The sequence below is a fragment of the Schistocerca piceifrons genome, chromosome 9 (assembly GCF_021461385.2).
Source record: "Schistocerca piceifrons isolate TAMUIC-IGC-003096 chromosome 9, iqSchPice1.1, whole genome shotgun sequence".
Lineage (NCBI taxonomy): Eukaryota > Metazoa > Arthropoda > Insecta > Orthoptera > Acrididae > Schistocerca > Schistocerca piceifrons.
Window position 1 is genome coordinate 46,182,777 of NC_060146.1, and position 72,089 is coordinate 46,254,865.

The window sequence follows — 72,089 nt, forward strand, 5'->3', positions numbered from 1 at the left end:
GTTGGATCAGAGGGAAGGGCGGATAATATACAATATGTGTAAGAACCAAGAGGGTACAGTAAAACTGGAACACCAAGATCGAAGTCTTCGAATTAAAAAGGGTCTTGTTTCTATATTCGTGGCGTAGGTACACTAAAACTAACACATATACAATACATACAAAGAGAACTATACAGTATTCACCCAGTATCGGGCAACTCTGATAGTATTGAGTGCTGCAGACGTTGAGTCCTTCATGCTACAGCTGGTTGGGCATGAGTTCCATTGTCTGCAATTTACCGCATTCGCACAGTGTTGTTTTGGCATTTGGCAGTTGGAAGTTCCATTTAAGGACATTGTCCCTCGATCTTGCGACTTCGGTCCGTAGTCTGTTCAAGGACTTCCAGATGAAACACTTCTCCATGTGTCCAGGCGGCAGAGATTCTTGTGGTGTCATCCAGTTTGACAGGTGTTGGCATCTTTCTTTCCACTTGGTGAGTCGGGTAGCCGCAGCTTATCCTTCTAAGGGCTGTGAAGTTGTTAGGAAACTCTTCCTGGACTTCAGTCTTGGCTTGGCAGGTTGATTTCCAAAGAATGGATGCGAGGTCACTCTATTTGATTTATGCCTCTCTTTTGATGTCACTTGGAGCAATCCCAGCGAGACTTTGTCCGTGGGGGTTGGCCTTAGGCAGCCTGAAACAACCCTACAGCTGTCATTTAAGGCTAAATCAACCTGCTTTGCATGCACTGAATTGTACCACACTGGGCTAGCATACACTCCTGCAGAATATCATAAGGCAAGAGCTGTTGTTCTTAATGTTTGTGTGTGTGTACCCCAGTTCGGTCCCGTCAGTTTCTGAAGAAGGCACGGAACTACTCTTTCGCCCCTATTGTTCAATCTGGGTTTAAGAGTCGGATTGATATGACAAGTTCGTCAGTGAAAGAGAAGAAGAATTACGGGATCCGTTGAAGGGTCTAATGAGTACAGAATACGGACTGAGAGTAAATCGAAGACGGAAGTAATGGGACGTAGTATAAATGAGAGCAGTGAGAAACTTAACATCAGAATGGCGGATCACGAGGTAGACGAGGTTAAGGAACTGTACTGCCTAAGCAGCAAAATACCCCATGACGGACGGGACAAGGGGGGCATCAATAACAGACTAGCACAGGCAAAAATGGAATTCCTCACCAAGAAAAGTCTGTTACTATCAAACATAGGCTTTAATTTGAGGAAGAAATTTCTGAGAATGTACTTTAGGAGCACAGCGATGTGTGGTAGTGATTCGGGCGAGGTGGCCGAGCGGTTCTAGGCGCTACAGTCTGGAACCGCGCGACCGCTACGGTCGCAGGTTCGAATCCTGCTTCGCGCTTGGAAGTGTATGATGTCCTTTGGTTAGTTAGGTTTAAGTAGTTCTAAGTTCGAGGGGATTGAAGACCTCAGAAGTTAAGTCCCATAGTGCTCAGAGCCATTTTTTTTATGGTAGTGAGACATCGACTGTGGGAAAACCAGAAGGGAAACGATGATAGGACATGTGTAAAAACATCAGAGAATTCTAAGAACAGAAATAATCGGTGGTCAGCTGCACAATTTTTTATTAAATTAACCTCTTGGCTAGTTTCGGGAAGTTAGTTTGCAATCCTCAGAAGGTCATACACTTAAGCTTACATCGGAAAGCTAATATCTAGCAAATTCTGGACGTTAGAGTCCTTAAAAGAAGGGGATAGAATAATAATATGGTGATTACCAGGGTTGGATTACAATTGTTGTTGTTGTTATGGTCTTCAGTCCAGAGACTGGTTTGATGCAGCTCTCCATGCTACTCTATCCTGTGCAAGCTTCGTCATCTCCCAGTACGTACTGCAGCCTAGATCCTTCTGTATTTGTTTAGTGTATTCATCTCTTGGTCTCCCTCTACAATTTTTACCCTCCTTGCTGCCCTCCAATACTAAATTGGTGATGCCTTGATGCCTCACAATATGTCCTATCAACCGATCTCTTCTTCTAGTCAAGTTGTGCCACAGATTTCTCTTCTCTCCAATTCTATTCAATATCTCCTCATTAGTTATGTGATCTACTCATCTAATCTTCAACATTCTTCTGTAGCACCACATTTCGAAAGCTTCTATTCTCTTCTTGTCTAAACTATTTATCGTCCACGTCTCACTTCAATACATGAGTATACTCCATACAAATACTTTCAAAAAAGACTTCCTGACACTATACTCGAGGTTAACAAATTTCTCTTCTTCAGATACGCTTTCCTTGCCAATGCGAGTCTACATTTTGTATCCTCTCTACTTCGACCATCATCAGTTATTTTGCTCCGCAAATAGCAAAACTCGTTTACTACCTTAAGCGTCTCATTTCCTAATCTAATACCCTTAGCATCACCCGATTTAATTCGATTACATTCCTTTATCCTCGTTTGGCTTTTGTTGATGTCCTCCTTCCAAGACACTGTCCATTCCGTTCAGCTGCTCTTCCACAATGTCATCGGTGAACCTGAAAGTTTTTATTTCTTCTCCATGGATTACAATTAACAGCAGCTTGCCGGCCGGGGTGGCCGTGCGGTTCTGGTGCTGCAGTCTGGAACCGCGGGACTGCTACGGTCGCAGGTTCGAATCCTGCCTCGGGCGTGGATGTGTGTGATGTCCTTAGGTTAGTTAGGTTTAAGTAGTTCTAAGTTCTAGGGGACTGATGGCCTAAGATGTTAAGTCCCATAGTGCTCAGAGCTATTTGAACCATTAACAGCAGCTTAATAACTGTACAGTGATATACAGATTATAATGGTATATTCGTTAAAATTTTTACACAGTACTGTCAAGCAATTAATAAGTGACGTAAAAATGTGAAAATATGATGACCAAAAAAACTTCGCATCGTTAGCAAAATATTAAAAAACCACGAGACGTATGTTGATTAACACCAACAGAGTGATGATAGGTTGACTATAACAGATTTCAATTACATAAAAATCTACGAGTGCTAGTGAACCTAAAATCTTACGAAAACTAAGCATAAAGAGGCGGCGCGTATCTATAAGTCAAACGAAACGGAACATGAGTCTTAAAGAAATAAAACATCGCTAAGACTTTATGTCACGTGCTCATCGAGCGTATAAATTTGTACACAAAAACATTGTTGTTGTTGTGGTCTTCAGTCCTGAGACTGGTTTGATGCAGCTCTCCATGCTACTCTATCCTGTGCAAGCTTCTTCATCTCCCAGTACCTACTGCAACCTACATCCTTCTGAATCTGCTTAGCGTATTCATCTCTTGGTCTCCCTCTACGATTTTTACCCTCCACGCTGCCCTCCAATGCTAAATTTGTGATCCCTTGATGCCTCAAAACATGTCCTACCAACCGATCCCTTCTTCTAGTCAAGTTGTGCCACAAACTTCTCTTCTCCCCAATCCTATTCAATACCTCCTCATTAGTTATGTGATCTACCCACCTTATCTTCAGCATTCTTCTGTAGCACCACATTTCGGAAGCTTCTATTCTCTTCTTGTCCAAACTAGTTATTGTCCATGTTTCACTTCCATACATGGTTACACTCCAAACAAATACTTTCAGAAACGACTTCCTGACACTTAAATCTATACTCGATGTTAACAAATTTCTCTTCTTGAGAAACGCTTTCCTTGCCATTGCCATTTTATATCCTCTCTACTTCGACCATCATCAGTTATTTTACTCCCTAAATAGCAAAACTCCTTTACTACCTTAAGTGTCTCATTTCCTAATCTAATTCCCTCAGCATCACCCGATTTAATTTGACTACATTCCATTATTCTCGTTTTGTTTTTGTTGATGTTCATCTTATATCCTCCTTTCAAGACACTGTCCATTCCGTTCAGCTGCTCTTCCAAGTCCTTTGCTATCTCTGACAGAATCACAATGTCATCAGCGAACCTCAAAGTTTTTACTTCTTCTCCATGAATTTTAATACCTACTCCGAATTTTTCTTTTGTTTCCTTTACTGCTTGCTCAATGTACAGATTGAATAGCATCGGGGAGAGGCTACAACCCTGTCTCACTCCTTTCCCAACTACTGCTTCCCTTTCATGCCCCTCGACTCTTATAACTGCCATCTGGTTTCTGTACAAATTGTAAATAGCCTTTCGCTCCCTGTATTTTACCCCTGCCACCTTCAGAATTTGAAAGAGAGTATTCCAGTTAACATCGTCAAAAGCTTTCTCTAAGTCTACAAATGCTAGAAACGTAGGTTTGCCTTTTCTTAATCTTTCTTCTACGGTAAGTCGTAAGGTTAGTATTGCCTCATTTGTTCCAACATTTCTACGGAATCCAAACTGATCTTCCCCGAGGTCCGTTTCTACCAGTTTTTCCATTCGTCTGTAAAGAATTCGCGTTAATATTTTGCAGCTGTGACTTATTAGACTGATAGTTCGGCAATTTTCACATCTGTCAACACCTGCTTTCTTTGGGATTGGAATTATTATATTCTTCTTGAAGTCTGAGGGTATTTCTCCCGTCTCATACATCTTGCTCACCAGATGGTAGAGTTTTGTCAGGACTGGCTCTCCCAAGGCCATCAGTAGTTCCAATGGAATGTTATCTACTCCCGGGGCCTTGTTTCGACTCAGGTCTTTCAGTGCTCTGTCAAGCTCTTCACGCAGTACCTTATCTCCCATTTCGTCTACATCTACATCTACATCTACATCCCCTTCCGTTTCCATAATATTGTCCTCAAGTACATCGCCCTTGTATAAACCCTCTATATACTCCTTCCACCTTTCTGCCTTCCCTTCTTTGCTTAGAACTGGGTTGCCATCTGAGCTCTTGATATTCATACAAGTGGTTCTCTTCTCTCCAAAGGTCTCTTTAATTTTCCTGTAGGCAGTATCTATCTTACCCGTAGTGAGACAAGCCTCTACATCCTTACATTTGTCCTCTAGCCACCCCTGCTTAGCCATTTAGCACTTCCTGTCGATATCATTTTTGAGGCGTTTGTATTCCTTTTTGCCTGCTTCATTTACTGCATTTTTATATTTTCTCCTTTCATCAATTAAATTCAATATTTCTTCTGTTATCCAAGGATTTCTATTAGCCCTCGTCTTTTTACCTACTTGATCGTCTGCTGCCTTCACTACTTCATCCCTCAGAGCTACCCATTCTCCTTCTACTGTATTTCTTTCCCCCATTCCTGTCAATTGTTCCCTTATGCTCTCCCTGAAACTCTCTACAACCTCTGGTTCTTTCAGTTTATCCAGGTCCCATCTCCTTAAATTCCCACCTGTTTGCAGTTTCTTCAGTTTCAATCTGCAGTTCATAACCAATAGATTGTGGTCAGAATCCACATCTGCCCCTGGAAATGTCTTACAATTTAAAACCTGGTTCCTAAATCTCTGTCTTACCATTATATAGTCTATCTGATACCTTTTAGTATTTCCAGGATTCTTCCAGGTATACAACCTTCATTTATGATTCTTGAACCAAGTGTTAGCTATGATTAAGTTATGCTCTGTGCAAAATTCTACCAGGCGGCTTCCTCTTTCATTTCTTCCCCCCCAATCCATATTCACCTACTATCTTTCCTTCTCTCCCTTTTCCTACTGACGAATTCCAGTCACCCATGACTATTAAATTTTCGTCTCCCTTCACTACCTGAATAATTTCTTTTATCTCGTCATACATTTCATCTATTTCTTCATCATCTGCAGAGCTAGTTGGCATATAAACTTGTACTACTGTAGTAGGCATGGGCTTTGTGTCTATCTTGGCCACAATAATGCGTTCACTATGCTGTTTGTAGTAGCTAACCCGCACTCCTATTTTTTTATTCATTATTAAACCTACTCCTGCATTACCCCTATTTGATTTTGTATTTATAACCCTGTAATCACCTGACCAAAAGTCTTGTTCCTCCTGCCACCGAACTTCACTAATTCCCACTATATCTAACTTTAACCTATCCATTTCCCTTTTCAAATTTTCTAACCTATCTGCCCGATTAAGGGATCTGACATTCCACGCTCCGATCCGTAGAACGCCAGTTTTATTTCTCCTGATAACGACGTCCTATTGAGTAGTCCCCGTCCGGAGATCCGAATGGGGGACTATTTTACCTCCGGAATATTTTACCCAAGAGGACGCCATAATCATTTAATCATACAGTAAAGCTGCATGTCCTCGGGAAAAATTACGGCTGCAGTTTCCCCTTGCTTTCAGCCGTTCGCAGTACCAGTACAGCAAGGCCGTTTTGGTTAATGTTACAAGGCCAGATCAGTCAATCATCCAGACTGTTACTCCTGCAACTACTGAAAAGGCTGCTGCCCCTCTTCAGGAACCACATGTTTGTCTGGCCTCTCAACAGATACCCCTCCGTTGTGGTTGCACCTATGGTACGGCCATCTGTATCGCTGAGGCACGCAAGCCTCCCCACCAACGGCAAGGTCCATGGTTAATGGGGGTTCATGGTTCATAGCTTGTCAAAATAAGCTGAAGAAAGGGTACAATGATGAGGTTTATTTAATAATCAGCTGACTGCGGGGCTATGGGCCGATGGAGAAGCGGCGCTACATTGAACTTTACAATAACCACGTAGAGGCCGGCCGTTGCATTCGAGTTTTCAGCGACGCAAGTCAGTGGGACCGCACCGGCAGTCACATCCGACTCTATGGCGAGCGCGACCTGATAAGAAGGAGGGACAGGATGCGAAGCCACCTGTTGAGACATCTTTCACGGTACTAGATGGAGATGTAGAGGGTAAAAACTGTAGAAGAAAACAGAGATTGGAATATATCTAACAAATAATTGAGTACATAGGTTTCACGTGCTACTCTAAGATCAGGAGACTTGCTTTACTTTCTTACATGTTCCCCCTCAACATCTTGCAGCCTATTTGGGCGTTTTTATAGCTTATGTCATTTTTGCTACCAATATATTCGACTGTCTTTGGTTTTCTCTTAATTGATGATCATTATTCATTAGTTTATTCACGATAAAAATATAATAATTTAATCTTATTTTTGATATGCTTTAATGCTGAATTTCAATCCTATTTCAGAACTTTCCTTCACTTCTTTCATTTGTTCTTCTGTGTAGAGGGTGAACACAAGGTGATAAAGACTGCATCTCTGCATTATGTCATTTTTAATCCAAGCACTTCTCTATTTGCGTTTCGTAACTATTCTTTCCTATAGGCCATTGTGCTTATTGTATTGTATATTTCTTATCTCTCCTTATTATCGATATTTTTCTGAAAATTTTGAACTTTTTCTCCAATTTACGTTGTTGACAGATACTATGAAAGTGTCTTGATTTTTCTGAAGCCTTACCTTGCCAGTGCAACGCAAGGACTGACTCCCGTAAAGCCAGTGTTCCTTCATTTTCTATAGTTATTACGTATACTAGTCTTGTTAGCAACTGGTATGCATTCGTTGTTAAGCTGATCGTGTGATAATTTTCACTTTACTTGCCTTTGTTATTTTCGGGATTGTGTTGCTCATATTTTCAGTGTCACTTCATGAAAACAAATCGTAAGATGATTTCAGAACTCGTTCTCCATCTTTTTCAGGATAATTGAACGCAGCTACGATCAAAACCAGACCATACCACACACAATGGAAAACACACCATTACTCCAGAAGAGCTCAAAAGGATTCGCATGTCGAACAACGCTGTTTAATCCTTCTCGTGTGGAGCCTCCTCAGTTCTCATTGGCCGAAGCTCCTCTCACTTCAAAGACCATAGGCAAGATAAACTAGTGTAGCAGACGCAGCAGTGAATACACAAATAATCAGTCAGTGGGCACAGATATGTTATGGATCCCGAGTAGCAGATATGTGAGAACATAAGGAAGTTTGAAAATACACTACTGGCCATTAAAATTGTTACACCAAGAAGTAATGCAGATGATAAACGGGTATTCATTGGACAAATATATTAAACTAGAACATATGTGATTACATTTTCACGAAATTTGGGTGCATAGATCCTGAGAAATCAGTACCCAGAACAACCACCTCTGGCCGTAATAACAGCCTTGATACGCCTGGGCATTGAGTCAAACAGAGCTAGGATGGCGTGTACAGGTACAGCTGCCCATGCAGCTTCAACACGATATCACAGTTCATCAAGAGTAGTAACTGGCGTTTTGTCACGAGCCAGCTGCTCGGACACCATTGACCAGACGTTTTCAATTAGTGAGAGATCTGGAGAATGTGCTGGCCAGGGCAGCAGTCGAACATTTTCTGTATCCAGAAAGGGCCGTACAGGACCTGCAATATGCTGTCGTTCATTATCCTGCTGAAATGTAGGGTCTCGCAGGGATCGAATGAAGGGTAGAGCCACAGGTCGTAACACATCTGAAATGCAACGTCCACTGTTCAAAGTGCCGTCAATGCGGTGACCGAGACGTGTAACCAACGGCAACCTATACCATCTTGCTGGGTGATACTCCGTATGGCGATGACGCATACACGCTTCCAATGTGCGTTCACCGCGATGTCGCCAAAAACGGATGCGATCATCATGATGCTGTAAACAGAACCTGGATTCATCCGAAAAAATGACGTTTTGCCATTCGTGCAACCAGGTTCGTCGTTGAGTACCCCAAGGCAGGCACTCCTGCCTGTGATGCAGCGTCAAGGGTAACCGCAGCCATGGTCTCCGTGCTGATAGTCCATGCTGCTGCAAACGTCGCCGAACTGTTCGTGGAGATGGTTGTTGTCTTGCAAACGTCCTCATCTGTTGACTCAGGGATCGAGACGTGGCTGCGCGATCCGTTACAGCCATGCGGATAAGATGCCTGTCATCTCGACTGCTAGTGATGCGAGGCCGTTGTAATCTAGCACTTCGTTCCGTATTACCCTCCTGAACCCACCGATTCCATATTCTGCTAACAGTCACTGCATCTCGACCAAAGCGAGCAGCAATGTCGCGATACGATAAACCGCAATCGCGATAGACTACTATCCGAACTTTATCAAAGTCGGAAACGTGACGGTACGCATTTCTCCTCCTTACACGAGGCATCACAACATCGTTTCACCAGGCAACGTAGGTCAGCTGCTGCTTGTGTATGAGAAATCGATTGGAAACTTTCCTCATGTCAGCACGTTGTAGGTGTCGCCACCGGCGCCAACCTTGTGTGACTGCTCTGAAAAGCCAATCATTTGCATATCACAGCAACCTCTTCCTGTCGGTTAAATTTCGCGTCTGTAGCACGTCATCTTCGTGGTGTAGCAATTTTAATGGCCAGTAGTGTAGTAACAGATAACTATGGAATGTAATATGAGATTGGAGAGATGGAAATCTCGTGAAGCTATGTAACCCATATGGCGGCCATTTTGAAAGACGCCAAGTTAGATGTAATTATGAACTGAAAACGGAGTCTTGTGACAAAACATATAGAGAGTTACACAAGGACAACAAAAATGCCTCAATTTGCGTTTTGTTTTATAGGACTTCGAGTTATGACTGAGTGTTTTAGGGTTGTTACTTTTCGTGATATACGTAAGTCACCTAGCAGATAATGTCCAAAGTCCCACGGCGCTTTTCCCAGCTGACACTGTTGTATACAGAGAAGCCGCAACGGTGGAACAATATAGCGAAATCCAGGGAGACGAGCAGAAGATTGACGCTCGGTGCAGGGAGTGACAGTTGTTGCCCAACATAAACAAATATAACATATTAGGAATATATAGACTCAAAGACCCTTTATTGTACGTTTGCACAATAGCAGAACAACCACTGGAAGCAGTCATTTCCCTAAAATATCTAGGAGGTAGAATATCTAGGAAGGCAGGGCAGGTAGCAGACAGAGATTCATTGGAAGAATCGTCAGGAGGTAGCTTAGAAAACACTTGTTCGACCAATACTTGGATACATCTTCATCTACATCTATATCACTACTCTGCAATTCACATTTAAGTGCTTGGCAGAGGGTTCATGGAACCACAATCATACTATCTCTCTACCATTCCACTCCCGAACAGCGCGCGGGAAAAACGAACACCTAAACCTGTTCGAGCTCTGATTTCTCTTATTTTATTTTCATGATCATTCCTACCTATGTAGGTTGGGCTCAACAAAATATTTTCGCATTCGGAAGAGAAAGTTGGTGACTGAAATTTCGTAAATAGATCTCGCTGCGACGAAAAACGTCTTTGCTTTAGTGACTTCCATCCCAACTCGCTTATCATATGTGCCACACTCTCTCCCCTATTACGTGATAATACAAAATGAGCTGCCCTTTTTTGCACCCTTTCGATGTGCTCCGTCAGTCCCACCTGGTAAGGATCCCACACCGCGCAGCAATATTCTAACAGAGGACGAACGAGTGTAGTGTAAGCTGTGTCTTTAGTGGACTTGTTGCATCTTCTAAGTGTCCTGCCAATGAAACGCAACCTTTGGCTCGCCTTCCCCACAATATTATCTATGTGGTCTTTCCAACTGAAGTTGTTCGTAATGTTTACACCCAGGTACTTAGTTGAATTGACAGCCTTGAGAATTGTACTATTTATCGAGTATCGAATTCCAACGGATTTCTTTTGGAACTCATGTGGATCACCTCACACTTTTCGTTATTTAGCGTCAACTGCCACCTTCCACACCATACAGCAATCTTTTCTAAATCGCTTTGCAACTGATACTGGTCTTCGGTTGACCTTACTAGACGGTAAATTACAACATCATCTGCGAACAACCTAAGAGAACTACTCAGATTGTCACCCAGGTTATTTATATAGATCAGGAACAGCAGAGGTCCCAGGACGCTTCCCTGGGGAACACCTGATATCACTTCAGTTTTACTCGATAATTTGCCGTCTATTACTACTTATAGCCCCACATCCACAATCGCTGTGTACATGCTCACAGTATGATACAGAGAAGACGCCCACCAGGCTCTCTGTGATGGAGGGGCATGGGAAGAATGGAAGCTGGACAGTCGCAAACCGATGTGGCACGAAGGCTTACTGTGAATCGTTTTGCTGTTTCTCGGATGTGGCGGCAGTTTATACAGACCCAAACTTTATTCCGAAGACCAGGGCAGAGCCGACCACGTGTGACACCATAAAGAGAGGATCATTATTTGGCTGTAAGTGCACGAAGGTACCGCCTTAGTTCTGCACACAAACTGGCATCTGACCTCGCAGCATCCACTGGACGTGTTGTACCGAGGCAAACGGTGTACAGGAGGCTTCGGCAGAGTGGCCTGTATTGTCGGAGACCTACTGTATGTGTACCTCTGACGCGACTTCACTGAAGAGAACGTCTGGAGTGGAGTCGTCAACATGCGACCTGGATTGTCGAACAGTGGGCCAATGTTCTTGTCGCAGATGAGCTCTGATTTTCTCTGGAGAGCGTTCCCGACGGAGTCGCATCTGGAGTGAATGGGGAACACGATTTTGGGATCCCTAATGGTGTGGGCAGGGATTATGTTGACCGGTCGAAACACTCTTCATGAATCTGTATCAGTAAATCAGCAAGGTTTAACTGCTGTCAGGTATCGTGGCGAGATCTTGGGACCTCATGTTCGGTTGTTGCGAGGAGCTGTGGCCACAGCTTTCATACTGATGGACGATAATACTCGACCTCGTAGAGCACAGATGGTTGATGTTTCCTTGGAAACGGAAGATATTGCACGCAGGGCTTGGCCTGCTCGCTTTCGCGATTTGAATCCCATACAGCACGTCTGGGATGCACTAGGGAGACGAGTTGCACCACATCAGCATCCACCAACCACTCTCCAAGACTTGCGAGCGACTCTGCACAAAGAACGGGCGTTACTGCCTCATCGTGAGGCTGGTGATATCATGCTCCGTGTTGTCAGGCCTGTATTGCTGCCAGAGGTGGTCATACCCCATACTGAATACATCAACAAGTAGTCAGAATGTGTGTGCAAATCCGACAAGTTGGAAAAAAACGAACGTGATTGTCTACCTCTATGCACGATTGCAGTTGTTTAAGTTCTGAACTCTCTACAGTGTTTCTACTTCACTATCACCTCTTTATACTGTTTTGTGGGAAAAAAATGCAACTTTGCAAAATTTCCGTTTATGGCTTTAATTTTGGACGCCAGTGTAGATGTAGATATTTCTTTGTTACAGGTGCCATTAAAGCTAATGACTTTGCCTCAAGGCGTACGCACTGGGATCATCCGCTACGCGGGATTAGCCGAGCGGTCTGGGCGCTGCAGTCATGGATTGTGCGGCTGGTCCCGGCGGGGGTTAGCCGGCCGCGGTGGTCTAGCGGTTCTAGGCGCGCAGTCCGGAACCGCGCGGCTACTACGGTCGCAGGTTCGAATCCTGCCTCGGGCATGGATGGGTGTGATGTCCTTTGGTTAGTTCGGTTTAACTAGTTCTAAGTTCTAGGGGACTTATGACCACAGATGTTAAGTCCCATAGTGCTCAGATAACCGGCGGGGGTTCGAGTCCTCCCTCGGGCATGGGTGTGTTTGTCCTTAGGATAATTTAGGTTAAGTAGTGTGTAAGCTTGGAGACTGATGACCTTAAGCAGTTTGTCCCATAAAATTTAACACACATTTGAACATTTGGGATCATTTTGATATCGAGGGAACGGAGCACACATGTTAGCGCAGAAGATTTCAACCACCGCCTCGCGGGCAGACCAATGATTGTCCATCTACATCTACGTCTATATTCCGCAAGCCACCTCACGGTGTATGGCGGAGAGTACTTTGGTTTCCAGTGTTACTTCCCCCTTTTCCTTTCAAAGTCGCGTATGGTTCGCGAGAACAACAGTTGCTGGTCAGCATCCGTGTGAATTCTAATGTGTCTGATTTTATTTTCATAGTCTTTTCTTGAGGTATACCTAGGACGAAGCAATATATTGGTTGACTCTTTCAGGAAAGCACACTCTCGAAATGTCAACAGTAAACAACAACTTGCTGGAAAATTTCTCTCTTGCAGCGCCTGCCATTCGAGTTGTCTGACTGTGAGCCTTCACACTAAATGAACCTGTAACGAGACGTGTTGCTCTTCTTTGGATCTTCTCTATTTACTCTATCGATCCTGTCTGGTACGAATCCCAGGCAAATGCTTAAGTATTGTCCGAACTCGCCACATTTCGCAGAAAAAATTTGGCCTGGTGTGAGTGGCACCCTAAAAAAAAAAACATAAAAACATGCAAATGTTACAACATATCCGATAGGACGATTCAGAGCTTTGACCTTCGGGTGGGTAGGAGATGAGGTAGTGTGGAGCTGTAGCTGTGAGGACGGGACGTGAGTCGTGCTTGGGTAGCTCACTCGGTACAGTATTTGCCCGCGAAATGCAAATGTTGCAGGTTCGAGAGACGGTCAGACACGGTTCGGCATCCAGTTCAAATCTGCCAGGAAGTTTCAGGTTTCATCAAGAGTGCGGCAAATTAAAAACCGAAAAATGTTTTAAGGAGGTCACATTTCAATAAACCTATTCTCAGCAGCCAAGTATTATCCGAACATTCCTGAAGCACTTTCGATTAGAAACTTCCTAGCAGCCCTGTATTTTGCCATATTTGTTATTTTTCCTTTAGGAATGGCCAGTTTTCTGAACGATTAAAGTACTCAGTAAAGCTGCTTTATTAAAAGGGAGAAAGTGATAATGTAGACAATTTTAGACCTGTTTCTATGCCAGCAATGTACGCTATAGTTATTGAAAAGGCTGCGCATGTAAGGATAATTGATCATTTTATATTACACGATTTGTTATCAAATGTATAGTTCGGCTTTAGAAGTCGTTTAACAACTGAAAATGCTATATTCTCTTTTCTCTGTGAGGTACTGGATGGGTTAAACAAAAGGTTTCTAAAGCTTGGCATGTTTTTTTGATTTAACAAAGGCGTTTGATTGTGTTTATCACAAAATATTGCTCCAGAAGCTGGCCCATTACGGAATATGGGGAGCAGCTCACAACTGGTTCACCTCTTACTGTAGCAACAGGCGGCAAAAGGTCATTATTCACAATGTTGAGAATGGCTGTGATGTGGGGTCTCAGTGCGGTATGATCAAGTGGGAGATGCTCCAGGGATCAGTGTTTGGGCTACTCCTGTTCCTTATTTATATAAATGATATGCCCTCTAGTATTACGGGTAACTCTAAAATATTTCTGACATGTTCATGGATGCCAGACTCTCTCAACCAGCTATGTTCGGCGAACAACTCAGCTTTCCAGATATCGCCCGAGGCTGTCATTCCAGTCTCACTAATCTGTCAAAATACTCGGCGGACTACAAGACGAAAAGGAAAAACCGTCGAAGGAACTACAGAATGCTGTCGCACGTAAGGTAGGCCTACAGAATGGAGGAGGATGCACAAATATGAAGAATGTCAGGACAGAGACGTCAGGTGCAGTGCAACTTAAGGCAAAAATATCAAACTGTACACCCAGAAAAACCAAAACAGAGGACATCAAAGACCTTAAGAAAAATAAAAGGAAGAAGATGATGGAGAAGTGAGAATCAGAGAGAGAGGTTGCTGAGTGTCTCTACTGTGGGGACTTCCACTGCGTTTCTAATGAGGGCTGGGTCGCATGCCAGAGTGGGCACACAGTTCATGTGCTGGCATAGACAGTGAAGACGAAGAGGAAATACTGATTTGTGACTATTGTCGAAAGGACTAGTAGTTAGTGGTTTGGTGGTTATTTAAGCATTGTACATTTTTCAGAATGACATTAAAATATTTTCTTATTTTGAAGAATGACTTTTTAATTGTTTAAATTACACATGTCTTAGTCTGAATACAACGTTTTGTCATAGTTTAATATGATATTCGTAATTCAAATTCAACGTTTATGCAACAATTACACAAAAAATACCCTTATCCCATTCTGCCCCGTGGGTGGGGCGGAATGGGAAGTATGCAAGACTTTCTTTGAAAAATTGTAAAAAAATGCAAAATGTATTGTTTAAGTGATTTTAAAATAAGGCACATTAGGTTACACTACAAGGTGTTTTTTTATAACTTCAAGAAGTGTTTCCTTGTGTTCCCTTATTTTATACAAATTGTTAAACATTAAGTATCCCGTTCCACCCCGAGTTCCCCTATTCCTTAATGTCATTCCTTCTTAACAATATTACCTTATTCCCAAGAATAAGTACCTTTCATTCAGTTAATACTCGGCAGAAATCAAACCTGCATTTGGATCAGACTTCCTTAAATCTTGTGCAGAAAGGTGTGCAGATATACTTCTGCATCCATTTTCAGTAAGATACCATTAGAATTCAAAAATGTGAGGAGTAATCCACGAGCTTTTAAATCTAAATTGAAGAGTTGCCCATACAACGAGGTCCAGGTAGTCTCGCGTCTACGATACCGGAGACCTCCACCCACTTATGCATTTTCGGTAGATTTAACCACACGTAAAATAATTGCACGTAATTTGAATGCAAAAAAGCCAAGCCTGCAGCTCGTTAGCTGGCATGTCGTTTGACTCTTTGCTGAGTTCTATGCTGTCGAGGACTTTCTTGAAAATTTAAGCTGATTCTTGTTGTATTGTTGATTGTGTTTACTTAAACTCATGGATTGTTTTTTAACGGGTTCATGAAAACTTTATTTTTATATGTTATAACTTTTATGTTGTAATTTCATGTACTGAAACGTTCCATGACCTTGGATATTTGCTCCTTAATTTCGTCCTACGCAACATGACGTGTAAATAAATAAATAAATTACTTAAAACTGAATACCATACCAGGAGTCGAACTTCGGACCTCTGCGTTTGCCTTTGCCGAGTCCCGGTCCGGCACACAGTTTTATTCTGCCAAGAAGTCTCAAATCAGCGCAAGCATCTCTGCAGAGCGAAAATTCATTCTGGCACCTTCGTTCTGGTGACAACATTGTACTATCCAACAAAATGTGATTATTAGAACGGTGGACTCCAAATCGCCGAAGTTCGATATCGCTTGGCTTTGCTATAACGCCTGAATCCACCTGGCGTGACACTTACTACTGGCAGAACTCGTCTTGCCGTGTTTATCCAAGCAGATCGGCTAGTTGGTAATTATTCCAGGTGAGACCGGATTTACCAGACCGCTTTCCACAACCAATTTACTTTTCCTTCTCTATCGAATTTCTCTGGGCAGTAGTTTTTCTGTATTAACTGTCTCAACACACCAAAACGGATTTACCTTGCCCAAATTTTAAAGGCTATCTTGCTGTATTTCCCGTAAATTAAATATTCCGATATCGATAACGAAGCGCAGCGGATCACGGCCGCAATCTTTATTAACGACTTTCTTATACTTACTTTCGTTTCTACATTTACATCTACATGGGTACTCTGCAAATCACATTTAAGTGTCTGGCAGAGGGTTCATCGAACCACCTTCAGAATTCTCTATTATTCCCATCTCGTACAGCGCGCGGAAAGAATAAACAACCTCATCTTTCCGTACGAGCTCTGATTTCCCTTATTTTATCGTGGTGGTCGTTCCTCTCTTTGTAGGTCGGTGTCAACAAAACATTTTCGCATTCGGAGGAGAAAGTTGGTGATTGGAAATCCGTGAGAACATTCTGTCGCAACGAAAAACGCCTTTCTTTTAATGATGTCGAGCCCAAATGCTGTATCATTTCTGTGACACTCTCTCCCATATTTCGCGATAATACAAAACGTGCTGCCTTTCTTTGAACTTTTTCGATGTACTCCGTCAGTCCTACCTGGTAAGGATCTCACACCGCGCAGCAGTATTCTAATAGAGGACGGACAAGCGTAGTGTAGGCAGTTTCCTTAGTAGGCCTGTTACATTTTCCAAGTGTGCTGGCAATAAAACACAGTCTTTGGTTAGCCTTCCCCACAACATTTTCTATGTGTTCCTTCCAATTTAAGTTGTTCATAATTGTATTTCCTAGGTATTTAGTTGAATTTACGGCTTTTAGATTAGACTGACCGAAGTTTAGCGAGTTCCTTTTAGCACTCATATGGATGGCTTCACACTTTTCGTTATGTAGGGTCAATTGGCACTTTTCTCAATATCCAGATATCTTTTCTAAATCGTTTTGCAGTTCGTTTTGGTCTTCTGATGACTTTATTAGTCGATTAACGACAGCGTCATCTGGAAACAACCGAAGACGGCTGCTCAGATAGTCTCCAAAATCGTTTATATAGATAAGGAACAGCAAAGGGCCTATAACACTACCTTGGGGAACACCAGAAATCACTTCTGTTTTACTCGGTGACTTTCCGTCAGTTGCTACGAACCGTGACCTCTCTGACAGGAAATCACAAATCCAGTCACAAAAGTGAGACGATATTCCATAAGCACGCAATTTCACTACGAGCCGCTTGTGTGATACAGTGTCAAAAGCCTTTCGAAAATCCACAAATACGGAATCTATCTGAAATCCCTTGTCAATTGCACTCAACACTTCATGTGAATAAAGAGCTAGTTGTGTTTCACAGGAACCATGTTTTCTTAACCTATGCTGACTGTGTGTCAAAGACCGTTATCTTCGAGGTAATTCATGATGTTGGAACACAATGTATGTTCCAAAATCCTGTTGCATATAGACGTTAACGATATGGGCCTGTAATTTAGTTTCTTCTCAGGAGCACAGTAACGATGAAGTCTGCTGTTTTACATATAAACTAGTCACAACGACCTCATGCAAGGACAAGGAACGTAGTTCAGCGATTATTGGACAGTGTGAACTTTGATATTTTATGTGCCAAAGCTAGCAGCTTAAATTTCTCGTCAAGTGGATTGCAATGAGTTCGAAATTAGGATTATATATTAATGCCTTCAGCTGCTGACGGGGAGAGATGAAAATGTGTGCCCCGACCGGGACTCGAACCCGGGACCTCCTGCTTACATGGCAGACGCTCTATCCATCTGAGCCGCCGAGGGCACAGAGGATAGTGCGACTGCGGTTACTGTCCCGCTCACGCCTCCCGCGAGACTCACATTCTCACCTTGTATGTCCACACACTGCATTCGTAGTGTCCCACCCCAACACACTCATTACTCGTGGAAGACGTTCTTACCAAGTCCCGTAAGAGTTCGGGTAGTATGTGTGCATCCGCACAGAAGAAGAAGGTCATGGCCGGTTTTGCCAGAACTATATACTTACATGGATATGGTGTCTGTTCTTTCGGACATGTGTGTCGGGGTGGGACACTACGAATGTAATGTGTGGACATACAAGGTGAGAATGTGAGTCTCGCGGGAGGCGTGAGCGAGATAGTATCCGCAGTCGCACTATCCTCTGTGCCCTCGGTGGCTCAGATGGATAGAGCGTCTGCCATGTACGCAGGAGATCCCGGGTTCGAGTCCCGGTCAGGGCACACATTACCACCTCTCCCCGGTGATATATAACAACTCTCGTCACCAGCTGAAGGTATTACATTAATTCTAATTTCGTTCTCGACGGCTGCAGGTCATCAATGGTGTATGTTCTTTCTTGAGATGTCCGAAGGAACAAACACCATATCCATATAAGTATATGGAATATGCAATGAGTTGTGTCACACATATATCCCCAATAATGAAGAATGCATCTCGTATGGGGGGGGGGGGGGGGTGCGGGGCGGCGTAGAGTGGTAGTATTTGGTCTCCCAGCCTTCCGACACACTTGTCTTTGCATGTCAACCGTGAAATTAGGTTTGTCATACTGTAAATATCATGTATATGCTGATACCCTCCAGCTGAACGTAAATAAAACAACATGACGCTAGCTACAGATAATGTCAAACTTTACCTGTGTGCATTGTTACGAGGGAGTAGGAAAAATAATGCCTCCGAATTTTTTATTTGAAAGCTCTTAAGGCTTTTTTTAATAAAACAAACGTTATTAACAGTATACAGTGCATCTTTATCCTTCATATCTACATATTTGCAGCCCTCTGCCCCTAGAGGGCTCCGAATTGTAGCGAGTAACATGGCGTGTGTGTACGGAACTCTGTCGATGACTGAAAAATCAGCGCTGTGTAATCGAGTTTCGATTTCTAACAGTTCGTCCACACACGGAGCTCCCTCTCATTCAGCATAACAATGCCAGATTACGCACAAGCGCTGCCACACCTCCAACAAGCCGACGCCTTGGATTCACTGTTATCGACCATCCTCCCTACAGTCCCGGTATGGCCCCATCCGATTTTGATCTGTTCCTAAACCTTAAAGAACACCGCCGAGGACTTCACTTTGATAGAAGTGAAGCGGTGCATCCAGAGGTGAGGTTGTGGATCCGTCGACAAAGTCAAACATTCTACAGCGACGGTATCAACAAACTGGTCTCTCGTTGGCAGAAGTTTGGTTGTCGCCAGGGTGGTTATGTTGAAAAATGAATATGTCGACATGATAAATAAAGACGGGGAATGTTAATAAAGTTTGTTTTATTTACGAACCTTTAAGAGTTTCTCCAATAAAAAATTGAGAGGCATTACTTTTAAGCGCGGCATCGTGAAATGTGCACAATTCACTCAAAACTCAAGCAGTTCTCGTCGGTTACTCTAGACTCATTAGCCCGAATTCTTGAGCGTCCTTACCGTCTTTAACCCTAAATTGGAAATATGAATTTTCCTCCCTCGACAAAGGGTGTAGGAGTAATAACAGGGGAAAACCTAAAGTTGCATTCTGAAAATTGGCATCAGTATCTCCGCATGTCCTACAAATACACGGCAGTGGGGAGTCTGGTGCGTCGCATGGTACACCACAGGTGTTACATGCTTCACCCACTGTCCCTGCTGTCGACACAAATTCGCGGGTACCGGACGCGGTTGCGCTACCATCTCCCCAAGGGGAAACAGCGGAAAGGTCGGGGAAGAAGGCCAGTGTTCCCACTGTCTGCTTGCCGGGGGGGTCTCGTCCCAGATGTGGAGGAGGCCCTGCCGGCGGCGATAGAGAGCACTGGGTGCACCCGACTGCGAATTGTTGCTCATGTCGACACCAATGACTCCTGCTGTCTGGGTTCAGAGGTCATCGTCAGTTTGTACAGGCGGTTGGCGGAATTGGTGAAGGCGGAAAGCCTCGCTCGCGGGGTAGAATCTGAGCTAACTATTTGTAGTATCGTTCCCAGAACCGATCGCGGTCCTCTGGTTTGGAACCGAGTAGAAGGCTTAAACCAGAGGCTCAGACGATTTTGCGGAGATCTGGGGACCTCCGCTATCGGGTGGAGAAATGTAGGGTCCCCCTGAATAGGTCAGGCGTGCACTACACGCCGGAAGCGGTTACAAGGGTAGCGGAGTACATGTGGAGTGCACATGGGGGTTTTTTAGGTTAGAGAATTCCCTCCCTAGGCCCGACAAGACGCCTCCTGAGACGCGGCAAGGTAGGAGTAGGCAAAACGCAACAGGGAATAACAATATTAATGTGCTAATAGTAAACTGCAGGAACGTCTATAGAAAAGGTCCCAGAACTTCTCTCATTAATAAACGGTCACAATGCCCATGTGGTACTAGGGACATAAAGTTAGCTGAAACCAGACGTAAACAGTAATGAAATCCTAAACTCAGATTGGAATGTATACCGCAGAGACAGGTTGGACAGTGAAGGGGGAGGCGTGTTTATAGCGATAAGAAGTGCAATAGTATCGAAGGAAATTGACGGAGATCCGAAATGTGAAATAATTTGGGTGAAGGTCACGGTTAAAGAAGGCTCAGACATGTTAATTGGATGTCTCTATAGGCCCCCTGGCTCAGCAGCTGTTGTGGCTGAGCACCTGATGGATAATTTGGAAAATATTTCCAGTAGATTTCCCCACCATGTTATAGTTGTGGGTGGAGATTTTAATTTGCCGGATATAGACTGGGAGAGTCAAACGTTCATAACGGGTGGCAGGGACAAAGAATCCAGTGAAATTTTTTAAAGTGCGTTTTCTGAAAACTACTTTGAGCAGTTAAACAGAGAACCGACTCGTGCCGATATCATATTAGACCTTCTGGTGACAAACAGACCCGAACTATTTGAAACAGTTAACGCAGAACAGGGAATCAGCGATCATAAAGCGGTTACTGCATCGATGATTTCAGCCGTAAATAAAAATATTAAAAAAGGTAGGAAGATTTTTCTGTTTAGCAAAAGTGACAAAAATCACATGACAGAGTACCTGACGGCTCAACACAAAAGTTTTGTCTCAAGTACAGATAGTGCTGAGGATCAGTGGAAAAAGTTCAAAACCATCGTGCAATATGCGTTAGATGAGTATGTGCCAAGCAAGATCGTAAGAGATGGAAAAGAGCCACCGTGGTACAACAACCGAGTTAGAAAACTGCTGCGGAAGCAAAGGGAACTTCATAGCAAACATAAACATAGCCAAAGCCTTGCAGACAAAAAAAAATTACGCGAAGCGAAATGTAGTGTGAAGAGGGCTATGCGAGAGGCGTTCAATGAATTCGAAAGTAAAATTCTATGTACTGACTTGGCAGAAAATCCTAAGAAATTTTGGTCTTATGTCAAAGCGGTAGGTGGATCAAAACAAAATGTACAACACTCTGTGCCCAAAATGGTACTGAAACAGAGGATGACAGACTAAAGGCCGAAATACTAAATGTCTTTTTCCAAAGCTGTTTCACAGAGGAAGACTGCACTGTAGTTCCTTCTCTAGATTGTCGCACATATGACAGAATGGTAGATATCGAAATAGACGACACAGGGATAGAGAAACTATTAAGATCGCTCAAAAGAGGAAAGGCCGCTGGACCTGATGGGATACCAGTTCGATTTTACACAGAGTACGCGAAGGAACTTGCCCCCATTCTTGCAGCGGTGTACCGTAGGTCTCTAGAAGAGCGTAGCGTTCCAAAGAATTGGAAAAGGGCACAGGTCATCCCTGTTTTCAAGAAGGGACGTCGAACAGATGTGCAGAACTATAAACCTATATCTCTAACGTCGATCAGTTGTAGAATTTTGGAACACGTAATATTTTCGAGTATAATGACTTTCTTGGAGACTAGAAATCTACTCTTTAGGAATCAGCATGGGTTTCGAAAAAGACGGTCGTGTGAAACCCAGCTCGCGCTATTCGTCCACGAGACTCAGAGGGCCATAGACACGGGTTCCAAGGTAGATGCCGTGTTTCTTGACTTCCGCAAGGCGTTCGATACAGTTCCCCACAGTCGTTTAATGAACAAAGTAAGACCATACGGTCTATCAGACCAATTGTGTGATTGGATTGAAGAGTTCCTAGATAACAGAACGCAGCATGTCAGTCTCAATGGAGAGAAGTCAGGTGTGCCACAGGGGAGTGTCATGGGACCCTTGCTGTTCACAATATACGTAAATGACCTTATGGATGACATCGGAAGTTCACTGAGGCTTCTTGCAGATGATGCTGTGGTGTATCGAGAGGTTGTAACAATGTAAAATTGTACTGAAATGCAGGAGGATCTGCAGCGAATTGACGCATGGTGCAGGGAATGGCAATTGAATCTCAATGTAGACTTGTGTAATGTGCTGCGAATACATAGAAAGATAGATCCCTTATCATTTAGTTACAAAATAGCAGGTCAGCAACTGGAAGCAGTTAATTCCATAAATTATCTGGGAGTACGCTTTAGGAGTGATTTAAAATGGAATGATCATATAAACTTGATCGTCGGTAAAGCAGATGCCAGGCTGAGATTCATTGGAAGAATCCTAAGGAAATGCAATCCGAAAACAAAGGAAGTAGGTTACAGTACGCTTGTTCGCCCACTGCTTGAATACTGCTCAGCAGAGTGGGATCGGTACCAGATAGGGTTGATAGAAGAGAGAGAGAAGATCCAACGGAGAGCAGCGCGCTTCGTTACAGGATCATTTAGTAATCGCGAGAGCGTTACGGAGATGATAGATAAACTTCAGTGGAAGACTCTGCAGGAGAGACGCTCAGTAGCTCGGTACGGGCTTTTGTTAAAGTTTCGAGAACATACCTTCACCGAAGAGTCAAGCAGTATATTGCTCCCTCCTACGTATATCTCGCGAAGAGACGATGAGGATAAAATCAGAGAGATTAGAGCCCACACAGAGGCATACCGACAATCCTTCTTTCCACGAACAATACGAGACTGGAATAGAAGGGAGAACCGATAGAGGTACTCAAGGTACCCTCCGCCACACACCGTCAGGTGGCTTGCGGAGTATGGATGTAGATGTAGATTACCCTCCTGAACCCATCGATTCCATATTCTGCTAACAGTCATTGGATCTCGACCAACGCGAGCAGCAATGTCGCGATACGATAAACCGCAATCGTGATAGGCTACAATCCGCCCTTTATCAAAGTCGGAAACGTGATAGTACGCATTTCTTCTCCTTACACGAGGCATCACAACACCAGGCAACGCCGGTCAACTGCTGTTTGTGTATGAGAAGTCGGTTGGAAACTTTCCTCATGTCGGCAGGTTGTATGTGTCGCCACCGGCGCCAACCTTGTGTGAATGCTCTGAGAAGCTAATCATATGCATATCACATCATCTTCTTCCTGTCGGTTAAATTTCGCGACTGTAGCACGTCATCTTCGTGGTGTAGTAATTTTAATGGCCAGTAGTGTATATAAAAAGCTCTTTCCTTTTGACGTGAAAAATAAGAATGAACGCTGGTACTTACAGTACAGGGTTATTACAAATGATTGAAGCGATTTCACAGCTCTACAATAACTTTATTATTTGAGATATTTTCGCAATGTTTTGCATACACATACAAAAACTCAAAAAGTTTTTTTAGGCATTCACAAATGTTCGATATGTGCCCCTTTAGTGATTCGGCAGACATCAAGCCGATAATCAAGTTCCTCCCACACTCGGCGCAGCATGTCCCCATCAATGAGTTCGAAAGCATCGTTGATGCGAGCTCGCAGTTCTGGCACGTTTCTTGGTAGAGGAGGTTTAAACACTGAATCTTTCACATAATCCCACAGAAAGAAATCTCATGGGGTTAAGTCGGGAGAGCGGGGAGGCCATAACATGAATTGCTGATCATGATCTCCACCACGACCGATCCATCGGTTTTCCAGTTTAAGAAATGGCGAACATCATGATGGAAGTGCGGTGGAGCACCATCCTGTTGAAAGATGAAGTCGGCGCTGTCGGTCTCCAGTTGTGGCATGAGCCAATTTTTCAGCATGTCCAGATACACGTGTCCTGTAACGTTTTTTTCGCAGAAGAAAAAGGGGCCGTAATCTTTAAACCGCGAGATTGCACAAAACACGTTAACTTTTGGTGAATTGCGAATTTGCTGCACGAATGCGTGAGGATTCTCTACCGCCCAGATTCGCACATTGTAACTGTTCACTTCACCATTAAGAAAAAGTGTTGCTTCATCACTGAAAACAAGTTTCGCACTGAACGCATCCTCTTCCATGAGCTGTTGCAACCGCGCCGAAAATTCAAAGCGTTTGACTTTGTCATCGGGTATCAGGGCTTGTAGAAATTGTAAACGGTAAGGCTTCTGCTTTAGCCTTTTCCGTAAGATTTTCCAAACCGTCGGGCGTGGTACGTTTAGCTCCCTGCTTGCTTTATTCCGACTTCCGCGGGCTACGCGTGAAACTTGCCCGCACGCGTTCAACCGTTTCTTCGCTCACTGCAGGCCGACCCGTTGATTTCCCCTTACAGAGGCATCCAGAAGCTTTAAACTGCGCATACCATCGCCGAATGGAGTTAGCAGTTGGTGGATCTTTGTTGAACTTCGTCCTGAAGTGTCGTTGCACTGTTATGACTGACTGATGTGAGTGCATTTCAAGCACGACATACGCTTTCTCGGCTCCTGTCGCCGTTTTGTCTCTCTGCGCTCTCGAGCGCTCTGGCGGCAGAAACCTGAAGTGCAGCTTCAGGCGAACAAAACTTTATGAGTTTTTCTACGTATCTGTAGTGTGTCGTGACCATATGTCAATGAATGGACCTACAGTGAATTTATGAAATCGCTTCAATCATTTGTAATAGCCCTGTAGTTTATTACGGTTGTGTTATCCTGTAAAGTCTTACTCAATAAACCGGACGGCGCTTGAAGCCTGGTTATGTACGCCTGCACACGACACAGCTGTGATGTCCGACTCTTTGATCACATTTCGCCATCTTAACCAGAGATATCCTGCACACGTGCGGACTGTCGCAGGGATTTCCACACTCCACGTCTCATCTGTGTCTCTCATGATTAGGATCAGCACGGAAGAGGCAGGGGGTCCAGTATTAGTATCAGAATATAAAACGGCAATGGACGATTTAAGATCAAATAAGGCAGATGGGATACATAACATTCAATCGGAATTTATGAAATCACTCAGGGTCGTGGCAACAAAACCACTACTCATATTGGTGTGTAGAATGTATGAGACTGGCGACAAACCATCAGACTTTCGGAAAAACACTATCCGTACAGTTCCAAAAATAGCAATGGTCAACAAGCGCGAAAATTATCGTGCACAATCATCTTAGCAGCTAACGCATCCAAGTTGCTGACTAATATACTATACAGAAGAATGAGAAACAAATTGAGGATCTGTTAAATGGCGATCAGTTTGGCTTTAGCAGAGACACCAGAGAGGAAGTTCTGACGTTGCGGTTTATAATGAAAGCAGATTGAGGAAAAATCAAGATACGAGCATAGGATTCGTCAACCAGGAAAACGCGTTAGACAATGTCAAACGGTACAAGATGATCGAAGTTCCGAGGAAAATGGCGGTGTTCATTTATCCTACATATTTAAATATTTTTAACGCTTCTTAATTGATAATAGCTGTTTAATAAGCTAAGTTTAGTGTGTATTTATTTTTAATTCTTGACAAGGTTCTTTTAACTAAGGAATCGTAAATTGTAATTCGACTTATAACTCATTGGTTAGTAATGACATCATGCCGTCAGAAATGGGCGGAGCCTCCATTATATATAGTAAGACGTGCACTGGCTTCTCCAGTAGTGATTCTCCAACAGAAAGAGGTTCCTACTCAATGGTAATTCATCGTTTTATAGCTTTATAACTTTTGTATTTTCTTTAATGTGTGTAGCCCTCTAATTAAAGTTTTGTATACAACTTGTAGGTCTGAAGATGACCACAGTAGTGGTCGAAACCGGTCACCTTGATAAATAAATCGTGATCGTGATCAAGACTGTTTTTAATAGTAAATATTTGTGAGACATTGATGACTGCCTCTCCCATAATGTATTGAAAAGTTATTAAACTCTTGTTTCAAGCAATTTTTAATTCTCTTTTTGCCACTTTAGTTTTGTTTATAAATTTTAAATTAGTAGCATTCTTTTCTGATAACGTACTGAAATGCAGGCGGGTGATGTCTTCGACAACCGCCGCTATTTCGACGGGTGATCGATCACCCTCTCATTTTCATGGCGAAATTGCAGCAAGTGAGCGCTGCGCAAGAGAGCTTAAAACCTCACGTCAAAAGTTATCGACAATGAAAATTACCTAAACTGTGGCTGAGATAGCATTAACTCTGCCCCTCTGTTTCTCGACAAGAGAGAGAGAGAGAGAAGGACTCTACGCAGAATTTCAGCAGAAACATCCATTTCTGTTTAGAAGATTATTTGCTAAGTTAATCTCAACTGTTTCCTTATTAACACTGTCCTATTAGTTGGAAGTGCATTTCGCAATATCCGTGTTGGTGCATTCTATAGGATGACCGGTGTTCTGCGATAGCCTCTTTGCTCGGCTGTTGCAAGCGTGTGTGACGCTTATGCTCAGTACACCGATCCTCCACAGTCCTGATGGTCTGACCAAGATATGGCATGCCATAACAGCGAGGAATAAGATGGACACCCTCCTTATGTAAAACAGTATCATCCTTAATGGAACTAAAAGCCCCTTAACGTTATATGCAGGTCGCAAAAGACATTTCACGCCATATTTCCGCAAAGTACGATCAGGATTGCCGGCCGGTGTGGCCGTGCGGTTCTCGGCGCTTCAGTCTGGAACCGCGTGACCGCTACGGTCGCAGGTTCGAATCCTGCCTCGGGCAAGGATGTGTGTGATGTCCTTAGGTTAGTTAGGTTTAAGTAGTTCTAAGTTCTAGGGGACTGATGACCACAGATGTTAAGTCCCATAGTGCTCAGAGTCATTTGAACCATTTTTTCGATCGGGATTCATTGAGGATATAGTAAAAGCTCAAAGAGGGCAGACCGTTCTGTGCTATGACGAAATAGGGGAGGAGGATTCGAGGATACGGAACGCGAGTTAGGGGTGGGAAACATTCAAACAAAAGTGTTTTTCGAAGCGCCGGGATCTTTTGATAAAGTCTGAACTACCAACGTCTTCTTCGGAATGCAAAACACATCGTAGTAGAATGAGAAATACTCGACAGTAGAACGGTAGTGAAATAGTCTGAAAGTAGTTCGATAAACCAGCTGCCAACCACTTAAGTGTGAACTGCAGAATGGTCTAGCAAATGTATACTAATAAGCCAAAATGTTATGAGCACTGCCCACCGCAATGCTGAATGCCGCATGGTGGGGCTGCGGTCACGTGCGGCGGTAACAGAAGAGTGTGTAGGTGGAACAGACACGGACGGGGGATCATCCTAGCGAAGATATGGGCTGCAAATGGGGAAATTATCTGACATAAGCGACTTCGGCAAAGGGCACATTATTATTACGCAGAACCTGTGAATGAGTATTTCGAAAATGGTGAAGCTGGTTGAATACTCACGTACTCAGAATGAGATTTTCACTCTGCAGCGGAGTGTGCGCTGATATGAAACTTCCTGGCAGATTAAAACTGTGTGCCGGACCGAGTCTCGAACTCGGGACCTTTGCCTTTCGCGGGCAAGTGCTCTACCAACTGAGCTACCCAAGCACGACTCACGCCCCGTCCTCACAGCTTTACTTCTGCCAGTACCTCGTCTCCTGCCTTCCAAACATTACAGAAGCTCTCCTGCGAACTTTGCAGAACTAGCACTCTTGAAAGAAAGGATATTGCGCAGACATGGCTTAGCCACAGCCTGGGGGATGTTTCCAGAATGAGATTTTCACTCTGCAGCGGAGTGTGCGCTGATATGAAACTTCCTGGCAGATTAAAACTGTCTGCCGGACCGAGTCTCGAACTCGGGACCTTTGCCTTTCGCGGGAAAGTGCTCTACCAACTGAGCTACCCAAGCACGACTCACGCCCGGTCCTCACAGCTTTACTTCTGCCAGTACCTCGTCTCCTAACTTCCAAACTTTACAGAAGCTCTCCTGCGAACCTTGCAGAACTAGCACTCTTGAAAGAAAGGATATTGCGGAGACATGGCTTAGCCACAGCCTGAGGGATGTTTCCAAAATGAGATTTTCACTCTGCAGCAGAGTGTGCGCTGATATGAAACTTCCTGGCAGATTAAAACTGTCTGCCGGACCGAGTCTCGAACTCGGGACCTTTGCCTTTCGCGGGCAAGTGCTCTACCAACTGAGCTACCCAAGCACGACTCACGGCCGGTCCTCACAGCTTTACTTCTGCCAGTACCTCGTCTCCTAACTTCCAAACTTTACAGAAGCTCTCCTGCGAACCTTGCAGAACTAGCACTCTTGAAAGAAAGGATATTGCGGAGACATGGCTTAGCCACAGCCTGGGGGATGTTTCCAGAATGAGACTTTCACTCTGCAGCGGACTGTGCGCTGATATGCAACTCACGTACTGTCGTGAGCATCTACGGAATGCGGCAGGACAGCGAAACTACCAGCGGGTGCTAGATGGTTGGACGTCCACGACTCATCACATAACGTGGGGTTCGGAGGCTTGTTCGCTCTCTAAAATAGGAAAGATGGTGATATGTGGCATCTCTGCCGAAGGATCACAATGCTGATGCATGCACAAGTGTTTCGGGAACACCATTCATCGTACATGGAACTATGCAGCAGTCTACCCCTACATGCTCACATGTTGACTCAACGACATCATCAGTTACGATGGCAATGGGCTCGGGACCATTGGGATTCGACCGTGGATCAATGGAAACGATTTGGCTCTTCGGATGAATCGCGTTTATGCTACACTAGGTCGAAAGTCGTCTCCACAAACGCCGTGATCGAGGTGAAGGGCGGCTTGACTCATGAAGAGCGCCATGGACAAAGGCTGATGGAAGCAGTATTATGCCATGGGAGATATTGTCTCACGCTTGCATGGAACCTGTGGTACTAATCGAAGACACAGTGACGGCTGCGAACCGCCTGCATCCCTTCACGCTTGATGTCTTCGCCGACGGCGATGTTACCTTTCAGCAGAGCCAGAACCGTGCTACAGTGCATTGAAGAGGAAACGATATACGAGGTGCATTCAAGTTCTAAGGCCTCCGATTTTTTTTCTAATTAACTACTCACCCGAAATCGATGAAACTGGCGTTACTTCTCGACGTAATCGCCCTGCAGACGTACACATTTTTCACAACGCTGACGCCATGATTCCATGGCAGCGGCGAAGGCTTCTTTAGGAGTCTGTTTTGACCACAGGAAAGTCGCTGAGGCAATAGCAGCACGGCTGGTGAATGTGCGGCCACGGAGAGTGTCTTTCATTGTTGGAAAAAGCCAAAAGTCACTAGGAGCCAGGTCAGGTGAGTAGGGAGCATGAGGAATCACTTCAAAGTTGTTATCACGAAGAAACTGTTGCGTAACGTTAGCTCGATGTGCGGGTGCGTTGTCTTGGCGAAACAGCACACGCGCAGCCCTTCCCGGACGTTTTTGTTGCAGTGCAGGAAGGAATTTGTTCTTCAAAACATTTTCGTAGGATGCACCTGTTACCGTAGTGCCCTTTGGAACGCAATGGGTAAGGATTACGCCCTCGCTGTCCCAGAACACGGATACCATCATTTTTTCAGCACTGGCGGTTACCCGAAATTTATTTGGTGGCGGTGAATCTGTGTTCTTCCATTGAGCTGACTGGCGCTTTCTTTCTGGATTGAAAAATGGCATCCACGTCTCATCCATTGTCACAACCGACGAAAACAAAGTCCCATTCATGCTGTCGTTGCGCGTCAACATTGCTTGGCAGCCATGTGGTCGTCCGTCAGCATTCGTGGCACCCACCTGGATGACACTTCTCGCATTTTCAGGTCGTCATGCAGGATTGTATGCACAGAACTCACAGAAATGCCAACTCTGGAGGCGATCTGTTCAACAGTCATTCGGCGATCCCCCAAAACAATTCTCTCCACTTTCTCGATCGTGTCGTCAGACTGGCTTGTGCGAGCCTGACGTTGTTTCGGTTTGTTGTCACACGATGTTCTGTCTTCATTAAACTGTCACACCCACGAACGCGCTTTTGACACATACATAACTCCATCACCACATGTCTCCTTCAACTGTCGACGAATTTCAATTGGTTTCACACCGCGCGAATTCAGAAAACGAATGATTGCACGCCATTTTAAGTATTTAAAACAGTTCTCATTCTCGCCGCTGGCGGTAAAATTCCATCTGCCATATGGTGCTGCCATCTCTGGGACGTATTGACAATGAACGCGGCCTCATTTTAAAACAATGCACATGTTTCTATCTCTTTCCAGTCCGGAGAAAAGAAATCGGAGGCGTTAGAACTTGAACGCAGCTCGTATAAGATTTGCTGATGACATGGTACTAGTGGCAGAAAGTGAGCGGACAGTGAACAACATGATGAAAGATCTGAATGAAGCTTGTGTGGAATATGGGATGCAAATAAAGAATGCAAAAACAAAGAGTATGGTCATCAGTACAAGACGCAGACTGCCCAATATTAAAATAGGACAATCTACGATTAGCCAAGTAGGTTCATTTAAATATCTTGGAAGCACAGTAACTGAAGATTTGAGATGTCACGAGGAGGCGACAACTCGAATTGCCAGAGCCAAGGAGGCATTCAACAGAAAGAGAAGACTGTTACGTGGCAAATTAGATAAAGGTCTAAGGAAAAGGCTTGGCATATGTTTTGTCTGGAGTGTGGCACTCTATGGAGCAGAAACTTTGACGCTGAGACGAAAGGATGAAAAGGTTAGATGCGTTTGAGATGTGGATGTGGAGGAGAATGGAGAGAATAAGCTGGATGGAAAGACTGAGTAATGAACGAGTATTGGAAAGGGTTGGCGAGAGAAGGTTGTAAGAGAAACGAAAAAGAATCGTTGGTATACTCATTGAGAAGGGAGTGCTTGCTAGCAGATGCTTTGGAAGGATTGTTTTGTGGGAGAAGACGGAGAGGAAGAAGGATATACAAGATGATAGACGACATAAAGGGAAGAGGAAATTATGCAGACCTTAAGAGGATGGCAGAACACCGGACAGCCTGGAGAACTACCATGTGAAAACTTGCCTTTTGGCAGAACACTGATGATGATGATAGTGAACAAACTTTGCCGTCTCAGCGACCACATTCGCCTGGTGTAAACCCTCTGGAACCTATGTGGCTCGCTATCGGGCACCATCACCGCGTACACAAATCAGCAACCCGTTATATACGCGAATTACATGACCTGTTCGTAGACATGTAATGCCGCATACATCTACAAACGTACCAACAAACTTTCGGATCCCTAATACGCGGAATCAGTGTTGTATTTCGTTGCAAAGACGGGTAAACAAACTATTAACCAGGCGGTCGTAATGTTTTGACTCATTAGTGCAGATGTAGTCAATATCTGCTCTGCGTACCTCATTACAGTGGGAAGTGGCTACCCAACGGTGAGTTAGCATTTACAAGGCCGGGTCTAGAGAGAGAGCAGACCCTTTCACGCAGAGACAAGAGCTCGTTCAGTCAAACCCTCAGTGGGTCTAGTCTCAGTGCATAACTGGTGCTAAAATTATGTAATCCTGCCTTTCGTTGAGAAAGGCGAGCAGCACTCTGAGAACTAGACGGTCACGTACGGTAACAGAGAGGTACATGGACGTCCCGTCGTGCACTGTTTGTTCACGAGCTCTGCAAAACTTTTTTTTTATGCTACGTAGTAGTTGTCACCCTCTCTCTTCCAGGGTGTAGGCTGAACTGTCCGTCATGCTTTCACGTATGATCCATACACTTGCGTCTTTACTCTGCAAGCCACTGTCGAGAACGAGGCAGAGGCTAATTCCGATAGTACCGGTTGCAGCGCCGTGCACTCTGAAATTAGACTAATTTTGTGTCTCTTTAGGTTTTTCGGGCTTGCGTTCGAGACAGTGTTATACATTCTTCAGAGATTTTCACTGCTAACAGCATAGCCATTTTCAGAGTGAGTCTGTGACAGAATTAAAACCACTTGACGTAGTGCTGTGAGGTAAACGCGTTTGCGTCGTACTGTAAGACTTTCGGCAACAAGCTAGTTACTTAGATAGTTAGTGAGTTACATGTTCCATAGTTATTTGAACGATATCTTTCACTGAAATGTTGTGAAAAATGTTAATTTACAGTACACATAATATACTTGATTAATGGACATATTTTTTAATCCCACTCATGTAATTTCACTTAAAAAACTAGGGTTGTTTTTCAAAATAGGCTTACAGTTAAATAAAGAGTAGTTCGTCCGTGGATTAGAAGGAGTTACGAAGGAGAAACGATTTTAGATTAGATTTAAAAGTTGTTTTGCTACCTTTTTGACATTCTGTGTTATTGAGCAAACCAAACATTTTTGTTACCGTATATTGAACTCCTTCCTGAGCCCTGAAAGCTTTTATAATGGGTAATAAATGACACTTTTTTAGTCTAGTGCTGTGGGTATGGAAATAACTATCCCTCTTAAATTGGGATGGATTTTTCATGACGATTTTCATAAGCGTATGTATGTATTGTTATGATTGCAGTTAAAATGCGTAACACCTTTAAGAGGTCCATATGTTACGACCGCGGATGAGCACCAAGTAAGCTCGATTTTGTGGAATCAATAATTTCATTCTAAGTCATGAGTTACCACAGAAAATTATTCCTAAGGCATTACTGAACGGAAATATGCAAAATACGTCATGAATGAGCCACTATTAAGCCACTAATAGTGGCTGGTTGCTGCTTTCTTCTTTGTAACAATTAACCTACATTAATTTTACACAGCCACGGTCTCACCATGTCAGTTTTAGACAAAATAGCACGTCAGAGATTGATGTGTTTGTTTCCAGGACCGCAACTCATCGAAGAACAAAAGTAGCTGAACTTAATTGTTTAGGAAGAGTCTGTTTTCGGGAAACTAATAACAATTTTTTGAAAAACATCATTCCTAATGTCTTTTGTTGCTTTCACTCTAATGGAGTCTTTACAGTAGCAGTATCCTCAACAAACAGTAGAAGTTCTACTTGATGACTGTTAACTAAAAAGTCATTTACATTTACTGATCAGCGAGAATTTTATGATTACCGACCTACTATCAATATGAACCGGAGCGTCACATGACGTGGAATGATTGCTAGTCAGACACACGCACGTTGTGTGCAGTATCAGAGAGCAAGCTATATGTGTGTAGAATGGGGATGGCGTGCGACCAGTCTGAGTTTGATCGAGGGCAGGTTATGATACCCTGGAGGCTCGCCATGAGCATTTAGGAAACTGCACGACTCGTGAGGTGTTCGAGGAGTGCTGTGGTGAGTGTCTTCAACACGTGGAGAAACCTAGGTGAAAGCACGTCCAGACGTCATGGGGTTGGGCGGCCACCCCTAATTACAGATATCTGACGTAGTAGGCTGGGCAGACTGGTAAAATAGGACAGGTGGCTGTGGCGGAACTACAATCAGACTTTAATGCTGGGCAGAATACAGGTGTGTCTGAACACACAATCGACCGAACACTCTAACGATAGGTCTCCGCAGCCGACGACCCATGTATATGCCAATGTTGAGACCATAACATCGTCAACTGCGAATGAAAAGGGCACGTGGCCATTGGCACTCGACGTTGGCGCGATGGCTGAGCGTAGCATGGTCTGAAGAATCCCGACACCTTCTTCATCATGACGATGCGAGGGCGCGGCGAGCAGCTCCTTGGTACCTGCACTGCAGATAGAAGATAGCGGCGGCTCCATTAGTCTCTGGGGAACACTCACTTGGGCACCCAGGGGTCCAGTGCAGCTCGTGAAAGGCACCACGACGGACAAGGAGTATCGTACACTGGTTACAGACCACGTACACCTCTTATGTTCCCCGAAGGCAGTGCGAGTTTTCAACAAGATAATGCGCAATTCCACAAAATGGTTGAAATAGCTCTAAGCACTATGGGACTTAATATCTGGAGTCATCAGTCCCCTAGACTTAGAACTACTTAAACCTAACTAACCTAAGGACAGCACACACATCCATGCCTAAGGCAGGATTCGAACTAACGACTGTAGCAGCAGTGCGGTTCCGGACTGAAGCCGCCTAGAACCGGTCGGCCAGAGCGGACGACTCAATTTCACAAGGCCAGGAGTGGGATGGTTCGAGGAAGAAAGTGGAAAAGTTCTAACTGATATGCTACCCCCTCCGCCCCTCCTCAACCCACCAGATCTGAACCTGATCGAACACATCTTGGATGCGACTGAATTTGGCGTCGGAGCTCATCGCTCCCCTCCCCGGAATTTACGTGGATTAGGTGACTTTGTAAGGGGTCCGTAGGCCCTTACTATAACTTTGCACTCGGCACAGGTGGATATGGCGAACAATCGATTGTGACGTGTTGAGAGAGCGAGTGTGGAGATGCGCCAGTGTGGTTGGCGGGAATGGTGTGTGTGTGAAGGCCATTGTTGGAATACAGGGTCTTTAACCGAGAAGGGTGTCACCATCGCCGAGGTTAGACCCCTAAATAATAAATTAATACCGGGAAAGTGATGAAGTATCATTATGAAAGTGATCAGTGACGTCACAAGTGCCGATATTTGGTTTCGCGTCTACCGCGCCGGCCTAACCTTGGATTGCAGTGTTGGATGCAGTGATGGATTAGCGTGTGATGATAATGGAAAATGAAGAAAGCCTGTGCTGAGATTAGCCGTAATTAGATATGTATGACGAAGGCAGTGGCTGTCCCCTTTTTTGTGCTTTGAGAAGAATATAAGTTCGTAATTAGTAAAACTGTGTTGGTGTTCCTCATTACGAGACATTCAGTATTATAATATTGAACAGGACGAACTGGGAAGTAACAACTTCCGTAGCAGTCAATTTCGATTACCAGCCCCATTAGGTTCACGGTCATGTTAATAATAATAAGTATTGGACTGCTATTCGATCAGATCAGGTCGGGATAAAACCGGAGGTGTTACAACTTGTGTGTGCAGATGTGGTGCCAGCTCCACCAGCGACCTAGCAAGGCCTCATTCAATGCCACACCGCGTCGCTGCTGCTATCCGTGGCAAAGGTGGCTGATCAGTCTATATAACGATTAGGAGTGGAACCAAAATTGATCCTTATCACCCCATTCACTAAAATTTTCTCTTCTTCCTATATTGTTTGAATTTTGCAATGTAAGTCTTCATGGCCGATATTTTCAATGTTGCTGATACTTGATTATTAGGTATAGGGTCGTGGTCCAAGGCTTAATATTCTCTGTGTAGCTTTTCGTCTTCCACTTCTGGAGACGTCATCAGAGACTTCAATGACTCAGAAAGCTCTTACAAATGAAGCTCAGAAAGCTGAACATTTTGGTATCAATTCCATCGAAGTTTTCATGAGAGGGTCACAAGATCTGCGCAACCAAACGCCAACGAAACGGCTGGTTAAGTAAGCAGGACAGAACAGGTTGTCGGAATTGTGGAAAGGGGCCAGAATTGAGCGGCTGTCAGTTACACTCGAACACATCAGTTTATTTAGTTGCCCAAACATCACAGCGCAAATTTCCGAGCTTAACTATCGACTGAGTATGTCACACAATCTTTTGCCTTAAGGGCATTTTTATAACAGCAGAAGGCCCATGATTTAAAAACACAACTACAATAAATTTTCAAAGACAGAAGGCCCAAAGCTTTATCCAAAATATTTTAAATGAGGCTGAAGGCCTAAACAATGTAAGACTTAACAAGTAAGGAATTTTAACTTTAAGACGGCTGAAAGCCTATGATTGAAAACCACAACTACAATGAATTTTGAAAAGGCAGAAAGCCCAAATCTTTATCCAAAAGAAGTATTTTAAAAGCGGCTGAAGGCTCATTATTTAAAACCCAACTAAAAGCATCCAAATTCAAACCATCGGCTGTGAGCCATTAAAATACACAATCAAACACCGATAAGGAAAGGCGGTGCACCTGAAATGTTAACGTTCGCTCAGGGAGACAGGTAGTCGGCCCAGCTATATCCGATCCACCGGCAAGAGGCAGCCAACGGACCCACCGACAAGACGACTTGCTTTCCACCCGACAATACACAAGGAACTCCATAGCCAAAACTTTAAACGCGTAGCGACCCACAACCAAGTATGCATAAGCTGTCAAAACTACAGACACTTGTTGGACAGTGACAACACGGTGAGCAAAGGACACTTCCTGAAGTTTACATGAGTGGCCAGGGAAGGTAACCCGAACGGTAACGGCGACAAGGCAGAAAATTCCGCTGGTGAACTTGAACTTCAAATAATCAAAATACAGTTAAACTCCACCGGATGGTGGCCAAACTTTCGCCAACTCGCTGTTGCTGACGGGAATACCCCCAACAGTCAACCATGAAAACCAGCGGCACAATGTGAACAGACTGGCTTCGGTAATTAAATCAGCAATCAACAGTACACGTAGTGAACATCGATACACACCGCTGCTGCTACACGTAGAAAGAGGAAGAACCAAGGCATAACCGCAATAACCGCGGGAAACCAAACGCAGAGTAACAGTCAAGGTTTAAACCAACGCATAACCCGGGGCCAGCACGGCTCAGCCAAAGAAAGAAAGTTAGTCGAAGATAAACCTTCGAGCTTCTAACAATGAAACACAGCAACCGCTGGGTCAGCAAACCCACAGTGTTTACGAATTATTTGGTTAATTATTAGAAGGGATGGCGTGTGTTGGAATGCCAGACGGCTGACACTTAGAGCACTCGTAGCGGTGATACGAGGTGGAAGTGCTAGGGGCTCCGAAAAGCGCTCCGTGGGAGTGTTGTTATTACACGTTGGCAAGCAGTTCAAAAATGGTTCAAATGGCTCTGAGCACTATGGGGCTTCACTTCTGAGGTCATCAGTCCCCTAGAACGTAGAACTACTTAAACCTAACCTAAGGACATCACACACATCGATTCCCGAGGCAGGATTCGAACCTGCGACCGTAGCTGTAGCTCGGTTCGAGACTGTAGCGCCTAGAACCGCTCGGCCACCCCGTGGCAAGCAGTGCTACGTCGCTATATCAACACACGTTCTGACCTGCAATGGCGTTACCTTACATCCATCAGGGTCTGAAGATCATTTTTCAAGCGGAACATGCAGGACCTCGGGCGGACGAAGTGGACCATCAAGATGTTGTAGGAATTCGCTTCCCCATCTCGAGCAGCGGACATAAGAAATGTGCACTGATGTTGTGCGACGTTTCACCTAGGAACTAAAATTTAAACACCGTTGCGGCCACGTCGGAGCTCTTTCGGTTGACTATGCACGTTTCACCCTCAACAGCCTGCGTGTTTTCGAACCTCCTTTTGAAGCACTGCAAGAGGTGGTCGTAATTGCCTCAAGGAAAAGTCATCAGTCACACCACAGGAAAGTGGAGGACCTTCGAGAGCTACCACGTCTTAAATGGCGTGAGTCAGATCAAACTGACAGAACAGGTGCCATGTATTTGATGATTGACGGCGTGCGGGCGATCGTTTAATATGACAGTCAGCTGCCAACTTAAGCGGCCTCTGGATAGGATAGCATATTCGCTCGGGTAGGCTCCGTAGACGCCTAATTCGGACGCCGCTAGGAGATGCTGCACCGCCCGTGACACGTACAGTCAGCGCCGGCCTTAGGGTGGGGCGACCCGGGCGGTCGCCCAGGGCGCCGGGGCCCAAGGGGCGCCACGTACTAAACGCATGTAAAAAAAAAAAAAATTACAATTTACAATCACCCATTTCGCGAAACTAAAATATTATTCAGTCTCATTCAACATACGTCGCTAATCTCACGAATGCGCGATGAATTCGGGGTAGCAGAAGAGAAATCATGTTGAATGCAATCTTCGTATTGTCTGCAACCATCCATGTTTGACGCGGGCTAGCACGGGCTCTACCAAAGCGCCTCTCTTATTTGTTTCAAGAACTGCAACAAGCAAGAGCCCATGCAGCCGCACCATCTCTCGTTTACAACAGAAACTACCGGTCGCTCGAAATAAAAGAAAATACAGACTGTGAAATATACATTACGTTATGATTTAATTAATACGAATGTATTTATATCGAATATTTGTGACTTAATGACTCATGTACATTAATTAATAGATCATGCAATGCGTGCACTGCATTCATAGAGAATTCTCCCCTAACTTACTGAAATAATACAGCGCCACACAATGTTTGTTAGACTGCATGTGTTGGCAGCGCTACGATTTGCACCCGCATGTCAGTAATTGTCAGTAAGAGTCGGAGGCAGCGGTCATGTTTTCGTGGCTGAATAATTGTGAGTGAAACGAGTGTCGTGACTGTATCAACATTTTAATTTTCTGGTAGGTGCGAAAAACATTTTTATCTTTCAGTCCAGGTTTTTTTCTAGTTACGTCTACTGATAGGTGAATTTCTTTATTTGTTATAGATCGAATATTGTGGTCGCGAAATAGAGCAGTGTCCAAGCAATAATTTGTCAAATTATTAAATCATGCCAGAAGAGAAGGAAATGATTAAAAAAAAGCTTTCTGGTTCAGAAAATCGGAAAAGAAAAGCTGAAAAAGAAAAAGTTCTTGAAGAAACTAAAAAGCACATGAATATTTATAAGTACCTTTAAAGGAAATTCTAAGGCAAATACTTCAGATATTGAATCAAAAGTCCATGTATCACCTATTGAAGGTGATCAAATTGACCAGCGCAGTACATATTTGCATGAATCCTCTGATATTTCTCCAAGTCAAAATCAACACATGACATCTGTGGTCGATGAAAGTATCAACGTTCTTGCAATAAAAGAATACAATGTTTCTGATGTAGGTACGTGGCCAAAAGTACTTAATGCTAGAGATATAGATCGCATTATAATATGTGGACCCTCACAAGTATGTCTAAATAACTTTCCAAAAGATGAAAATGGGCGTCATTCCTCTTCAACTCATTACACAAGAAAACTATCAAACGAAGAAACTATCAGACGACGGTGGCTAGTTTATTCTGTATCAAACGACAGTGTCTTTTGCTTTTGTTGTCGACTGTTTGATTTAAAGTCAACAACTAATTTGACTACCACTGTGGGTTTCAGAAATTGGAAACATTTAAGTGAAGCTCTGAAACTGCATGAAAATAGTCCTAACCACAAAAAAGCATTTACTCAATGGACTGAAGCCGAAATCAGGTTTAAAGCTGGATTAACTATTGACAAGGAAGAAGAAAAGCAAATTTCTAAAGAAAGTTTACGATGGAGCAATGTGCTTCAAAGATTGATGCACATTACTTTGTATTTGGCTGAAAATAATATGGCATTCAGAGGGTTATCAGATAAATTATTTACCCCAAATAATGGAAAATTCTTAGGTCTTGTACAGTTCTTGGCAAAGTTTGATCCAATCATGGAAGAGCACGTCAGACTGTCATTGAATGGTGATTTGGCTGACCATTATTGCGGCAAAAATATACAAAATGAGTTAATAGAACTCATGGCATCACACGTTATGTCTACAATCGTATCCCGCATAAAGGGTTCAAAGTATTATGCAATCATAGCTGACTGTACTCCAGATATAAGCCACAAAGAACAACTTTCGATAACTTTAAGATGCGCCGACATAACAGAGGATGGCGTAGGTGTAAAAGAACATTTCATCTCATTTCTGCAAATAGATGATACAACCGGTGAAGGCCTCACAGAAAGCATTTTAAAAACATTGAGTGATCTTGACCTTAACATTAATGACTGCAGAGGACAGGACTACGATAACGGCGCGAACATGAAGGGGAAAAATAAAGGCGTCCAGAACAGAATTAAGAAGTTAAATCCACTAGCTTTTTTTGTGCCATGTGGATGCCATAGTTATAATTTGGTATTGTGTGATGCGACAAAATCATCAGTAAAATCCGTGACACTGTTCGGAATGTTACAAAAAATGTTTAATCTATTTGCTGGATCGGTAAATAGATGGAAAATTTTGACCGACCATTTGAAGATATACACCCTGAAAAATGTAAGTGACACACGCTGGGAAGCTCGAATTGATAGCGTCAAAGCGGTTCGTTATCAATTATGCGAAATGCATGACGCTTTGGTTTCCTTGGCCGATGCTACTGAACAAAGCGATGCTGCGGTGTCACACGAAGCGACAACACTACAAGGACAATTAAAAGACTTCAGCTTCATTGTTTCTCTCGTGACATGGTATGATTTTCTGTTTCAAATTAACGTTGTGAGTAAAGCAAGTCAGTCACCCACAATCAACTTTGTCGAGTTTATGGGAATCCTTGACAAATGTTGCTCTTATTTGGAAACATATAGACAAACAGGTTTCGAACAAGCTATTGTAACAGCAACTGAACTGGCTTCGGATCTTGATACGCAGCCATTATTTAAACCACAAATGCGATTAAGACGTATTAAACGCAGGCCGGGTGAAGAGGCTGTTGATGATCAAATAACTGATCCAAAAAAGAAGTTTAAAGTAGAGTTTTTCAATGCACTGTTGGACACCGTGCACATATCCATGAAAGAAAGATTTGAACAGATGCAAGAATTTTCTGCGACGTGGAGTTTCTTGTTTGACATTAAAAAAAATCAAAATAAAGAAGAACTAATACAATGCTGTTCTAAATTACAAGAAAAGTTAACTGTCAACATGAAGTCAGATATTGATGGAAATTTGCTGTGTGACGAAATTTTAGGCCTGCAACACTATCTCGAAGACAGCCAGGCAACGCCTATTGAAGCCTTAAACTTCATAAAAAAGCATAATCTTCAAGAGTTATATCCCAACATCTGGATAACGTTACGTATTTTGCTAACAATACCAGTGACTGTCGCAAGCGGCGAACGCAGTTTTTCCAAACTGAAGTTGATAAAAACGTACTTGCGGTCTACAATGTCTCAAACAAGACTAACCAGTTTGGCGGCCTCACTGTCCATTGAAAATGAAGTTGCAGAAAACCTGGACTTTGCTAATCTGATCAGAGACTTTGCCGACAGAAAAGCGAGAAGAGTAAAATTTTAGTCGTTTATAATTGTTTTTCATTTGGCGTAATATGTTTTGTGTTCAGATGACTGACAGAAAATATAGGTTTATGGCTTACAGTTATATTAAATTCAATAAAAATATGGTACCCAATTCAAAATTAGTGTTTTTTCGTTATACATATTACCTCCTATATATAAAAATCAATTGTTGTGTGTTAGTCTCACCAAAACAAAGAAATGGCTTGACCAATTTGAATAATTTTTGTTTTGCTTTGTTCGCTTTAGTACAGGGGTGCTTCAGAAAAGAAAAGAAATATTTGGGATATACGAGCCTGTTTCAACCACATTTTACGCATCTTTTCTTTGTTTGGAACACGCAAAAACAATTTTCTGGAGTTGTTGTAGATGTACAGTGCAGTACTACGCAATGTTTTTAGACAATTTCCCAAAACGTGAATGCCCAAACAATATATCACTGCTATACTGAGTGTTACGGCAGCGACAGCAGCATGCTGGACTGACGTCACAGGCTACACAGGACTCACATGGAGCGTCTTAGCGGGCTTTCAGATTATTTGGATTTCATTTCCATTTAAAAAAATAAAATACTCAAATTTACGATGGAGAAAACCATATTATGATCATAAGATGACGCCATTAACCACTTAAGACGATTTCTAGAAAACAGTCAAATACCGTGTTGCAAAGCACTGCCAGGTTAGCTATTTATACAATAAAGGGCGCCAACTGGACGACTCGCCCGGGGCACCTGGATGGCTAAGGTCGGCCCTGCCTACAGTGTATAGTCAAGGTCATCCAGGAATTACCGGTCACAACCTCGTTTGTAGTGCAAGAGAAATTAATCTTACACCCTACAAATGTAAGAGGACCAGTAAGTAGCTCTTGTTGAGAAACTTGGTTTGGTGTCATATCAAAACTGCTAACAGTCTTGTAAACTGGCATCCTGGATCTACAGCTGTATCTTCTCCTCCTGTACGGTATGGGTGTGTGCTTCGTGCGGCTGCCTCGAGTCGAATGAGCATGCTGTTGCCTCACGAGCGAAATATACAGTCCCGTGACGTCATAGCGATAAGCTTATCTGGGCGTGGCAGGAAATAAGCCCGCTCAGTAGCGCAATGGCGGACCGGAAGCAGACTTTTCCAGCGGATCGCACTAAGTTAAAACCCGCCTAGATGGCGGCGCACACAGCCATAATGGAATCATGCATTGCGAAGATGTCAAGTGCACCGGCCCAGATTCCCTCCAATCTTCCATCACTGCAGGTCGCTGACAGAACGGCGAACATATTCCTTCTCCATCCGGCAGAAACGACGCCCTCGGACGCACGTTGGGACTCGAGATGGGACGTTACAATAGCGATAGACCTCGACTCGGGCGTCGTACCAACCTCTGCCTGCCTTCCGGTTGGGGCGATGTCCGATGACAGCCGATCCCACATTCTGAAATAGAAATCACTGAGAAAACGCAAGAGACATAGTCGTACGCCATCTGACGATCTTCTACCGGCATCTGAATTGGAAGTCTACGGAGGCTACCCGACAGGACATGGTATCCTAGCCACAGCCGGCTTAAGTTGGCAGCGGACTGTCGTACATAACGATCTCCCGCACGCCGTCAATCATCAGATGGATGGCACGTGCTGTGTCAGTTCAAGTTTGATCTGACGCACGCCATTCTTTAGGTAGGTCGCACCGGATGGGGAACCGGAGTCAGACGACGCATCAACCTCTGAAGGCCTGTTGCTCAGCTTGCCTCTTCACGCACCTACATCAGCCTGTTACAACTTCTCTTCCGCCGTCTGCGCCTTCTGTTAGCATGCCGTCTCTGCAAAACCCCAACATTCACCGGCGATCCGACGATTCTACCTCTGGACGACGCAGACGTGCTTCTTACGTTTCTTGGGCGGACGACGTAGCGGAGGAATCCAAAAGACCTACCCATATCGTGGGTTGGTGCGTTCCACTTGTTATGACGCCCGCTACCTCTTCATAGTGAACGCCGCGGCTTCGACCGCCTTGTACGGTCCATCCCGGCCGGATGCCACTGGCGGGACCCCATGTTTTGACAGCAGAAATGCGAGAACAGACGTATCGCCTAGCTACGATTAGTGTCAACACTATCAGTCCGCCACATAAACTGCGGAGGCTCCACGATGCACTTCGCAAGGCGGACTTAGACATGGCTCTCGTACAAGAAGCGCAAGTTGATGGTTTTCTTAATTCATCTGGAAATCGTCTCCCGGACGTTGGATAGCGATATCGGTGTGGCAATCCTCGTCTGTGAAGGGTTACCTGTCGACGACGTCCAATATCTAGGGGTATGGCTCTCACATTCTTCGGCGTCCTAATTATTAACGTCTACGCTCCTTCACAATCAGGGAGGCGAAGGGGCCACTTTGCCTCCTTTTCAGAGACGGTCTTACCCTTTTTCGTGGGCAGACGAGGTGCACTGGTCCTGGGTGGTGATTTTCTACATCTACATCTACATCTACACCCATACTCCGAAAGGCACCTGACGGTGTGTGGCGGAGGGTACCTTGAGTACCTCTATCGGTTCTCCCTTCTATTCCAGTCTCGTTTTGTTCGTGGAAAGAAGGATTGTCGGTATGCTTCTGTGTGGGCTCTAATCTCTCTGATTTTATCCTCATGGTCTCTTCGCGAGATATACGTAGGAGGGAGCAATATACTGCTTGACTCCTCGGTGAAGCTATGTTCTCGAAACTTTAACAAAAGCCCGTACCGAGCTACTGAGCGTCTCTCCTGCAGAGTCTTCCACTGGAGTTTATCTATCGTCTCCGTAACGCTTTCGCGATTACTAAATGATCCTGTAACGAAGCACGCTGCTCTCCGTTGGATCTTCTCTATCTCTTCTGTCAACCCTATCTGGTACCGATCCCACACTGCTGAACAGTATTCAAGCAGTGGGCGAACATGCGTACTGTAACCTACTTCCTTTGTTTTCGGATTGCATTTCCTTAGGATTCTTCCAATGAATCTCAGTCTGGCATCAGCTTTACCGACGATCAACTTTATATGATCTTTCCATTTTAAATCACTCCTAATGCGTACTCCCAGATAATTTATGGAATTAACTGCTTCCAGTTGCTGACCTGCTATATTGTAGTTAATGATAAGGAATCTATCTTTCTATGTATTCGCAGCACATTACACTTGTCTACATTGAGATTCAATTGCCATTCCCTCCACCATGCGTCAATTCGCTGCAGATCCTCCTGCATTTCAGTACAATTTTCCATTCTTACAATCTCTCGATATACCACAGCATCATCCGCAAAAAACCTCAGTGAATTTACGATGTCATCTACAAGGTCATTTATGTATATTGTGAATAGCAACGGTCCTACGACACTCCTCTGCGGAACACTTGAAATCACTCTTACTTCGGAATACTTCTCTCCATTGAGAATGACATGCTGCGTTCTGTCATCTAGGAACTCTTCAATCCAATCATACAATTGGTCTGATAGTCCATATGCTCTTACTTTGTTCATTAAACGACTGTGGGGAACTGTATCGAACGCCTTGCGGAAGTCAAGAAACACGGCATCTACCTTGGAACCCGTGTCTATGGCCCTCTGAGTCTCGTGGACGAATAGCGCGAGCTGGGATTCACACGATCGTCTTTTTCGAAACCTATGGTGATTCCCACAGAGTAGATTTCTTGTCTCCAGAAAAGTCATTATACTCGAACATAATACGCGTTCCAAAATTCTACAACTGATCGACGTTAGAGATATAGGTCTATAGTTCTGCACATCTGTTCGACGTCCCTTCTTGAAAACCCGGATTACCTGTGCCCTTTTCCAATCCTTTGGAACGCTACGCTCTTCTAGAGACCTACTGTACACCGATGCAAGAAGGGGGGCAAATTCCTTCGCGTACTCTGTGTAAAATGGAACTGGTATCCCATTAGGTCCAGCGGCCTTCCCTCTTTTGAGCGATTTTAATTGTTTCTCTATCCCTCTGTCGTCTATTTCGATATCTACCATTCTGTCATCTTTGCGACAATCTAGAGAAGGAACTACAGTGCAGTCTTCCTCTGTGAAACAGCTTTGGAAAAAGACATTTAGTATTTCGGTCTTTAGTCTGTCATCCTCTGTTTCAGTACCATTTTGGTCACAGAGTGTCTGGACATTTTGTTTTGACATAAGACCAAAATTTGTTAGGATTTTCTGCCAAGTCAGTACATAGAACTTTACTTTTAACTCCACCGTCCACTAGAAAGGTCAGCTGCCGCGTCAATGAGGAGAGCTTGCCATGATGGGATAGTCTCCACCTTGTGGACACGTGGGAACGCATTCACGGTGACTGCCCTGGTTTCACGTACTACAAGTCGCCTTGATCGCTTTTATATCTCGCGCTTACTGGTGGACATAACCCGACTGTCAGAGATCTGGCCTGACGCTTTTTCCGACCACTCAGCGTACGTCTGCGCGGTCACCCGCGATCGCCAGAGGGTGTAGCATGGAAGGGATGTTTGGGGGCTGAAGGCGCCGCTACTGGAGTCTCCAAACTGTCGGCACCTTATCGAGATGGCTTGGGATGTATGTCGCACCGCCATGCTGCTTACCTATGAACTTTGTCATGGTCACTGTCTTGCGCAAAACGTACCCTCCGCATATAGATGAGACTCGGCAGTTTGGAGGAGGCACCACTCCTGAGACTTACTACAGAATATTGAGTGACTGCTCTACGATGCCTTTATCGCTTGATAAATAAGGCAGAAGGGATAGATAACATTCCAACAGAATTTCTAAAATCATTGGGGGAAGTGGCAACAAAACGACTATTCACGTTGGTGTGTAGAATATATGAGTCTGGCGATATACCATCTGACTTTCGGAAAAGCATCATCCACACAATTCCGAAGACGGCAAGAGCTGACAAGTGCGAGAATTATCGCACAATCAGCTTAACAGCTGATGCTTCGAAGCTGCTTACAAGAATAATATACAGAAGAATGGAAAAGGAAATTGAGAATGCGCTAGGTGACGATCAGTTTGGCTTTAGGAAAAGTAAAGGGACGAGAGAGCCAATTCTGACGTTACGGCTAATAATGGAAGCAAGGCTAAAGAAAAATCAAGACACTGTCATAGGATTTGTAGACCTGGAAAAAGCGTTCGACAATATAAAATGGTGCAAGCTGTTCGAGATTCTGAAAAAAAGTAGGGGTAGGCTATAGGGAGAGACGGGTCATATACAATATGTACAACAACCAAGAGGGAATAATAAGAGTGGACGATCAAGAACGAAGTGCTCGTATTAAGAAGGGTGTAAGACAAGGCTGTAGCCTTTCGCCCCTACTCTTCAATCTGTACATCGAGGAAGCAATGATGGAAATAAAAGAAAGGTTCAGGAGTGGAATTAAAATACAAGGTGAAAGGATATCAATGATACGATTCGCTGATGACATTGCTGTCCTGGGTGAAAGTGAAGAAGAATTAAATGATCTGCTGAACGGAATGAACAGTCTAATGAGTACACAGTATGGTTTGAGAGTAAATCGGAGAAAGACGAAGGTAATGAGAAGTAGTAGAAATGAGAACAGCGAGAAACTTAACATCAAGATTGATGGTCACGAAGTCAATGAAGTTAAGGAATTCTGCTACCTAGGCAGTAAAATAACCAATGACGGACGGAGCAAGGAGGACATCAAAAGCAGACTCGCTATGGCAAAAAAGGCATTTCTGGCCAAGAGAAGTCTACTAATATCAAATACCGGCTTTAATTTGAGGAAGAAATTTCTGAGGATGTACGTCTGGAGTACAGCATTGTATGGTAGTGAAACATGGAGTGTGGGAAAACCGGAACAGAAGAGAATCGAAGCATTTGAGATGTGGTGCTACAGACGAATGTTGAAAATTAGGTGGACTGATAAGGTAAGGAATGAGGAGGTTCTACGCAGAATCGGAGAGGAAAGGAATATGTGGAAAACACTGATAAGGAGAAGGGACAGGATGATAGGACATCTGCTAAGACATGAGGGAATGACTTCCATGGTACTAGAGGGAGCTGTAGAGGGCAAAAACTGTAGAGGAAGACAGAGATTGGAATACGTCAAGCAAATAGTTGAGGACGTATGTTGCAAGTGCTACTCTGAGATGAAGAGGTTAGCACAGGAAAGGAATTCGTGGCGGGCCGCATCAAACCAGTCAGTAGACTGATGACAAAAAAAAAAACGCGCCAAAGCACATATCACTGCCCTCAAGAGTGGTGGAGCCCGCACTTGTGACTCTATGGCTTTGGAAGCTCAGTCGATGTACTATTTTCTAGCCAACAGACGACGATAGCGCCGGGCCCTGATTCGTACTACCACTGCTGATGAAGGCAGACAACACGACACCCAGTGAGGCACTGGACGCGCCTTTCCCGCTCATCATATTACGCTGTACACTTACCACGCTCATTCACTAGGCTGTTGTTGGGGAAGTCTCCCAGCTCACGTTCGGCACGATACCAGAGGACTTGGCAGTGGGAAGCACCAGTCACAGAAGACGAAGCAGGAGCTGCTAGCAAGTCACCTGGTCCTGACAGCATCACCGTACAATCTTATGGTGCTTCCTGAGGTCTCTTAGCGCCCATGTGGAATATTGCCTGTGATGTCCGCTGCAGTGGGGGTCCGGGATGTCTTTCAGCAGGGCCCCATTGTACCCCTTGAGCATCCACACGTTAGCGATTATCGCTCCTTGACCGTACCAAATAGCGACATGATGGTCTATACTAGACTTTGGGCAACGCGACTTAAGAATATGGCCCATCATGGCGTGCCATATGATCAGGCGTCGCTATGTGGAGCGTACAACTTTCGGACAGCGCTGTGCTGCTACAGAGGTCTGACAGCCCTTGCTCGAGCTCAATATTTTCCCACGGCCAGACATTTGATCAGGTTGATCATTCTTTTCTTTCGGCTGTCATACATCATGTGGGATACCCCAAACGTATTGTCGATGTGGTCATATATCTCGTGCGTGTAGCGACATCCCAGGTGCTGTATAATGGGATAGGTTCACACAGCCAATCCTGATCCGGTAGTCAGTGGGCTGGGGTTTCCACTGGTTTAAATGATCTAACACACGTCAATTTTCATTTCCATTACTCTGTATATTATTCCGTCAGGAATTGGGTGCATGAGCTGTTAAGCTGATTGTGCAATAATTCTCGCACTTTTCGGCTCTTGCACTCTTCAGAAGTCAGATGGTATATTGCCAGACTCATACACTCTGTACACCAACATGATTAGTCGTTTTGTTGCCATTTCCCCCAATAATTTTAGACATTGTGATCGAATGTTGTCTGTCACCTGCGCCTTATTCGACTGTGTGTCTTGCAAGAAATTCTGTTTCTAATACTGCGTCCCCTATCTCTCTTATATGAACTGTTCCTTCTCCTCTTATATCAGATGTCTTCCCTCTCATAGAGGCCTTCAGTGTACTCCTTCCACCAATCTGCACCCTCCTCTGCGTTTATCAGTGGAATTCCCATGCTCTCTTAATGTTACCACCGTTGCTTTTAATCTCCCGAAGGTTCATTTGACGTTTGATATTCTGAGTCGGTCCTTCAGGCAGTCATTTCATTTTCGATTTTTTCACATTTTTCCTGCAGGCATTTCGCCTTCGCTACCCTGCACTCCCTGATCATTTCATTCCTAAGTGACTTGTATTTCTGTATTACTGAAGTTCCGTGAATATTTTTTGTAATGCCTTCTTACATCAGTCCACTGAAGTATTACTTGTCTTTCTTCGCAGTTACGTTCTTTGCACCTATCTTTTTCTCTCCTACTTCTGTGATGGCCCTTTTTAGAGACGTCCATTCATCTTGAACTGAATCGCGTACTGAGCTGCCCCTTATCGCAGTATCTGTAGCCTCAGAGAACTTCAAGCTTAGCTCCTCATTCCTTAGTACGTCTGTATCCACTTCTTTGCACATTGATTTCTCCTGAGTAATCTCTTCAGTTTCAGCCTACTTTTCGTCCCTACTACATCATGATCTGAGCCTATATCTGCGATCTACACTGAAATGCAACTAGCCCGCACTCCTAATGTGAAAGAGCAGAAATACCCGCATTTCAGGTTGCGCCATATATTGCGGGCAGTGAATGTCCCTTTTCTTGACACTACTGCATGGTACGAGTGAGCCTTTTTTGTCAGCTTACAGCCGACGATGTGGCGGCGTTGCGTCACGAGTTTTACAAGATTACTGCGTGAGGCATATGCTCTGGCCTCGTTGGCCACTCCAGTGACAATGTAGGACATCTCAGCGCCCCTCTGTCACATCGGACTCTATTTTTCTCGAGTAATCTTTCTGCTTCTTTGCTACCTGTGTACTTGTTGTCGACGAAGGCGATCTACACTGAAACGCAACCAGCCCGCGCCCTCAATGCGTCTGCAGGTGGCGCCACACATGGCGGGATGTGAACGTACGTTTTCTTGACACTGATGGACGCTGTGTGTGGTACGTCACCACCAGCGTGAAACAGATCCAATCCTTGTTGTCTCCATCATGTTCACCTCGGCAACTCTCCGCCTTGCGTCTCATGTGGGGTGCCCGACACAGACGATTATCGCTCTTTTTGTGGCCCTCTGGCCTTCCTCAGATGTGCCGCTCCTGACTGAATTACACCACACATGACGTTGTTCCTGGATGATGTGTACTACCCACAGACGAAGACTGAGTCAATTGGTTCCGTGGCCTTGCAGTTCGAAGCCTTTTGCAGCTGGCGAGAAGAGTATTCTCTGTTTTTGGGCTTACGCGAACAAACGACATTCAAAATACAGCTCATACTGCCCCATCTTCCTTTTGAGTGTTTTCTACGACCTGCCACTAGTTGGAAGTGTCGCTGGAATGAGCAGTTGATGTGATCTGATGCACTATTTTTGGATTTTTTATACTATGACCCCAACGGTATTCCCCTTTATTTTCAAGAAGACGTGCATGGATTTCTCCATGGCAACGGGTAGATTCAAGGACTCCACTCTACAGGTAAAAAAAAAAAAAAGTAAAGCACAACATGATCACTCGAAGAAAAAGAACGAGAATAAAGAACTTCTTCTGTGTTACATATGATACCCTCACCCACTTTCCGTTCCACCTTCGTTTAGGTAGAACTACTGAGACAGGCGTAGTTAGGGGCCAATTCCTGAAGTGGCATTGATATTTTTTTTAGTGTCAAAGTGACGGTGGTAAATAGACCGTTTTTGTGTAGCTTCCTTTATCAATAGGAAAGTGAGGAAGAAAAAAAATTAGGGGGTATTATCTTTGACTAGCAATCAAAACGTTCTCGGTCCCGAGTTTGAATGTCTATCGAGCTCTGGTTCAACCCGTATACAGGGTGTTAACAATGGATGTTTACACCGTACCATAGTCGTGTAGGGTAAATTTGATGTAGGCATTTGCAGTCAACAAAGCTGGGAAACAGCGTCAAATTGGCTTACAAAAATCACCTAAGTTAAAACGCATGAGCACCGTGGAAGATTTTAAGTATTCTTATACTATTATCCTCTTACGATACCTACTTAGACGCACAAATTTTAGAAATTTTTTAGTTCGTTAACATTAGCAATGTCAACTGTCCTATGATGGTAATGAAAAAAATGTTATGCCAAAACTAATTACGTTTACAATGGGATGTAAGGTTTACAGTTTGTAAGAGCACGAGTAACGTGTGTTTAATATTCAAGGACGGTTATACATATAAACAGAAATGAGCTTCGAAAGGCTAAGACCGACAAAGCCAGTGGCGTAAGAGGGTGGGAGGTTGTTCAAAAGCTCAGGTGGCATTCACGGTGCACTGCAGCTTAGGTGGCTTTTGTAGGCCAGTTTGAGGCTGATTCCCAAATGTATGGACCACAAGAGTGCTGCATCAACCTGCTCGTCTTGATTTAATCTCAACAGCTGTGGTACGTTTTAAATAATTACTGTCTGTTACACCATAAAGACCATCCCCCCACCCATGAACCATGGACCTTGCCATTGGTAGGTGCAACCACAACGGAGGGGTATCTGTTGAGAGGCCAGACAAACGTGTGGTTCATGAAGAGAGGCAGCAGCCTTTTCAGTAGTTGCAGGCGAAACAGTCTGGATGATTGACTGATCTGGCCTTGTAACATCAACCAAAACGGCCTTGCTGTTCTGGTACTGCGAACGGTTGAAAGCAAGGGGAAACTACAGCCGTAATTCTTCCCGAGGGCATCCAGTTTTACTGTATGGTTAAATGATGATGGCGTCCTCTGGGTAAAATATTCTGGAGGTAAAATAGTCCCCCATTCGGATCTCCGGGCGGGAACTACCCAAGAGGACGTCGTTATCAGGAGAAAGAAAACTGGCGTTCTACGGATCGGAGCGTGGAATGTCAGATCCCTTAATCGGGCAGGTAGGTTAGAAAATTTAAAAAAGGAAATGGATACATTAAGGTTAGATATACTGGAAATTAGTAAAGTTCGGTGGCAGGAGGAACAAGACTTCTGGTCAGATGAATACAGGATTATAAATACAAAATCAAATAGGGGTAATGCAGGAGTAGGTTTAGTAATGAATAAAAAATAGAAGCAGGGGTAAACTACTACGAACAGCGTAGTGAACGCATTATTGTGGCCAAGATAGACACAAAGCCCATGCCTACTACAGTAGTACAAGTTTATATGCCAACTAGCTCTGCAGATGATAAAGAAATTGAAGAAATGTAGGATGAAATAAAAGAAATTATTCAGATAGTGAAGGGAGACGAAAATTTAATAGTTAAGTGTGACTGGAATTCGGTAGTAGGAAAGGAAGAGAAGAAAACGTAGTAGGTGAATATGGAATGGGGAAAAGAAATGAAAGAGAAAACCGCCTGGTAGAATTTTGGACAGAGCGTAACTTAATCACAGCTGACACTTGGTTCAAGAATCATGAAAGAAGGTTGTATACATGGAAGAAGCCTGGAGACACTGGACTGGTTCAGATACGTTATATAATGGTAAGACAATGATTTAGGAGCCATGTTTTAAATTGTAATACGTTTCCAGTGGCAGTGTGGACTCTGACCACAATCTATTGGTTACGAACTGTAGATTAAAACTGAAGAAACTGCAAAAAGTTGGGGATTTAAGGAGATGGTATCTGGATAAATTGAAAGAAACAGAGGTTGAAGAGAGTTTCAGAGAGAGTATTAGGGAACGATTGACAAGACCGGGGGATAAAATACAGCAGAAGAAGAATGGATAGCTTTGAGAGATGAAATAGTGAAGGCAGCAGAGCATCAAGTAGGTAAAAGGCGAGGGCTAGTAGAAATCCTTGGGTAACAGAAGAGGTATTAAATTTAATTGATGAAAGGAGAAAATAAAAAAAATGCAGTAAATGAAGCAGGCAAAAAGGAATACAAACGTCTCAAAAATGAGATCGACAAGAAGTGCAAAATGGCTAAGCAGGGATGGCTAGAGGACAAATGTAAGGATGTAGAGGCGCAGATCACTCGGGGTAAGATAGATACTGCCTACAGGAAAATTAAAGAGACCTCTGGAGAAAAGAGAACCACCTGACGGAAACCCAGTTCTAAGCAAAGAAGAGAAAGCAGAAAGGTGGCCGGGGTATACAGAGAGTCTATACAAGGGCGATGTACTTGAGGACAATATTATGGAAATAGAAGAGGACGTAGATGAAGACGAAATGGGAGGTATGATACTGCGAGAAGAATTTGACAGAGCACTGAAAGACCTAACTCGAAACAAGGCCCCGGGAGTAGACAACATTCCATTAGAACTACTGACGGCCTTGGGAGAGCCAGCCCTGACAAAACTCTATCATCTAGTGAGCACGACGTTTGAGATAGGTGAAATACCCTCAGACTTCAAGAAGGATATAATAATTTCAACCCCAAAGAACGAAGGTGTTGACAGATGTGAGACTTACCTAACTACCAGTTTAATAAGTCACGGCTGCAATATATTAACATGAACTCTTTATAGACGAATGGAAAAGTTGGTAGAAGCCGACATCAGGGGAGATCTGTTTGGATTCGGTAGAAATGTTGAAACACGTGAGGCAATACTGACCCTATGAATTATCTGAGAAGATAGATTAAGGAAACTCAAAGCTAAGTTTCTAGCATTTGTAGACTTAGAGCAAGCTTTTGACAATGTTGACTGGAATACTCTCTTTCAAATTCTGAAAGTGGCAGGGGTAAAATACAGGGACGAAAGGCTATTTACAATTTGTACAGAAACCAGATGGCAGTTATAAGAGTCGAGGGGCATGAAAGGGAAGCAGTGGTTGAGGAGGATGTTATTCAATCTCCATATTGAGCAAACAGTAAGAAAAATTTGGAGTAGGAATTAAAATCCACAGAGAAGAAATAAAAAGTTCGAGATTTGCTGATGACATTCTAATTCTATGGGAGACAGGAAAGGACCTGGAAGAACACTTGAACGGAATGGGCAGTGTCTTGAAAGGAGTATATAAGGTGAACATCAACAAAAGTAAAACGAGGATAATGGAATGTAGTCAAATGAAATCAGGTGGTGCCGAGGGAATTAGATTAGGAAATGAGACACTTGCAGTAGTAAATGAGTTTTGCTATTGGAGAAGCAAAATAACTGATGATGGTCGAAGTAGAGAGGATATAAAATGTAGACTGGCAATGGCAATTAAAGCGTTTCTGAAGAAGAGAAATTTGTTAACATCGAGTATAGATTGAAGTGTCAGGAAGTTGTTTCTGAAAGTATTTGTTTGGAGTGTAGCCATGTATGGGAGTGAAACATGGGTAATAAATAGTTTAGAGAAGAAGGGAATAGGAGCTTTCGAAATGTGGTGCTACGGAAGAATGCTGAAGATTAGATGGGTAGCTCACATAACTAATGAGGAGGTACTGAACCGAATTGGAGAGAAGAGGAATTTCTGGCACAACTAGACTAGAAGAAGGGATCGGTGGGTAGGACATGTTATGAGGCACCAAGGGGTCACCAATTTAGTGCTGGAGGGCAGCGTGGAAAGTAAAAATCGTAGAGGGAGACCAAGAGATGAATACACTGAGGAGATTCAGAAGGATGTAGGTTGCTGTAGTTAATTGGAGATCAAGAAGCTTGGACAGGATAAAGGAGCATGGAGAGCTGCATCAAACCAGTCTCAGGACTGAAGACCACAACAAGAACAACAACACCATGAAGACGTACAGAATGATGTAGTGTGGAAGTGTGAGTTACAAATGGATTCGCAAAGCGGACAGAAGTAGACTATTATAAGAATAGCACTACCTGGCTACCATATTTCATGTAGAAACAGTTGCTTTATTGTTAAGTAACAAACAGTATGATAACTGTGCAGAACAAAAATGTTCCATAGGTTATGTGGCCCTTTATATATCTTCACTCAGTTTCTGGTGGGTTCACTGCTTCCTTTTCTAGGAGAATCAAGTAAGACACTGATCCCATACGTGAAGAAAGCAATCGAAATGAGGTAACGCCTGATACGTAGGTATGCTAGACTCCTGATGTATAGGTAACGTGGTTTCGAACTGACGAAGACTATTAGGAAAACTACCGTAGTTTCCGATTACTTGCTACAGTCTACAGTAGCCTACAGTAGTTTTAGAACAGTGCCTTTATCAGCTTACTGTTCTCAACTTCAGCTCAGCTACAGTGGTGCGTTGTAATCAATTACTGGTTACGCCCTGTAGATGTACAGGAAAATGTGTGTAAGCGTGCATTGAAACAGGGTTAGGAAAGCGGACAGAAGTAGCACTTTCTGGCTACCAAATTTTATATTGCAACGAGTACTTATTGTTTTAGGATTTCTGCATTGACAGCGCATTGAACACAGACCTAACTTTTGAAACATGGTGCTGATTATGTGAACAGTTCTTCACATGTGTTTAGCTGCATGTAGCATGCGCATCTACACTTTTGCAAGTAACTAAATTGTATATTGCACGGCGAGAAAGCTTCCAGTTCTACCGCATGTTAGGTCTCTTCCTATTTCCATTAGCTTTAGAATCGTAGCAAGATTATGGGAGCGACATATATATATTCCTGACTTGCTCGCTTGATACAGCTTCTTACGGTGTATGTAGACTTTTGCAAGATAGTTGACATCTGTCTTCAACTTTCATCCAGTTGTAGTTTTTCCTGTATCTTGGGGACGCTCACCGGTGAGTCAAGTAAAAGTTTAACTATTAGCAACAAATGATCCTGAGTAAATAGGAAGCATCATGGCGGATACAAGGATTAGAGACAAAAAAGTCGTTGTAGGGAGACTGAGTACCGTAACAGCCAAACCCACCAAAAATAAACGCAAAATACATCTATTTAAAAATGCCAAAAAAAAAGACAGCTCTACACTTTCCAATCTGACTATGTAAGCGTAGACCAGATGTGGTTTAAATTCGAAGAAATAGTATCGACGGCAATTGAGAGATATATACCAAACAAATTAATAATTGATTGTACTGATCCCGCATGGTACGCAAAACATGTCAGAACTCTGTTGCAGAAGCAACGAGGAAACCACGCTAAATTTGAAAGGACGCAAAATCCCAAGATTGGCAAAGTCTGACAGAAGCTCGAAATTTAGTGTGGTCTTCAGTGCGAGATCATTTTAATAGTTTTCGCGTCACCACTGATGGAAGTGCCACTAAAGCAGAGTTACTAAATACAGTTTTCCGGAATTCCTTCTGTAAATGTTACAGTAGTTAAGCAAGAACAGCTGCCACATGAATTACTTAGAAGTAAATATGCTCGGTGTAGTGAAGCACCTTAGGTTAGGTTAGGTTAGTGGTGTTTAACGTCCCGTCGACAACGAGGTCATTAGAGACGGAGCGCAAGCTCGGGTTAGGGAAGGAAATCGGCCGTGCCCTTTCAAAGGAACCACCCCGGCATTTGCCTGAAACGATTTAGGGAAATCACGGAAAACCTAAATCAGGATGGCTGGAGACGGGATTGAACCGTCGTCCTCCCGAATGTGAGTCCAGTGTGCTAACCACTGCGCCACCTCGCTCGGTTGAAGCACCTTAAATCACTTAACAAAGACACTGCTTCTGGTTCATATTGTACACTAGTCAGGTTCGTTTCAGTATGCTGATAGAATAGCTCTATACTTAACAATCATATACAACTGCTCGCTTGTTGAGAGATCAGTACCTAAAGACTAGCAAGTTGCACAAGCCACACCAATACCCAGAAAAGGAAATAGGAGTAATGCACTGAATTAGCCATATAACTAACGTCGACTTGGAGTAGGATTTTGGAACATATATGGTGTTCGAACATTATGAATTACCTCCAAGAAAACGGTTTATTGACAAAAAGCCAACAGGAGTTGAGAAAATCTCGCCCTTGTCAAACAAAGGCTGTAAATTCAACCAGATAGTAAGGGGTTACAATTACGAATAACTTAAACAGATTGCATGGGGAAAGCAAAAAGGCAAACCAAAGACTGCGATCTACTGGAAGGACATTTAGAAAACTCAACAGGTCTACTAAACAGACCGCTTAAACTAAGCTTTCCTGCCTTCTTCTGGAGTATTGCAGCACAGTATGGGATCTGCATCAGATAGGACTGACGGAGGACAATGAAAAACTTTGAAGAGAGGTAGCTCGTTTCGTATTGTTGCGAAACAGGGGAGTGAGTGTCACGGGTATAATACGCGAATTGAGGTGGCAATCATGAAAACAAAGGCGTTTTTCGTAGCGGTGTGATCTTGCACGTAATTCCAATTACTAGCTTTCTCCTCAGAGTGTTTAAGTATTTTGTTGGCGCCCACCTACATAGGGAGAAAGGATCATTGTAATAAAATAAGAGAAATCAGAGCTTTCACGGAAAGATTTAAGTGGTTGTTTTTCTCGTGCGCTGTTCGAGAGTGGAACGGTAGAGAAATAGCTTGAAGTTGGTTAGATGAACTCTCTGCCAGGCACTTAATCGTGAATTGCAGAGTAATGATGTAGGTGTAGATGTAGATACAAGGTGTCATACTTCGTAGGATGTACGTTCAAAATCTGTTAGTCCCATTTGGTATGGGTCCTTTACAATTGTGCAGTATCTTACTCTTTTGGAAGGAACCGTCCGCAGCTCGTGGTCGTGCGGTAGCGTTCTCGCTTCCCGCGCCCGGGTTCCCGGGTTCGATTCCCGGCGGGGTCAGGGATTTTCTCTGCCTCGCGATGACTGCGTGTTTTGTGATGTCCTTAGGTTGGTTAGGTTTAAGTAGTTCTAAGTTCTAGGGGACTGATGACCATAGATGTTAAGTCCCATAGTGCTCAGAGCCATTTGAACCATTTTTGTAAGGAATCGGCTTTGTAGCCTGATCAGATTTTCCTACTATCCTCCGAATGAACAGCAGTCTGCCACCTGCTTTACCTACGATTGAGTGTGTGTGATCTTGCGTTTTTATACGTGTACAAATTGTTGCACACAGGCAGTTCTATGAGTTATGCGGATCCCATTGTGACACGCTGAAATCGAAGTCACAGGATTCTTCGTTTTGTGAATCACACAATTAAAATTACTGCTGATTCCTCATGGGTGTTCCCATACTGTCCGTAGCGGCGAAGGTATTATTTTAATTCTTTTTTCGCCTCTACAAGGCAATGCTTTTTTTTATGTCACCAAATGCGTTTCGTTCCATTGAAATAAAACATCATCATCTGTCTGTAATGAGAGAGATTTTTAAACTGGCTTTCTTCCTAGATCGGAAAACAGTTAATTACAAAAGCTCTTGAGTTAACTTGCGATATTTCATGACTGAATTTCGCTCACGTCAGGAAACGCCGTCTGATTGCACGTTTATGAGCTATTCCTGTTTTTGGCATTGCTGATTCTCGCCTAATGCCTTGCTGTCTTGCGGAACTATGCAATATAGCATACAAGTGAAACGCACCAGAATATAGCTAACTAGTGTTTTTTTCATATCTTTCCGGCTACGTGGGCCTCGTGTGACGTGCATACTAGTATCAAATTTACGGCTAATTTTTTCTTTGATCTTGTTCTCTTTCTCTGTTATGCGTCGTACGTGTGTTGCTGTGTTTAATTAAAGGATTTAAATGGTGAGTAGGTGACGGGGCGGGAGAGGTGGAGAGGAAGAGGTGAGTGACTGAGCTGTGAATTTAAGGGGAGGTTTAGTATCATTTGGTTCAAAAACTCGATTTTTTAAAAACTGAACTTTTGGATCATTAAAGTGTTTAGAATCCACCCCTGAAACGGTTTTTCCGAATACGAAACGGAGATGTTTGATGTTCGCGGTCGAACAAAAAAAAAAAAAAAAAAAAAAAAACAGCTACTTGCCTGAAATCAGCTTTTTTCAGGGACCAGTTTTTTTCTTCCGGAGGACGAGTTATTGTACCAATGCTTGGGAGGAAACACACAAAATTCAAACGAAATTTTGAACGCATGTGCTTGGAAGTTAGCCCCGAAGCATTTGCATTCTGGTGCGAAGACTGTGGAGATTGCGACTTTCCTGGCAGTGAGCAGCTTCAACGAAGGGTATTCAGCAATTCTGAAGACCATGAGAACGATGGACGTCACCATGGGACTCTATTCGACGCAGTTCGCCAAGCATTCGGACGACCACCGGATTCTGGCGGCCGAAAACCGCTTGTTACCGGCCGTACGAGCCGCTCTGGAGCAGCGCAGGATGGCCCAGATCGAGCAGGACTCCCTCTATGAGGAAGAGGAAGGACTAGTTTGTAGACCCGGAATAGCAGATTGAACGTGTTGCATAATATTGCATTTATATGTAGTCAAAACGCTTTTTTCTCGAAATGACAATTTTATTCGCGCGGTGTGGTACCTTCAAATTGAATGAACCGATTGGCATGATTCTTTGTTTCCGAAGAATTTAACTAAATTTTCTAGGATTTGTACCACTTTTATTCCAATCCATCAACTATAAATATTTTTACTTGGCCGACGAAGTCGAAAAATCGATGAAAAAACCCTATTTTTTTCAATTGCCCGCCATTTTGCTTCCTATGGTCCAAATAACTTAAGCTAGGTACAACTCCTAAAGAATCTTATATACTTCGCTAACGTCAATTTTGATTTCAAACAAGCCGGCTGACCTGTGACAAACCGCACGTGTAGGTCTACATCGAAATTTTGTTTCGTTCCGACGACACTTCCGTCTTTGCTCTTCGACATTTCCGGTCGAAAAAAATCCAGTTTCTAGGGGAAATATCGGTAAACATTTTTACCAAATTTGACATTGATATGTGTAACACATCCCGAGAAAAAAATTCTCAAAGAACATGCTTTTTTCGGGCCAAAGATAGTAAACCTCCCCTTAAAGCAGTGGAATGAGAAATGTGTTGGACGAGGGTTAGGAGCATTTTTTCAATTGTGTGTGTATGCAGACTGAAGCGACGAATGAAACTTTGTACCAACGCCGGGACTGGAACCCAGGTCTTCTGCTTATTAGGTAAATGCGCTAACCACTATGCCACCCTGGCAAAGTGGCTTTGCATAACTGCTTCGACTACCCTAGCACGCTTCCCACCTCCATCCAGATTCCCATTCATGCCTCAGACCACTTGATATTTCACCTAAACTCGAACAGCATTTTGGAGAATATCAAGTGGTTTGAGGCATCGATGGCAATTCGGATTGAGGAGGGAGGCATACTAATGTAGTCCCCACCTGTGCAAAGTCACTTTCCCAGGGTGGCGTAGTGCTTAGCGCATTTACTTAGTAAGCAGAAGACCTAGGTTCCAGTCTCGGGCCGGCCGGGACGGTTCTAGGCGCTACACTCTGGAACCGCACGATCGCTACGGTCGAAGTTTCGAATCCTGCATAGGGCATGGATGTGTGTGATGTCCTTACGTTAGTTACGTTTAAGTAGTTCTAAGTTCTAGGGGCTGATGACCTCAGAAGTTAAGTCCCATAGTGCTCAGAGCTATTTGAACCAGTCCAGTCCCGGCGTTGGTACAAAGTTTCATTCATCACTTCACTCTGCATATAAACATAGCAGATGTTTGAGACATGGAAATGTCCCTGGAACCATATAGCTTCATATGAGTGATTTGTAGTTTATTTCCAGGCTCTGAAATGCTGTTTACGTGTTGTGTGAAATGTCCTACTAGTCACCCCTGTGTAGATTTTTTCACAGTCCCTGAAATCGAGCTGGTAGGTTCAGGTTGTAGATACCAGCTAAATACATAATATCATTAAACGAAATAAGACATGTATGACGAATAACAGAGGCAGTGAACAAATTTAGATCAAAGAAACAACTAGCGGTAAAGTTAGAAACACTAAACTCAACACACGAAGCCCATATACCGAGAAACATACAAAGAATAGTGACGCTATGTTGTTGTGTGTTATGTTGTTGTGTGTTATGTTACACATAAGGAAGTGCACAGTTGCGCAAAGAAATACGGACTAGTCCAGACTCAATAGCGCCAAAAGAAAGACTAATTCAAAAACGTTCAAACAGACGACGTTACTCGATGTGAGCAAAAGCCGGACATGAAATGCCACAAGTAAAATCAACATCTTTTACAACGAACTGTTTTTAGATCTAGAAATAAAGGCAATTTGTAGATATCTTTCATTGCATACCTTCATTAAATTTCGGTACATTTATAGGAATAAATCTTTGCACCACTTTGAAACATTGGCGAACAGTACTTCGTTACAGTAAGTTCACCGCCTGCGAGAAGTCTGAGGTTGCTGCTACTATTGTCTCCGAGGTCATTTATATATTATTTGCTACGTGCGAGTAGGAGTCCGCACTGAGGATTCCGTACAAACCTAGGTATGTACCGGATGATCAAAAAGTCAGTATAAATTTGAAAACTTAATAAACCACGGAATAATGTAGATAGAGAGGTAAAAATTGACATACATGCTTGGAATGACATGGGGCTTTATTAGAACCAAAAAGAAGTATTGCTAGATGCGTGAAAGATCTCTTGCGCGCGTCGTTTGGTGATGATCGTATGCTCAGCCGCCACTTTCGTCATGCTTGGCCTCCCAGATCCCCAGACCTCAGTCCGTGCGATTATTGGCTTTGGGGTTACCTGACGTCGCAAGTGTATCGTGATCGATCGACATCTCTAGGGATGCTGAAAGACAACATCCGACGCCAATGCCTCACCATAACTCCGGACATGCTTTACAGTGCTGTTCACAACATTATTCCTCGACTACAGCTATTGTTGAGGAATGATGATGGACATATTGAGCATTTCATGTAAAGAAGATCATCTTTGTTTTGTCTTACTTCGTTATGCTAATTATTGCTATTCAGATAAAGCGCCATCTGTCGGACATTTTTTGAACGTTCGTATTTTTTTGGTTCTAATGAAACCCTATGTCATTCCAAGCATGTATGTCAATTTGTACCTCTCTATCTACATTATTCTGTGATTTATTCAGTTTTCAAATTCATACTGACTTTTTGATCACCCGGTATGTTGACCATCCATCCTGAAAATTGAGAATCTCGACAATTTTTGTCCCGATATCAAAAAATGGTTCAAATGGCTCTAAGCACTGCGGGACTAAACATCTCAGGTCATCAGTCCCCTAGACTTAGAACTACTTAAACCTAACTAACCTAAGGACATCACACACACCCATGCCCGAGCCAGGATTCGAACCTGCGACCGTAGCAGCAGCGCGGTTCCGGACTACAGTGCCTAGAACCGGTCGACCACAGCGGCCGGTGTCCCGGCATCTACATTGATATTTTCAATATTTAATTTCAACGAGAAAGTCGTCCCGGAGGCAGGCGACGATTATTATAATTGTCTGTAGTTCTGCATTCATCCTAACTGCGACGCAATGGTAAAAGTCAGACATCAGACAAGGAATTACTTTATTGCTCAGACAAAGTATTTCGATAATGTATACATGATCAGAATCTACCTGCAGCAGTCGCTACTGGGTATCTGATGATGGATAAATTCTAAATCGCGTCTTGTGAGCAATGAGGTCATCTCTTGCCTAATGTTTGACTTTTACCATTGCACCCCATCAGCCTGAATGCACAACTATTGGAAGTTTTAATTTCAAGTTCGACATATGATAACTAATGCCGAAAGAAATATTTTTTTCCTGTACTATAATAACGAATTAACAATTTTCGGACTTTTTCCTTTCTCGTACTTTGGGACCTTGCTTCTTGCCACATTTCATTTTTCTAGGTCAACAGGAAGCACCTTGATGAGTGAGGTCAAAAAAAATGGTTCAAATGGCTCTGAGCACTATCGGACAACTTCCGAGGTCATCAGTCCCCTAGAACTTAGAACTACTTAAACCTAACTAACTTAAGGACATCACACACATCCATGCCCGAGGCAGGATTCGAACCTGCGGCCGTAGCGCTCGTGTGATTCCAGACTGTAGCGCCTAGAACCGCTCGGCCACTCTGGCCGGCGATGAGTGAGTTAGCGAATATTAAAATATGGGGCATAAATGGCCGTACCCTTTGACTGCATTGACCTAGAAGCCTGAGTTTCTCACACCGCCAAGGGACCGTAGGCCTTAGTATGCGAAATAAATTTCAAATTGATATGTCTACCCGTTCCTGAGAAAAAAGGTTTTTAACAGTCGGACATACGTACAGACACTTAGATAGACGACTGTGTGGTCACATAACGCTGGCGTTTTTACCGATTGATGTACAGAACCTTAACAATAGCAACAGTAATGTGCGATATTACAGTGCCTGTGTTATTCCGAATTACGATTCAATGTTCCTTCGTTCATGCATACATCTCCGAAGGAACATTGACTCGTACTAGGAATAACAAAGGCACTCCTATATGGTGTTTATCCGGCGACACCGGGCAAGCTATTTCAAGTTAAATGTCTCCCCTGTACCGAAATATATACAGGTTGGTCCATTGATCGTGACCGGGTCAAATATCTCACGAAGCGTCAAACGAAAAAACTACAAAGAACGAAACTTGTCTAGCTTGAAGGGGAAATCAGATAGCGCTATGGTTTGCTCACTAGATGGCGCTGCCATAGGTCAAACGGATATCAACTGCGTTTTTAAAAATAGAAACCCCCATTTTTTATTACATATTCGCGTAATATGTAAAGAAATATGAATGTTTCAGTTGGACCACTTTTTTCGCTTTGTCATAGATGGCGCTGTAATATTCACAAACACATGGCTCACATATTTAGACGAACAGTTGGTAACAGGTAGGTTTTTTGAATTAAAATACAGAACGTAGGTACGTTTGAACATTTTATTTGGGTTGTCCCAATGTGATACATGTACCTTTGTGAACTTATCATTTCTGAGAACGCTTGCTCTTACAACGTGATTACCTGTAAATACCACATTAATGCAATAAATGCTGAAAATGATGTCCGTCAACCTCAATGCGTGTAACGACATTCCTCTCAACAGCTAGTAGTTCCCCTTCCGTAATGTTCGCACATGTACTGACAATGCGCTGACGCATGTTGTCAGGCGTTGTCGGTGGATCACGATAGAAAATATCCTTCAACATTCCCCACAGAAAGAAATATGGATACGCCAGATCCGTTGAACGTGCGGGCCGCGGTATGGTGCTTCAACGACCAATCCACCTGTCATGAAATATGCTGTTCAATACCGCTTCAACCACACGCGAGCTATGCGCCGGACATCCGTCATATTCGAAGTACATCGCCATTCTGTCATGCAGTGAAACATCTTGTAGTAACATCGGTAGAACATTACGTAGGAAATCAGCATACATTGCACCATTTAGATTGCCAATTATCCTTCCTCCCATAATGCCGCAACATACATTCATCCGCCATGGTCGCTGATGTTCCACTTGTCGCAGCCATCGTGGATTTTCCATTGCCGAATAGTGCATATTATGCCGGTTTACGTTACTGCTGTTGGTGAATGACGCTTCGTCGCTAAATAGAACGCTTGCTAAAAAATCTGTCACCGTCCCGTAATTTCTCTTGAGCCCAGTCGCAGAACTGTACACGACGTTCGAAGTCGTCGCCATGCAATTCCTGGTGCATAGAAATATGGTACGGGTGCAATCGATGTTGCGGTAACATTCTCAACAGCGACGTTTTTGAGATTCCCGATTCTCGCGCAATTTGTCTGCTACTGATGTGCGGATTAGCCGCGACAGCAGCTAAAACACCTACTTGGGCATCATCATTTGTTGCAGGTCGTGGTTGACGTTTCACATGTGGCTGAACACTTCCTGTTTCCTTAAATAACGTAACTATCCGGCGAACGGTCCAGACACTTGGATGATGTCGTCCAGGATACCGAGCAGCATACGTAGCACACGCCCGTTGGGCATTTTGATCACAATAGCCATACATCAACACGATACCGACCTTTTCCGCAACTGGTAAACGGTCCATTTTAACACGGGTAATATATCACGAAGCAAATACCGTCCGCACTGGCGGAATGTTAGTTGATACCACGTACTTATACGTTTGTGACTATTACAGCGCCCTCTATCACAAAGCGAAAAAAGTGGTCCAACGAAAACATCCATATTTCTTTACGTACTACACGAATATGTGATAAAAATGGGGGCTTCTATTTAAGAAAACGCAGTTGATATCCGTTTGACCTATGGCAGCGCCGGCTGGTGTGGCCGAGCGGTTCTAGGCGCTACAGTCTGGAACTGCGCGACCGCTACGGTGGCAGGTTCGAATCCTGCATCGGGCATGGATGTGTGTGATGTCCTTAGGTTAGTTAGGTTTAAGTAGTTCTAGAGGACTGATGACCTCAGAAGTTAAGTCCCATAGTGCTCAGAGGCATTTGAACCATTTTTGAACCTATGACAGCGCCATCTAGCGGTCCAACATTAGCGCCATATGGTTTCCCCCTTCAAGCTAGACAAGTTTCGTTCTTTGTAGTTTTCTCGTTTGACGCTTATTTCGTGAGATATTTGGCCCGATCACTATCAATGGACCACCCTGTATACAATGGATGTAGTAGTGAAGGTTGTGGACACGTGCCTGACGACATATGGAAGTTTGAGTCTGGTCGGACGTCGTGCACGGAATGGCTAATAGTAAGACGACCACTCGCGAAAAGCGGCGTACCAGGGTTCAAGTCCCGGTCCGAAACAAATGTTCATTCTCGTCACTCCATTAGATTTTTGATACTAGTCCACATTCACAACGAATACATTTAATGTGAACAGGAAAGGCATCGGCGCACTCCGCCAGAGCACGCCACAAGTTATGTCAAAATCCATCCAAGATAACGTTTTGCGTCTTCGTCTGTAATGAGCCATTGGTCTGTCGTAGCTACACAAGAGGCAGTGACCAGCAGAACAGCTCGTCTCGCCGCTGCCTCGCGACCCATCCCCACGTTTCGGCTCAAAATCCCCTCGTCACGCCAGCTAAAGCGGCTAACATAATTTCACTGTGGTACGTCTGAAGTAAACTTCTACACCCGCCTTTAAATCTCCTCCTAAGACAAGTCCCAAGGGCAAAATATAGACTATACACTCTCGCAGCAGAACATCGAACACGATGCAGCCCAGCACAGCTCGGCGAAACACCTTGTGTGGCAGCAGCTGCCGCGCGACTGATTCGCAAGTTTCGGCACAGAATCTCGCCGTCAGGCCATCGAAATCGGCGAATGTAGTCCGGAGTGGGACGGGCCAGTATCCGGTGTCCGGCGTCCCGCGTCTGGACACCAGTGAAAGTGGTCCCACCGGAGGCGCGACACCACACACACACACACACACACACACACACACACACACATCAGGACGGCAACCAGGCTGGACGCCCGCCTGACAGACTTGCCGACAAAGAGAAAGTCCACTGCGACCAAAGGACGGCCGATCACTAACACTGGTACATACAGGTGGTCAGCGGATGTATAGTGGGGTAGTCGCCGGCAGGAAGAGATTCGGTGGACACCCCCCCCTCCCCCCCCCACCAATCAAATTACCCATACACACAAACACACACACACACACACACACACACACACGTCACCTGTCTATCTTATTTTCACCGCGAGGACGAGTTTTGTCGCGCGCGTGGTAACTAGTTTCCAGCTGCAGGGAAAGGGATGGTGTGACTGAGGACTTGGGCAAGGGACTGGTGTTAGGTGAAGGGGAGAGGGGGGGAAAGGGGGGCGGGTGGAGTAGCCAGGGGCGAAGGGAAGTGTGTGGCTGTTCCCTTGTTGCAGCTGGGAGTATAAAAGGCTGTGTGCCACTGCGTAGAGGCATCAGTGAACCGACAGTTCTCGTGGGATCAACCAGCTTAAGCGCCAACATGAGGACTGTCTTGGTGAGTGTTACGGACACGCTACACGAAGCATCAGTCACCATCCGAGTCATCAAACTAATTATCCTACATAGTCGTATCGGTAGTACAGCAGAGCAATACGGACAATTCTGACAGACATATTGTAGGGCCGCAATACTGAGCAGTTTATTAGTACAGTCTAAAAACTAAATAAGAAATGACATTATTGACAGATATTTCGTCAATAGGTTGTCGGTGGTTGTAACTTACAGGCGATCTACAGGTTTAAAACATTAATGATAATGTTCTTATACGTTTCTTGACAAGTTAGTCCCGGTAACGATGTTTTAATATGGAAAGCGGACAACGTGTACACATTTGGGATTAGGACAAAAAAAAAAAAAAAAAAAAAAAAAATATATATATATATATATATATATATATATATATATATATATATATATATATACTGAAAATTAAAATCGCATGTTCCGCAAATGTAATGATGTAGAATCTTACAAAATTATACCTGATCGTTATTTTTTTTGCTGTTAATATGTCACTCTCAGTCACAATGTAGGGTGTAAATGGTGCCCATTTGGAATATACTACAGTTGTGTAGGGCAAAGTCCGAAGGGGTTTCTAGAACTGTACAGACGTTTACGAACAATTTTGGTGCATATATTTTGTGACAGCACAATATTAAGGATTTCTTAAATTTAATTTTTTTAATTTTTTGATTCACGAGTCTTCAGAATGGTTTGATGCTAGCCACCATGACTCTGTCAACCTCATCATATTAGCACATCCATCCTACGTCTTCAATTACCTGTTGAACATGTTCCAATCGGTCTCTTTCCCTACAGTGTTTCCCCTCAAGAGCTCCGTCCAACACCACGGAAGTTTTTCACTGAACAGATGCTCTATCATTCTGTAACATCTTCTTGTCAGTGTAATGCACATATTCCTTTCCTAGTCGATTCTCCGGAGATCTTTATCAATTCTTGTCGAATCAATCCACCTGATTATCAACATGGTTTCATAGCACTACATCTTTCTATTCTTTACCGGTTTTTCCACAGTCCATGATTTTATTACTACAGTCTAGGAGCAGAAAATCAGACATTTCGTCATGGACTGACCGAGATTGTAGCTTACAAGATTGGGGATATTTTTCCTAGTAATACTTGCACTTTCTGTGTAAGCGATACGTGGTTTCGGACATACAATTCCGTTTCCAAGGACTAGAGGGACTTTTTGAGCCTTTCATCCGACATAATATTCATTGTATCATCTTCGTTTGGCTGAAAAACTCTCATCTTCTGCACTGATGAGATGCTTTCACATGTGGATTGGTACTTTGTATTTATTAGTAGTATAAGGATTACCTTGTGGTGGCCACAGATCTGAAGATGCCTGTGTAGGTGGAAGCCGATTAGCTTTTAATTTACAAGCAACCGTGATGAGGAATAAACTGTTATGGAACAGACGAAGTGGACAATCCCTCTGGACGTCTATCCTGCAATTAAAATTCTGACGTCCCACATGATCTGCCAGAGTTTCATGAAACTTATTTTTTCTTGATTATCCATGCGATTCCCGCACTCTCAGTTATTCATCAAATACTTGTGTCATGTATGTAAATGTAAAAGTGAAAGATTTTCACCAATACAGCAGATGGACGTTTCGTGAGCAAACTAAGCAGAGGTAATGCCCAATGCAGTCTGTTCATTCAGAGGAAACGCTCCTGCCATTCCCTTTAGTAAGTTAATGAAAACCGAGACGACTCCTAAATCTGGATGGCCAGAGGGGTGTTTGAATCCAGGTTCTCTAAAACGGGAATCCAGTTTTTCAAAACCACTGCTCTCTCTCCCTTCGGTACTGTTCAGTTATTGCATTCATTTTATTTAGAACTGTAATTCACCTCTGAACCTATAGATTAGCAGTTCTGCACTTTCCCGCTTAGTCGCCAGCGATATCATTCCAGCAAAGACAATTTATTTGCCAAGATATCTCGACAGAAGAATCGTGTATCTATGCGATGGCCTCACGTTTGATACAAAGTGAATAACTACTAACCGTTATTGTCATCATTGTGAAATTTTCGGTCCTGGTGGTGCAGTGTGTTAAAGCGCGTACCTGAAAACGAAAGGTCGCGGAATCGAATCCGGGTCGTATCACGGAAGTTCTCAGACTGCCTTTAGTATAGCCTTCACCTCTCAACGATATAAGGAGTAAACCGGAACGAGACTTCGTTCAGCTTCCATGTTAAACTACAGGTCCCCTGTCCCGGTTGGATAACTGGGATGGACTAGGAACACGCAAGTCGCCGATGTGGATTCCAATTGAAAGACTTGCGCTATCGCTCACTGAGCCATACGCTGTTTCTTGAGAAATTCGTCACCATCCAATGGAGGCTTTTGCAGTGCAGGGAACCAAACCTAGAGTGAAATCTGACACCGTGAGCTAGTACTGTCTGCGTCAGATAAGTTGCTACTCATGAACGGAGCGTAGTTCCGTTTTATATCTCGTACGAGTAACACAGCTAAGACAACGCAGATGTGGACATAGTTTTCGCTAAACCCTGTTGGGTTGGTTGGCACAAATAAAAAAGCCTATTGAGTAAATTTCGTGACCACATATTCGAGGAACGGCGTGCGATAATTTTTGTTGCTATCATTTTATATTTCACGTAGAGATCATGAAAACAAGAAAGACTGGAGCGCGTACAGGGGCTTATACACAAGCATTTTACTGTCGCTCCCTATGCGAACGAAATAGCCCAATAAGTGGCTCGTATTGGTACGAAATACTCTCTGCCTCGCAGTGAACTGAAGGCTTCATATTTGAATGTAGACGCAGAAACGGTACTGCGATAACAGACACGTTCCATTGAATTACAGAGTTCTGCTAAACCAGGTGTCTGCCTACGAAAATATCCTTCGTGTAATCTACATGTGTAGCTATGAAGCGCTGCAATTTTTCGTGTGCGCGGATCTGACGAAACAATCGATATTCCGCATCTACATCTATATTCCACAAGCCACCTTATGGTGTGTGGTGGTGGGTACTTCGTGCACCACTATTACTTCCCCATTTACTGATTCGCGGGAAGATCGGTTGTTGGTAAGCGTGAGTGTGAACTTCAATCTCTCTAATTTTACCTTGACGGTCCTTTCGGGAGATTTACGTTGGAGCAAGTAATAGTATTGGTTGACTCCTCCAGAAAAGCAAAGTCTCGAAACTTTAACAGGAAACCACACTGTGCTGCAGAACGACTCTCCTACGTCGTCGGCAACTGGAGTTTGCTGGGTACTTCCATGACGCTTTCGCGCTTGCTAAATGGACCTGTAACGGAATGAGCTGCTCTTCTTTGTATCTTCTCTGTTTATTGATCCTAAGTCGCGCGGGATTAGCCGAGCGGTCTCAAGGCGCTGCAGTCATGGACTGTGCGGCTGGTCCCGGAGGAGGTTCGAGTCCTCACTCGGGCATGGGTATGTGTGTTTGTCCTTAGGATAATTTAGGTTAAGTAGTGTGTAAGGTTAGGGACTGATGACCTTAGCAGTTAAGTCCCGTAAGATTTCACACACATTTGAAAATTTTGATTGTATCTGATAGCCCATATCGTTCCTGAAGACACAATAGTACAGATCACTCGCTTCACAGCTTAACGAACGAAGTTGATTCACATGTTTATCTTCGATCACGTAAATGAAAATTGTATAAACTTTGTGAATGAACGCTTCACTTCTGTCGTTTAGGTCAGATACGGCCATCAATTCGTATTCATAGGACCGTCGATTTTACTTCTCTTCCAAGATCACTGGATTTTAAAAATTGCAAATACATACACCAACTAATAAGCAAACCTAGAAATAAGGAGATGCCGAGTTTATGACTCACCGCGTTAACACGTCAAACTGACTATGGAAAAAAAATACTTCGTCTACTTTCTTCATTTACTTAAGGATTTGAGTCAAGAAATATTGTGGCACTTATATGGACCACTTACTACGCGAATCGAATTTTAAGTAAATATTCAGCAATATAATAACATATATCCGCCTCCTTAGCTGAGTGGTCATAGTAGATGACTGCCATGTGTAGGGTTTCTCCTTCAGTGAGATGGCTGGAAAGGAGTTCACTCAGACTCGTTATGTCGATTAAACATATAATTGAATGAGATGTACCGGTACCAAGAGTCAAATAGCCGACAATGGGCGGGAGAGCGTAGAGCGTTTTGCTAACGGCACTTCCATCCATACCGCATCCAAACGAAACCAGTCGCCAAGTATGACACGGCGCTCTGTCGGTCCTGATCAAGCTACTGCTGTCAGGGCGACAGACCTTTAGAATAATATGTGGGTAGATTATAATCAGAATAAGTCTTTGACGCTGCGGTGGGGTGTGTGAACTGTTTAGAATCTTGCTTGCGCCTTTAAAGCTGTGAGAGCAGATTGTAAATTGTGCCCCGATAGCTCAGTTGGTAAGAGAATAGTACGCGAAAAGCTGGCTATAGCCAGTTCCAGTACAACATCCGTTGCTTCCGTGCTGCGGTTGTGAAGTGGGGCCGAGGCTGTTTCCCAGATAAGTTATTGCAATATGACGATGTATTACTGTATTATAGTTTTTAGTTTTCGACGTTGTCCATTATGGACAAACCGTTGCTCCTTTTATTCTGAAGAAGGTTGGGCTATCCCAACTGAAACCTAGCTAAATCTAAGTAAACAATGCAACTGAGGCTGCTGTTAATATATATATTCTTGCATTTACAGCGCCAGATTTGGCCTGGTGGCCAAATTTAGAACTAATTTGTTGTAGCGTAAATTCATTCCGCACTAACGCATTAGAATATCTATCAGTTTCGGTGCCATACTGTAATTACAGTCCACACTTATCTCTGTGAATAGTCCCACACCGTAACCACCCGGTATATATACAGGGCGTCCAATGAAGAATTGTCGGTATTCACAGAAATGAGAAATGGGAATGAGCGTACGGCATTGTGAGTCGGGAGTTACCTATTCGGGGAAGTTCGGCCGACGAGGACAAGTACTTGATGCATTCGACGCCACATTGGGCGACTTGCGCGTCCGAGATGGGGATGAAACGATGCTGAGGACAACACAACACCCAGTCCCTGAGCGGAGAAAAATCTCCTGCCCCAGCCGGGAATCTAACACGGGCCCCTTGGCGTGGCATCCCGCCGCGCTAACCACTCAGCTAACGGGGACGGACACAGAAATGGGAGGTATACTCACTTCAAGCCAAAACACCAAATTCCGAATGATTTCTGAGCTAGGATAGAGTTAATATACGTTGTTGAAACTTCCTGGCAGATTAAAACTGTGTGCCGGATCGAAACTCGAACTCGGGACCTTTGCCTTTCGCGGGTAAGTGTTCTACCAACTGAGCTACCCAAGCACGACACACGCCCCGTCCTCACGGCTTTACTTCCGTCAGTACGTCGTCTCATATCTTCCAAACTTTACAGAAGCTCTCCTACGAGCCGGCCGCTGTGGCCGAGCGGTTCTAGACGCTTCAGTCTGGAACCGCGAGACCGCTACGGTCGCAGGTTCGAATCCTGCCTCGGGCATGGATGTGTGTATGTCCTTAGGTTAATTAGGTTAAGTAGTTTTAAGTTCTAGGGGACTGATGACGTCAGATGTTGAGTCCCATAGTGCTCAGAGCCGTTTTACCTCTCCTGCGAACCTCGCACGACTAGCACTCCTGAAAGAAAGGATATTGCGGAGACAAGGCTTAGCCACAGCCTGGGGTATGTTTCCAGAATGAGATTTTCACTCTGCAGCGGAGTGTACGCTGATATGAAACTTCCTGGCAGATTAAAACTGTGTGCCAGACCGAGACTCGAACTCGGGAGCTTTGACTTTCGCGGGCAAGTGCTCTACC

General features: G+C 43.8%; 1 protein-coding gene and 2 non-coding genes across 3 annotated transcripts in view; 2 read left to right on the forward strand and 1 right to left on the reverse strand.

Moving 5' to 3' along the window:
- Positions 1–17,720: 17,720 nt before the first annotated feature.
- On the reverse strand, positions 17,721–17,795 carry Trnat-ugu. The gene has a single exon. It is a non-coding gene; the product is annotated as a tRNA-Thr (tRNA).
- Positions 17,796–18,156: 361 nt separating this feature from the next.
- Trnat-ugu lies at positions 18,157–18,231 on the forward strand. The gene has a single exon. It is a non-coding gene; the product is annotated as a tRNA-Thr (tRNA).
- Positions 18,232–66,206: 47,975 nt separating this feature from the next.
- Positions 66,207–72,089, forward strand: part of LOC124716687 (keratin, type II cytoskeletal 5-like) — a 13,793-nt gene continuing 7,910 nt past the window's right edge. The window contains exon 1 of the mRNA XM_047243227.1: positions 66,207–66,221. Within this exon, the coding sequence (XP_047099183.1) occupies positions 66,207–66,221 (15 nt within the window). The remainder of the gene's footprint in view (positions 66,222–72,089) is intronic.